The sequence below is a fragment of the Polyodon spathula genome, chromosome 7, assembly GCF_017654505.1.
Source record: "Polyodon spathula isolate WHYD16114869_AA chromosome 7, ASM1765450v1, whole genome shotgun sequence".
Lineage (NCBI taxonomy): Eukaryota > Metazoa > Chordata > Actinopteri > Acipenseriformes > Polyodontidae > Polyodon > Polyodon spathula.
Window position 1 is genome coordinate 33,697,763 of NC_054540.1, and position 72,089 is coordinate 33,769,851.

Below are 72,089 nucleotides of genomic sequence, written 5' to 3' on the forward strand. Positions count from 1 at the left end.
TATTATTATTATTATTATTATTCTCTTTACCTCCGTCTCCAATCCTGTTCTCCTCTCACCGAACACCCAACTGCGAGTGGGTGAAAACATGTTGTTTTTATGCAGCTGTACCAAGACTCGATTGCTAATCAATCATTCAGTTGGAGTCTCGGTACAACTGCACGTGAATTAATAAAGTGCAATTCCCCGTGCTCACATATTATTACTTTTTACTTGCACATGAAGTGCTGTGCAATCCTCGTGCCTAAATACAAATATACATTTTAAACACTCGTGTTACACAGACCCGTTTATATCCCGTGTACCAATGTCTATACACCAACATTTAACACACCACACGCAACATATAACAGATAATATACACAGGGGAGGGCACTTTGTCACAGGTGCATTAAGCTTTTATTATTATTTTCCATTCATGGTTTGGCCGTCTTGTCTTTTTGGGGGGAGGTAGACCATAGCCACTTCCTCTCTGTGGCACTGGGATGCATGTAACTGTTCATGTTTTTCCAGCCGACCTCTCGCAGGTAACCGTCGGGGCACCCACAGATGAGGCCTCCAGCCAATTTTATCTTTCACTTGGGCCCTGAGCACCTTCACAGTTCATTAAATCATCTGCAATTTCAATCATTCATCATTCATTCATTGCCATTCATTCATTGCAGATTCTCCGTGCTGAATAATGAATTCCGGCTGAATCCAACAGGAATAACACCTGAATATTTTCTACACTTCCTCTGAGTTCTGAAGTCATTAATTTCTAATTCAGCCCTGTTAATTCATGTGGATTTAATTACAAGCATTCATTCCAAGTTTCTTTGTAACAAATGAGGTATAAGACATTGTGGCAGTGTGCCCCGCCCCGGTGCATATTTTTGTTTTATATGTTGTATGTATTGTGTTCATTTTGGGTATTGTAGTTGGTACAGAGGATATAATATGGGTTATGAACACAAGTGAATTTAAAATGTATATTTGTATTTAGGCACGAGGATTGCACAGCATTTCATGTGCAGGTAAAACGTAATAATATGTGAGCACAGGAAATTGCACTAGATTACTTCACGTGCAGTTGTATCAAGACTCCAATTGAATAAATGATTAGCAATCGAGTCTCGGTACAGCTGCATAAAAGCAACATGTTTCCACTCGCTCGGGGTTGTGTGTTCAAGGCAAAGGAACGGCTGCGGAGAAGGAGAATTAAAATAGTAAATCAATTGCTACGTCGTGCTGGAGGACCAGCACGGTACTTGTTTTGTTTAGTATTCATCCCTGTGTGTCAGTGTCTGTTACGTTTAATGTTAGTACATTTTGTTTGTCTATTTAATTTGGCCTAGAGTGCCCTGTTTTGTGTTCACTTCTTTGTTTTATTATTTATTAAAGATTCGGCTACGGCCGTTTCAAACAAAAAAATACCTTGTTTGGTTTCGCTTCTTCCTGGTCCGTGATGTCACTACACCTGCGCACTGCGACCACTCTGCCACAGGCATGCATTTGTGCGTGAATTAACACTTCTCACAATCCTCTGCTGGGTGAGTAAGAGCGTATGCGTTAATCATAATTTATGCCTTATACATGTGATCAGTATCATTTGTTACAAATAACCATGAATTAAATACACATAAATAAACAGGGCTGAATTCAAAATGAATGACTTCATTTGATGTTACTTTGTAATTGTTTTTGCAAAGTGTTTAACTGGCGCCTACATGTTATTTAAATTTTCTCTTTAACTATATTGTTAAGTATTAAGTCTAAATGTAATGTGATAAATTACATAAATACAGCTTGTGTAAACACACATAAATTGCATAACATTTTCAAAGAAAGATTTGGTACTTAATGGGTTAATTTTGAAAGAATCAATCATTTTTATAATGAGAAAAAAAAAAAAACATAATACCAAAATTCATAGGTGATCCCACACTTATGAGAACTACTGCAGTTACAGTACATTCCAAATGTTTCTCCAAAAACGTTATGATGAAAATGTTTTTAAAAGATGGAGATAAAAAAAAAAAAAATCTACAATTTAGCATTTACTGTTTTTCAGGTAAGCATTTGAATATTCAGCAACATTTGTTGTACAATAACTAGAGGAAATTGTCAGATTTTAATTGTGACAATGCTATTTTGTCTGCTTTAATAAATATTTATAATAAATATGTTTGATCGTGAAATATCTTGAAATGCCTATTTTAGACTGTGAAATAAACAATTTGTACAGTGAAAAAAAACACAGCCCTATATATCAGATATCAGATTCAAAGATAATCAGGAAGCATTTCTTAGATAAGTGAAAGAGATATAAAGGAGATGATACCTTTCCTTATGGCTGAATAAACTAGGATTATATTGGAATTCTGATGGGAACTGTTTGCAAGGGATGGGAAGTTTATACTGAATTTCTGAACAGCTCTTTCATTTTCTTTTATTTGTTGAACCATTCTAAAAAGAAAAATGCAGAATAGAAGGTATAGAAAACATAATTATACTTTTATTCTGAAATATTGAGACACAGACGACAGGCAGCCCCTGCCTCAGAAAGCGAACTTGTTTCTTTTCGAAACAGTAAACCAGTTTGCAGCTCTTCAGCCAGAATTGGGGTTTGAGGAGGTATTTCTTAAGACCACGTTACATGTGCAACAGTCTACAAGCTGGAAAACACACCAGGCAGTATCATATACCGTACAATAAAACATTACAAAAAAACTCTGTCTGTACTAAAATACAGTTTCTGTACATTTCTGAGACACGTAGAGCTTTATATAATATATAGTCTAAGTATTTTACATTACTACTGTATGCAAAGAACATACACATTTTGTTTTCAGGTTTTTTTTTTTTTTGGCACATCAACTTTTTAAAGGGGCTTATTAACCATGAGAAACTTCCCCTAACAGTGCTGCACAAATCGATTAGTTGTTTACTGGGATCAAGCGCTCCATGGAATTCAGGTGCTGACAATCAGGTGAGGGTCACTAGTGTTGATCGGACTGGTTCACCACTCAAAGTGAAACAATTGAAGGAACAGCTGGTTGGATTTGTGATTGCTGCTTTTAGACTTTGTGGAGAACAGCAATCCACACAAACCCAACAGCTGCTTCTTCACTTGTTTCACTCTGAATGTTACATTAGCTCAATCAACGACAAAGACCCTCACCTGTGGAGAACTTGATCTGAATAATAAAATAATCTGTAAGTCGCTTTGGAAAAAAGCTTATGCTAAATGACTAATTAATAATTATAATAAAAATAATTGGTTTGTGCAGTCCTATCCCCTAATGTGTCAAAAAGTTGTATAATTTTAACGTTTGGAGTTGTGCTTTTTAAAAACCTACCGTTAACCTGGTTCCCTGAAAGAGAGAAGATGGCCACTAAAACATCATTATGGGATATACGCCTGCTTATTGGTAAGTGTCACTGAGCTCTTTCTATCAAAGCTGCCGATAGCCCCTCCCACCGTGACCTCCTTGGTCCCGTCTACCGAGGGTACATAACTATCACACAGGGGAGCCTCACCCTCTTATCGCTACGAAACTGTGATGTCGACCGACCAACCTCCCGGTTGGTAGCCATCTTCTCTTTCAGGGAACCAGGTTTACGGTAGGTAAACTAACGTTCCCTTTCAATTTGAAGACGGCCACCAAAACATGATTATGGGGAAACAAGTACCAGAGCCGTCGCGAGGGAGAGAAGAACGGCAGCATATGAGAGAAGCCTAGCCCTGTCTGACCAAAGTCAGTGGTGCAAGCGTGCAACCTCAAGGACCCTAGTGACGACAGAGGGCAATGAGGGATCTATCACATTCAGGCGGTAGAACCTGGAAAAAGTATGAGGGGTAGCCAAGTTAGCCACATCACAGATCTCAGTCATGGAGGCACCTCTATAGAGGGCCCATGATGTAGCCACACCTCTCGTGGAATGTGCGGCTACCCGCCCAGACGGGGGTAAGCAAGCACCATCATACGCATCTGTGTCCGCAATCCAATGTGACAGTCGTTGCTTCGAAAGGGGCTGTCCGAGGGTCCATGTCCCGTGGTAGACAAAGAGCTGGTCAGACTGATGCAACGCTCTCTTCCTATCCACATAACATCTCGATACCCGAACCGGACAGAGAAAGTTCAACTTCCTATTATCCTCCGAAGCAAACGATGGAGGATGAAAGGACTCCAGTTCCACAGGCTGATTCATGTGGAAGGCTGAAACCACCTTGGGGAGAAAAGCAAGGTTTGTACGCAGTGACACTCTGCTACCATCATCCCAAATACGCATGCAGGAGCTATGCACAGACAGTGCCTGCAGCTCACTAACCCGCTTTGCAGAAGTAATAGCCAATAGGAAGGCTGTCTTCATGGACAGATGCTTCAACTCAATGGAGCATATAGGCTCAAACAGGGCATGCATGAGATCCTCCAGTACAATCTCAAGGCTCCATTCGGGGAGAGTAGCTTTCCTAAAAGGGTGCAACCGCAGAGCGCCTTGGAGAAACCGGGTAGCCAGGAAATGTGCACCTGGGGACACTGACTCAACGGGGGCATGGCAAGCAGAAATAGCCGCTAGGTATACCTTTAATGTGGAAGGTGATCATGACCATTAGTACGGCACCAATCTTGGAAATATTTTCACTTAGGCATACAGCAACCTAGTGGAAAGCACCCTAGCATTCTGCAGTGTACCCACAACCGCGTCTGACAGCCCTAAGGCTGACCAGCAGTCCATTTCTGGGGCCAGATCCATAACTGGAGGCTGCCCAGCTCTGGGTGCCAAAGCACGCCTCTCACCTGACTGAGGAGATCCCTGCGAAGCGGGATCTCCCAGGCGGACCGTTCAATAGTAGCACAGGGTCAAAAACCAGATTCTCCTAGGCCACCTGGGGGCCACTAGGAGAACTGACTCCTTCTCTGACCGGACCTTTCTGAGAAAAGCCGGGAGCAATGGCGGGAATGCGTAAAGGAGCACTCTGGGCCATATGTGGGCTAGGGCATCGACGCTGAGTGGACCACCGAAGCGCTGAAGGGAGTCCCACAGGGGCAAAAAGTCGTCTCCGCCAAGGCGAAGAGATCGACCTGTGCCCAAACTGTTCCCAAATCGAGAGGAGGTCTGCCGCCGTTGGGCCCAAGTCAAAAGCCTGAAGGCAAGGCAACGTAACCCCAGGGACCGAAGGCCACCCTGGTGGTTGACGTACGCCACCACTGATGTGCTGTCCGTGCGGATAAATGCATGCTCTTTACGCACCATGGGTACAAAGCGCTGGAGGGAAAGGAACCCGCCTGCAGCTCCAGCATATTGATATGCAGGGACGTCCAGCGGCCCAACCAGGACCTGCTGACTCCTCTGCCTTCGCAGACCACGTCCCAACCTGAGTTGGAGGCATCCATCATCACTACCCCACAGTTGGAAACTACTCCCATTCAGACATCTTGGTGCAGGTGAGAGGTAGCCCTCCACAGGCGCAGGGCCACCTGGCAAGCAAGACACACTGCCAGCCGATGGTGTCCGTCGCGCTTGGGATGCAGATGGAACATATTGAGCCATGCTTGTAGCGGGCACATGCACATTAAGCCCAGCCTGATGGACGATATTGCTGTGGCACAAGACAAGGGGCACCCTCGATCCATGCAGAAACAGGGAAAGTTGGTGCTGGAGAGCAGCTACTCTGTCGTCCGACAGGTAAGCTTGCTATTAACAGCCTGGCAAGCCACCGTACGGCTCAGCCATGTATTGTAGCACTCAGGCACTGAGGACACTGAGTGAGTTAGAATACACTACTGACACACTGAAGCATTGGGGACACCGAGTGTTATTGACATGCTGTGGCGCCAAGCACCGAGGCATCGACATGTGAAGTCAACACAACCCGGGTAACGCATAGCATACACTGGGGTGGATACATAGCTCGAGTGTCTGTAGTAGGCAATCAGGAGAGCAGTACAGGGGAGTGCACGGTACTGCACCATGGTGCAGAGCGGTGATAACCTGGTCATGGACCGCGTGCAGTCACACCACGTAGCAACACATAGCGTATGCCAGAGTGGAGCACAGGCTCCAGGAGCTGTGGCGTGTTAGGCAGGAATAAAAGTGTACTGCTTTTTTTTTTTTTTTTTTAAAGCAAAGGCAGTACAAAATACAGGCTGATACACAGAGCCATTTGGCTATGGGAGAAAACATTCACCATGCCAGGCGGGTGACCAAGCACACCAAGTAGGCGGGCTAAAATAGGCGGTCTCAACTCAACAGCGGGACCCTGCAGAGCTGGGTCCCAGTAGAGGAATCACACTGCTACTACTTTTTCTTGTCTAACTGCAAGGCAGTAAAGAAAACACACACATATACACACACACAACAGCAATTGTGAGGGTAAAATATCAGTCACCATGGCAGCGCGTGCGACTCTTTTTATAAACAGCGCGTCAAGTAGGCGGGCTGAAAGCAAGCTGGCAGATTCAACTCAACAGCGGGACACAGCAGAGCTGGGTTCTCTTGGAGGAATCACGCTTATTATTTACTTATTTCTAACTGCAAGGCAGTAAAGAAACAAATACACACACATATACCACAGCAAGCTGTGTGGGTAACTACAAAGCGGGTAACTGATTTCCCAGCCCACTGAGTATGCAGGCTGAAACAAGCTGGTGTATACAACACAACAGTGGGGCGCAGCAGAGCTGGGTCCCAGTGGAAATCATACTACATTTTCTTTTTAGACTGCAAAGCAGTAAAGAAAACACATATACACACACCCAACAGCAAGATAAAATAGCAGTCACCACAGCAACACATGTAACTGCTTTTTTTTTTTTTTCTTTTTAAAAACAGCGCGCTGAGTAGGCGGGCTGAGGCAGTCCAGCAGAGTCAACTCTACAGCATAGTGACTGGACTGGGGTGTCTAGCCTGGACCATGTGCAGTTACACAACCAGGGCAGCGCGTAACCTACAGCAGAGTGCAGCACCATCTACAGGCAGAGGCAACGAGGCACTGTTGCGCTAGGTCTGAAGCAGTGGCCAATCACTGTGTGCACTGCATGCACCGTGCGACCCGAGCGCCATGCGCAGAGTACTGTGCACTATGTGCAACATGTACCGTGCAGCACTGCATTCCCACACTAGTGCCAGTTACAGTGGGCACCGCGTGCACCAAGCACCATGTGCACAGAGTGCTGTGCAGCACCGGTATAATGCGGACGGAGTCTGGTGCGCACAAAGTGCACTAAGCACGGGGCAACAGATACTGTGCGCATCGCGTGCACTGAGCACCATGTGCCATGCAGCACCGGTATAATGTGCACCGCGTGCACCAAGCACCGCGTGCATCGGGCTATCGCTTGCACCGAGTAAAGTGCAGCACCGGGCACCGCATGCACCGAATACCATGTAGCACCAGCACCAGCGAATCAATAAGCACCGTGCACACCGTGGTACCGAAGTAGCACGGGCTGAGTCTCATGCACTGCGGTATTAAAAAACACTGGGGCAACTATGCACAGTGCCTACCCTGACCACATGGTCACACACCTGAGCAGTGAGTAGTGTACAACAAGGGGACAGGGCCGAAGCTGCGGCGGGCGATTGACTTTGCAACACAGTTAATACAAAAACAGTTTTTATACAATATACAAAAACAATAAATATTACAGTAAAGGTGGGGGGAGAACACACTGTCTGCTTGACTGTAAGGCCTACACACCTGGTGAACGCCAACGCAGCCCGCGTACTTCTCAACTCAACAATGGGGAAAGCCTCGGTGAGGAGTATACAACTAGTCTTGCTGTAAGCAGCTGCACTTCAGCTAGTCCTCTGCGCAAGCACAGGGATGTGCACTACAATCAAAACAAGGCCTGACCGGCTGCCCACAGGTGGCTGGTGGGCTAACTCGACAGTGGGGATAAGGCAGGCCCAGCCCCGTGGAGTAACAGTGCTCTCCCAAGTAAGAAAGGGGTGAAAAACACACACAATTCTTTACAATAATACTTACCAGCAGTCGCCTAAAGACGACAGACAGAGAGAAGCAGCCTGACATGCAGAGCGAGCAGGTCCTGATAGTAGAAACAGAAAGAAAAGGCTACGAATTAAAAGCTACTGATTCCAGGAAAGTGGCATAGCCGGCTTTCAGCACAAAGTGCAGGGGAGTAACGCAGTAACTCAACACAGAGCTTTTTAAGAAGAAAAAAGCTCAATGCAACACAGAGAGGTCTTACCGTACCAATGAGAAGCAAAAAGAGGGTGAGGCTCCCCTGCGTGACGGTTATGTACCCTCGGTAGGCGGGACCGAGGGGGCCACCAAGGGGAGGGGGCCTATCAGCAGCTTTAATAGGAAGAGCTCAGTGAGGCAGGAGTATATCCCATAACGATGTTTTGGTGGCCAACTTTGAATTGAAAAGGAACCATTTTTAGCAGTGCAATTATCTAAAAAAAAAAAAAAGAAAAACACTGCTAATTAGTTTCAGACAATGGATAATATTTTCTAATAAATGTTGGCCTTGAAGCATATTGTAAAACAAACCTTAATATTTAATATAATACCTTAATTAAAACTCAGCAATAAAAGTAATTGCCTGTGTGGAGGCCATTGCTGTTTTTGACAATTTTGTTTTGCAGTATTGAGGAAACCAGTATTCTGAAACCATTGAACAGAACTATTTAGATGGTATAAATAAAATAAATTATAAAACCAACTGAAATTATGTTCTCTGATTATGGCTGTTGACATAATAAGAGTATAACCCCATTTGTTAGCACTGAAGTAGATTGCACTGGGATGTCATGGCATGACCCTCATAAAAGTTTACACAGTAAAAGCATAGCCAAGTATAATAAAGATGGCAAAGCGCTGGTAAAACAAAAGGAAAAAAAAGCCAGATCACAGCTCAGTATGATAAAGCATATGGGTAACCATGGTAAGTCAATGCAATGTTTTAGTTTTCAGAAAACACTGCAAAACTACTGTGCGAATTTACAAGCAGCAGAATTGACATAATTTCAACCAGTTAGTCAAGGGTTACAAGTGTGGTGGTAACCGTTAATACTTGCTGTAATTTTTGGTGATGTAGCATGCAGAGGCCCCTTATCTATCTGGATATATTTGCAATAGAAAACAATGATAACGCTTGCCATTTGGTCCTTCAGTCTAAAGTAAATCAAAGTTTATGGCAGTGCCATAGTAGAACATTATAATTGTTATGGCACCGCTATAATTATAAATTAATCCAGGGCTGGGCATCTCTCAAACAGTTTGTTTGTTGTGATTTGGATTAAACTAATGCCCACTGTCTGGGAGTGAGGTTGAGACCATCCAAGCCCGCAACACCATCTGGCCAATTTACAGCAAGTATCACAATAGTCTTTTTGTGATAGACATATTGCAGCTGCTCTATAGTGTACAATAAGGAAAGCAACTTCAGGATCTAACACTGGATCTGAAATGCATTACTAAACGATAGCTGGGACACCATCTGTTGTAAGCCTGTTTGGCCACTTTCAATTTCTTGGCATGTTTGACAAGTAACCTGTATTTAAAAAATGTCAATCTTGTCTATCCACACCTCTTCACATATACATATCAATAAATCACAACAGTAACACATACCTGTATTTCTGTGCAACTTTGTTCGTTGCTACATTAGAAACACCTGCTTTAACAGTATCACTGGGGTGCAGGGTTAACCTGGGCAGACTGAGCAGCACTGATTTGACGTGACGAGTCTGCAAGCTCTTTAAATTGTTTTGGACCATACCTCACATATTATCAGCCTCTAATTCCTTCAGGGTAGTTGTAGTAGGATGGAAATCTGCTTAAGGATGTAACCTCTGTTGTCCAGAATGACCCGTAGAGTGAGATCCCCTCTCACCCCTCTACTGATTTGCTGTCTAATTGAAAAAGGCAAATGCAGCTTTTATGTAATACAGAATGCCACACAGGTAACTTGCAGCCAATCTGCACAAAAGTGTGTGTTAAATACTGCAGGTGTTTTTAATCTTGTGTTCAAACCCTGTACATCTGATTTTAAATGCACTGGTATGATGGGACTAGCAAAATGTATGTTTTGTTTTACAAAACAATTTGCTTACTATATATTCTGCGAGCAATAATCAACAGAAGTTAGCAGATAATAATATGCCATTTTCTCAGTTGTCCAGAAATCCCTTGTTAATGCTGAAAATGTGAAAGTTGAGGCTTGAGGCTTAGGTAATATCTATCTATCTATCTATCTATCTATCTATCTATCTATCTATCTATCTATCTATCTATCTATATATCTATCTATATCTATATATATATATATATATATATATATATATACATAATACACACACACACACACACACACACACACACACACACACACACACAGTGGCTTGCAAAAGTATTCAGACCCCTGACCAATTCTCTCATATTACAGAATTAAAAATGGTACAATGAAATTTCATTCTGTTTGATATTTTATTTTTAAACACTGAAACTCAGAATCAATTATTGTAAGGTGACATTGGTTTTATGTTGGGAAATATTTTTAAGAAAAATAAAAAAAAACTGAAATATCTTGCTTGCATAAGTATTCAACCCCTGTGCTGTGGAAGCTCCCAGTTTGCACCGATGAAAGAAATTGCCCTAACGAGGACACAATTACCTTACCATTGACCTCCACCTGTGAACCATTAAAGTTGCTGTCACATTTTCTGGATAAAAACCCCACTGTTGAAGGATCATTGGTAAGGCTGTGAATCTGAAGGAAAATGAAGACCAAAGAGCATCCTACAGAAGTTAGAGATAAAGTAATACAAATGCAGAGATTAGGGAAAGGGTACAAAATAACATCCAAGTGTTTGGATATCCCAGTGAGCACAGTTGGATCAATAATCAGGAAGTGGAAGCTGCATCACACCACCCAGGCACTGCCAAGAAAATGCCTTCCCACAAAATTCAGCTCTCAAACAAGGAGACTTGTGAGAGAAGCCACAGAGAGGCCAACAATCACTTTGAAGGAGCTACAGAGTTCAGTGGCTGGGAGTGGAGTAATGGTGCACCAGTCAACCATATCAAGAGCTCTGCCTAACACTGGCCTGTATGGGAGGGTGGCAAAAAATAAGCCATTACTCAAAAAGTACCATCTGAAAGCACGTCTGGAGTTTGCCAGAAAGCATGAGAGTGACCCAGCTGCGATGTGTGAAAAGGTTTTGTGGTCAGATGAGACCAAGATAGAGCTTTTTGGCCAAAACTAAAAGTGCTATGTGTGGCGCAAACCTAACACTGCCCATGCCTCAAGACACACCATCCCTACAGTGAAGTATGGTGGTGGCAGCATCATGCTGTGGGGATGCTTCTCATCAGCAGGGACTGGGCATCTTATTACAATAGAAGGAAGAATGGATGGAGCAAAATACAGGAAAATACTGCAAGAGAATCTCCCTAAGTCCGCTAAAAAACTAAAGCTTAGTAGGAAATTTACCTTTCAGCAGGACAATGATCCCAAGCACAAGGCGAAAGCAACACTGGAGTAGCTCAAGAATAAACAGGTGAATGTCCTACAGTGGCCCCGTCAAAGTCCTGATCTCAATCTCGTTGAGAATCTGTGGAACTATTTGAAAATTGCGGTCCACAAGCATCGTCCAACCAACCTGAACAACCTGGAGCAAATCTGCCAAGAAGAATGTGCCAAAATCACACTGACACTATGCAAAGCTGGTACATACTTCCCTCAAAAGACTTAAAGCTGTTATTGCAGCAAAAGGGGGCTCTACCAAATATTAATGTGTGGGGGTTGAATACTTCTGCAAGCAAGATATTTCAGTTTTTTATTTTTCTTAAAAATATTTCCCAACATAAAACCAATGTCACCTCACAATAACTGATTTTGAGTTTAAGTGTTTTAATAATTGATTTTGAGTTTAAGTGTTTTAACAGTTTAAGGGGTCTGAATACTTTTGCAAGGCACTGTATATATATATATATATATATATATATATATATATATATATATATATATATATATATACAAGAAGTATACCCTCTAGTAATAATTGCCAGCCTGGCTAACACAGTGTTATCCATTTGTCCATACTTCCTGTATAAGCAGGCCTTAAGTTTGTTTACATCCTGTAAGGTAGATTTAGCTGGGGAAGGCAACTTTGGCCTTTAAAATTGCACTAATGAAATCCATGGTCAGTTCCTTAAGTAATTAATCACTTGATTATATTTGTTAAAACTGTAATGGACTGGAGTTGCCTACCCACAAGCTATATTGTTAAGTAATAGCCAAATAGAAAGCTTCCTGCTAGTGTACATCACTGCTTGCAAGATATAAAAATAAATAATTGACATTTTAAGCTGTGCTATATTTAAGGAAATTATACAGCATGGGTTTATAAGAGAACACCCTTTAAAACATTCCTGAGAATGTATGGGAAAGGCCTATGATATCTGGTTATAGTGATGAGGAGTGGTTTTACTGCGAGCTGATTTAGCCACAGCTGGGCTTCTTGCCTATGCTTGGTAGCTTAGTTAATATGTTGTGTAAAGGATGTCTCTGAATTCAAAATGAATGACTTCAGAACTCATAGGAAGTGCAGGAGATACTCAGGTGTTAATCCCGTGGTGTTCAGCCAGAATTCATTAGGAATTTGAGGTTGTTATTTTAAAGTGATACTGTTATAACAGTGTTTTCAGTTTGGCAGAGGTTGGCAATGCCAGCAGAGCGTTGTTGTCTGCTCAAAGTGTGCTAAATGATTTCTGTTATAAGTGACACCCTGAACACGATGCATTCATTCACTAGAAATCACATACAAGAAAATTGCAATCAGGAACTTCTGTTAAACAGAAAATGGGTTGTCTGCTTTTAACTGTGCTATATAGTACATTCTGTGCACGAAATGACGTCTAAACATGGGTTCTGTTCCGCACTTATTGGATCTTAACGAGCTAATTTCTCATGCGTGACATATTATTAAGCTTGCAGTAAAAACTGGACTGGATCTCATTGTTATGCAATAGGAGCTTTCCATCTCCGGGAGGTTTGCTGGTGTTTGGATGGCCATGTCCCATGAAATTGTGGCTAGGTGCCCAGATCGGCAAAGCATTATCTCACAAATTATTTAAAGAAATGTAAAGATAGATTAAAAGATTAGATATACATGAATGTGTTTTAAACCAATGGAAATGTATTTGAATCAATTTAAAAATATTTTCCCAATCATTCTTTAAATAACTCCTGAAGATTTGGGAAAGCTGGTTGGCTATCAATTACTACATATTTCAGTGTCTTTTCAATTGATCTAAGCTGTAGCAGATCTAAAAACCACCACAGTAAAAATACTAAACTAGGTCCAAACCTGTCACTGTAATTACTTTTAAAGATAAAAATGCATGTAAGAGACTTGCATACCATGTTGCTTTTCATAAAGCCCACACTTTTAATAATTTAAATGGTAGCAATGTTTAGATCCACCAAACTGGAAAGGAACCCTAATAATGTTTTAATATTATAATGCATGAGCTAATGTATTACTTATTATTGAATTATCAATGCCATAACCATCCATTCGTAGTATTGTATATTCACCACTTATAAACAATCATAGTACAACCTGTTTTATTAATAGTAGTACATTTATAATTACTATTAATTACTTTCAACTACTAAGAAATGGTTATAGTGGGCATATTAATTGACTATTTGTAAATAATTCTCTTCATTCTTTGAAGCAGATATAAATAACTCCAATACAAGCTTGACGGGTGCTTACGGTGCATAGGTTACCAAAATGCAAGTTCTCAAATGAATTTTGAGAAATTGGAAATGGGATGCAAATTTACAAGGACACTGTTCCATCTCTGGGATCTGTATCACTTTGGAAGGGTTTAGCACTCAGGTTTGGGTTTGTGCACATCGCACATGATACTGCTGTAGCCAATGTGTGACACCATGGTGTGTTAGAGCAGTGGTTTTCAACCCTGGTCCCGGGACCCACTGTGTCTGATGGTTAAGTAACTGAGCTCTCAATTACTTAACTAGTCCCTTAATTTAACTGATAATTTACTTAATTAGACCTTTTTATTTTTTTCAGCTCTTATACAGTTGTAGAGTTCAAGTTATAGTTAAACCATAAAAATGCAAATTATCAGTTCAATTAAGGGTCTAGTTAAGTAATCGAGTGCTCAGTTGGAATGAAACAGACACAGTGGGTCCCAGGACTGGCGTTAGAGGCTAGTTTTATTACTGTCCCTAAATAGTTTATTTAAATTATATGATTTTTCATCCTTTAACTATCTGGCCTACATTAGAAGGCAATACTTTACATTAAGTGTCTCTAAATACTGTGTATTTACATAGTAGTTACTTAGTAAATACATGTGTATAATGCTTTGTTACAATGCACTTGATGTGTAATTATTTTTTGCATTGTGTAACCCTAATCCTAACCCTAACCCTAAACCTCAGCCTCACCCCCACCCAACCCTAACTCTAAAGCTAACCCTAACCCTTTTCTGATACTATTGTGTACTTACATATATCATGCAAAAAAATCTACATGCTAATTACATTATAACAATGCATAATAACATTGTAATTATGTCTAAGTACACATGTATTTACTAGGTGACTACTATGTAAATACACAGTAATTAGAGACATAATGTAATGTTACAATACTAGCCATGCTGATCAATCAATAGCAATATCTCAACAGAGTAAGAAGGGAGCTGTAGACTAACCAGGCTCCCTAACACGCTGAGCAGAAGTATCCTAAAACTCTTAATATTCCCGCTCCTTTCACCCTGAATTCTGGAAATTCAGCGTGCTGTAAGTACATTCACCTGACTGTTAAAACCAGGGGACCATCTCGAAGCAAGTGCAAAAATATAAATTTGAATGTAATCATTTTAAACGTTGTTAAACTAGAATGAAAGACAATTCAATAGTCTGGCCCGCTCATCCAAGAAAGAACTGAATGTGTAACATACCCTACATTTTAACACTGCCGACACTATCCCTAGCAGCTTTTTGGTAATTGGTATTTTGTGCACTGTTAGTGTCATTGAATATTATACTTCCTGTTGTTTGACATTTTTTTTAAAGCTACGATAAGGATTGCAGCACCACAAATAAACTGGAATATTTATTGAATTTGGCTAGCGATCTCCAGTGCAATACAAAGTGGCTCTAAACATCCCTTTTATTGAAGTTACAGATTTGCCAGATTTGAACTCTCACTCTGCAGGCCTTATTTTGAAGCACAGGAATATTATCTTGAGTTTAATAAGTCTTTGTAACAGCGTAACAAAAAACTACTTCAGGAAGGAGCAGGAAATTGTACTTTTATGTTGGGCATAATATTTTTTTTCAGTAATGCCTGATTATTGTAGCCATGCAGGTGTTTTGAAATTCACTGGGCATTTGGTAATAGGGTGGTCCTGTAACGCAGTGAGGTGGATCAATCACTAGACAATGTGATGCTCCCTGTATAATCTTTATTGCTGCCTTTATACCATGTTTTTATTTTCACTGAACTTTTGTATTTGCATTGGGTTAATGGATTTCTAACCTTATTTTATTTATGAAATCAGGTTTAAAATGAAAGGTTTGTTAAAAGAGACAAATAATGGATATATATTGCAATAACCCTCACAGTAACCCTTGCACTTCGCTACTAATAAAATAACAACAACTACCATTAATATATTTGTGGGTTATGTATTCCTTATCGTTAAGACACAAGTCCATGTATTGAATATTGTGCTTGTAAAAAAAAAAAAAAATCTATATTGATGCTGTATAGTTTGGCCTTGAAGATAAAGATTTTGGAAAATATCTGTACGTAAGTATCAAATATGTGTTGTATGTAGAAAACAGGGCTGGAGAATGAGATGTAAACTATATTATTAAAAAGACAGAACATAATTCACAATGTTGAAGAAAAATACTGATTCACATGGCTGAGAAGACACATTCTGCACAGTAAAAAAAGGAACCAAAACTGACCACTAAGTTTGAAGGCATGTCATCTCTCCTTAAGATGTTATTTGGGTGGGTTGGAATATCCCTTACTCTCTGAAGCGTGACCAAAGTTTGTTTAATAAATAACACAAATATATCCACATTAATAAAAATAATAACAACAACAACAACAATAATAATAATAATACGCTACATGCATTTCATATAACTTAAAACAGAATAACTTATATTTGCAATCCAAAAAGAATGTTATGCGTGTAATTATGTTCTCCTGATTTTCCTTGAAAGTGCGCACCCGCACGACGTATTGATTCGTATCCACCTCCACCCCATAGTGCTTTTCTCCTTGGTTAGCGCTCTGACGAAGGTCTGTGAGGTTTTGCATTGTGAATTCCAGTGTTTGTCGTCGATTCCTCGGCAACCGCTTCTGAGCGGCTTGGCTGCCCTGCATTTGGTTTCGTAAAAGTATTGCTTGACGTCCAAGCCACCGGTTTTGATAACTCCTAGAACGGTCACTTGATGTCCTCTGATATCTACCGCCGTGGATTTGTCTGTGACCCACACGCTTTCGCTGTCGCACACAGAATACTCCCCTCGGTAGCTCTTCTGCTCCACATAGCGTTTTTTCCGTGTTTTATTCCCCATTTCAGAATTCCCCAAGTAATCATCGATTAAATACAATGGTGGTGGCTGTAGCGGTGGCCGGTCGCTCAGAAGCACCCGCGGTGAATTATACCGCTTATGCTGTCTCAATAACTCTGCATCAATACTATAGACCTGTTGGTAGGCTGATGTTTTCCTTTCGAAAAAACCTGCATCCTCTGGAATATCGCCTTCTAGCTGCGTGTCTTGGTATTTGTCAAAAACGTCCTCTGGCTGCTGCTGTTTGTTTTTCTTTATGTCCTCTTGGAGGAGTTTGATGATCAGGGAATTCACTGGGTCTTTTCTTTTACCCATTGATGTAGCATGGAGACCACAGAGGTAAGCAAGAAACATCACATACAGCAGGATGGACATCACTAGATTCACCTGCAAGATCTGAAAATAAGAAAACAAAATGTCAGGAGGTACATTTCTGGGATTCCAAACCCTATAATCATTAAGTGCTGCTAATTCATCTTTTTGACACCTCCCGTTAATTAGTCTTAAGCCTGCCATTAGGGATCAGAGGGTTTCACAGACTCCGATAAGCACCAATCTTGGACTGCCTACAGTCATTATCTTGTAAGATAATCAGGGTCTGTGAAACCAGAGCCCAGATTCTGGTTCTCTCAATAACTTGTTTTCACATACAGATCCCTTATCAAAGATCCCCATAGTAAAAATTACAGCAAAATGTAATAAATCACAGTGAAAGCACGGTAAAGTTTACCAAAGTAAAAGCATAGCATAAAGCATAGTAAATGCATAGTAATGTTAATTAATTAAGTAATAACGTAGCACGAAAATATGGGAAATTAGTACAATGGCCTAGGAAGAGCAAGTACAACTAAACTGCACATGTGAGACCAGCACAAAGAGTGGAAGTGCATGACAGGCATGATTTATAGTATCCTTTTGTTAGTAAAACAGTAATTGTAACTATTAACTAGTTTACATTACATTTGTATATCATTCTCTATTTCAGTCCTCACATCCTGGTGATGTTTTTAAAACTCAAAAGTTTGTAGCACATCTGTGGCCCCCTGTATCTCTCAGAAACATACAGAAACATTACGTAAATTAATCAGTGGTTTCTGCTTTAGATTTTCATTGACCACCCTTATAAAAGTTCCCCCATAGTTATAACAACAACGTATAATAAAGAACAGTGACAGCATGGTAAAGCATAGGTGGGCATTGTAAAGCATGGAGAGGTATGGTAAAGCATATTAAAAACACTTTAAACCAGAGTAAACTATAATAAAGTATAACCCAAGGAAAAGCATGCAAAAACTGCTGAATTACTGTACACATTTTCAGTGATAAACTTTCATTAAAAAGTCATGGGACACCAACTCTCAGAAGCTCTTTTTAAGTAAACAATCTCTTTGTTCCCTACAAATTAAAATGTATTTATTTAACCAGGACAGAATCCTTAAGCTATTCATTTACAAGGGGACCCTGGCAGGAGAAAGAGGCAAGAAATAACATAAAATCAATTGCAAATGTAGACAAATCATTCAAACAGGACACAAACACTTGATTTTAAAAGGTATTGTGAAGAGGCTGTATTTATGTTCAAAGGCAATAAGTTCCAAAGATGAGATTCCTGATATACAAAGGCATGTTGTCCCATATTATATACCAAATTAGGGATTTTAGAAATAGATGCATCATTTGATCTTGGCGCATAGGTAGAGTTACATGTCTCTAACAGAGATGTAAGTTAACTTGGAACATTTCCACTGTACACTGTATAAAACGATCTGCGTGTTTCAATGTCTTTGCATTGATCATGGGACTAGTCCTGAGGGTGCACAAGAGAAAAATATCAAAGAGCGTTTGTCAATTTTGTAAGAAAATATCATCATAAAAAATACAATATGTGCTTACCGTAATGTGCACATCTTTTCAAGACAAGAATAGCTTGAATTCCACTTCAATGTATGGACGGAAACAAATTTGAATATTCTGGTGTAAGACAGATTATTCTTTGTTTCCTAATGCCTGCTGATTAGGTCTTTCATCAGAAGCTTGCACATAAGAGATCAAAGATCAACCAAATGGCTAAAGGTAACATTCTTCTCATCATATAGAGTGGACTGGAGGACAATGTGTACTCCCCATAAAATAACAAACAAACAACCGGGACAATTTATTATTTATTTCTTCATTTTTAAAATGTTGTTTCTAAACTTCAAACAATAGACCAGGACAACAAAACCGGTTTAATGCAATAACCAGCTAAACAGGAAAATGAATTTACTGTGAAACCAATCAAATCTAGAACACAAGTGGTCTTTTGAGCTTCTGATGTGCACATTTGCAAAAGATTTGAATGAGCCAGGTTTTAACCCCTTCAGCTCCAGGATGCAGTTACGTCAAAAGACAGAGCAGGTGCAGTATCATGTCGTGCCTGCGTGCTTCAAGGTTTGCTGTCTATTCTATGGAGTTTCTTTTAGACTGGTCAGTCAGTGTGAATGCTCTATAGGCTGTTTTTACTGTGGAATGTTTCTTTTGCAGACGGAGGGTGTTGGGGGTGTGTCTGATGACATTTTTATCCAATTGCATTTCCAGGATCCCATTCATCTGTGAGTGCATTCAGAAGGATGGAAGATACAGGAACAAACCACCAGTGATCTTAATGTCTATATATAGTATTTACTTTCATTATGGAGCAGTTTATTTGCAGTATTACTTGTTACTGATATTTTGTATTGATATAACTTGCTTGCTATTACAAAAGAAATACATCAACATATAAGATTGATGGCATGCACATTCATTTTTACAACTGGAGTTGAAGGGGTTAATGTGCTGTGTTGCCCCAAATGTTATCTAGGTATGTCCAATGACGTAAGTCTTGGTGGGACGGATGTTATTCATTTCATACAACTGAAAAACTTAAATCATTCAGCTGACGCCCATTAGTTTAAGCGTTGGCATATTTGAATGTTTAAACATTGCTGAGTTTATGACCTTCTGCATGTTTTAACATTAGGGACTGAGGAATATACACACTTATACAACGCTCGAGAGCAAAGACTGCATATTGGGCGAAATAATCCAGGTTGTGAGTACAAAATTAATGGGATGGAAATAGGGGACGAGGACTTTGAAAAGGAGCTTGGGGTTATAGTGGAGTCATCTTTATAAGCATCTCACCAATGTGGTAAGGCAATTAAAAAGTCCCTTGGGTTGACATTGTCAATATCTAGTCTTCTTTTTTAAAGATCGAATAGATTGAATTATTTTAGCCTGTCTGCATATGACATGCCCTTTAAACCTGGAATAATTCTGGTCGCTCTTCTTTGCTCTTTTTCTAGAGCAGCAATATCCTTTTTGTAGGAACAGGAAAGCATCCTCCTTTGTAAAAACTTATTAAAAGTAATCATTTAATATATTTGCTATTTTTTTCTCTTCATCTATGATTTTGTCATTTATATCTCTTAGACATTTATCGTCCTCTTTGAATGTTTTGGAATACCTTAAGGTACAAAACAGGAATAAAACAGATCTTATGCACTTCCTCTGTTTCAAAGGGTCCCTGTGCCACTTGACATTTGACCTGTGTCCTGAGTTGTCCACCCACAGCAGAATGTAGCACTGAGTGTGCAATTCCAGTTTCTGTAGCAAATATTTGGAAGGACCATCAGTAGAGGTCGTCCAAATCTGTGGATAACAAAAATTACGGAATCTGCAGGCTCATGCTGAATTCACAGTCTTCCACGGATTTGCCATACTCTACAGCTACATCATAATTTTTATTATCATAAACAGACTGCTAAAGTGATCTGAAATACAGAACTTAGTTGTTCTGTTCTAGTTTCGTTAAATTAACAGTTGTTTTGTCTCTTTCAAAAGTTAGGAGTTAATTGAAGGACTTAAAGAGCAAGTAGAAGTGTTCTGAAAAATTAACAACTACAACTGTTTAAATACGGACCTGTAATTTTTCTTTTCATAGTTAACATACTGACAACCTTTTACACTTACAACTTTAAACTCTGTTTCAAAGCTCTTTTCAAAACAGCCGCTCCTGTGCACCGATAGGGTAAGGATTATTGCCCAATCACAGCAATAACAATCCATGATGTGGTACAGTACAGAAAAGCCAGCGCACTTTTTTTTTTTTTTTTTTTTTTTTAAATCGCTCTTTCTGTAGTGATTTAGACAGAGGACAGATCTCGGTGGGGTAGGGTAGGGTGGGGTGGACTGGTGAGGTGTGGTGTGGGGTGGTGTTGTGTGTTGCCATGTGGTGTGGTGTGGTGTTGTGGGCTATGACTCAACCTGAAAGTGGTAACGAAGGAGTTTATTTTATTATTGTTAAAAATTGTATTAGGAACAATTTATCACAAGTCTGTAGATATTTCCATATTTCTTCATCTTGGGAAACTTGATACTGGTGTGCTGAAACAGGCCAAAACTTTAAAAATTGTTGGAGAAAATGTATTGTTTGTTTGACTGTGAGGTTGCCTAATTTGTGGAACTGCCCCTCTATCAAGGTCTGTCAGATGTCTTGTCGATCTGCAACTGGGAAATGTACGCTTCAGATTTCATACAATACATGTCAGGGAAGCCTTTGGATAATAAATGGATTTCCAATGTATGTTTACACAAGACTTTTCTACATCTTGCCAATTTTTGTCCAATCCTCTATGCATAGACATTCACAGCATATGCAGATCTTTGAATTGACGTCATTCCAAGCAAACTACTACAGCTTTAAAAAGGTGAAAGACCAGGGATTGAAACTCCACTTAGCTACCTTAATCCACCAAGACGTTCACTTTGGAAGCTGATTAAACTATTTTTTTGAAGTAGGTCACATGGTTTGATGGCAGCTACTGAAGCGGCAAGAAGAAGCAATAACTTCTACAGCATGGTCTTTGAAATATATCTGCCAATTCCATATTGAATATACAACAGAATAAGCAACGGACCAGTGCTTATATTACTACTGGCAATAGGAGGTAAGAAAATGTCTTAAAACTCCTTTAGTAATCATTGCATGCCCTTTGATATTGTTAAAGGACAGTACTGGATTCTAAAATGTCCTGATAAAATGAACATTCAGACAAAGTGTTGTGCTCTGCATTTATAGTAAATTGCATTATGGTGTCACTGTTTTGTCTTTTGGTATTACATTATATCTTAGTCCCCGAGAAACAGTCCCATCACTTTTCTATTAATGTGCTTATGGCTTATGAAGTCATTTCATAAATCTCAGCTATCATGCTCTTGTGTTCGTTAAGTAGTTCTCACGCGTTGTGGTTAAAGAAAACATGCATTTTCATAAAAAAAAATTAAAAACTAGGTTAGCCCCGCCCTTTTATATGCCATATTTCTTGTCATTAGCCAACAAGCTGCTTCTCCAAATGACTGATATGCTTTGCAGTCCATACACAACACTGCAGATGTGACCTACAGTCGGAAATGAAACAGGCTATCCAAAAGTAAGGCTTGCAAACTGATAACTTTCTTTAACCTGGTATGGTACCAGCGTTTGCTTTTTTAAATTAAAATACATGATTGCTGCAACATGTGCTTCTTTCAAAAGCACACAGCGGGTGGAAATGTGCGACAGGGAAGATTGATGTGATTCTTTCATTAGCTCTGTACAGTAACTGCTTTCATAATGAGCTTCAATATAGTCTTAAGAATGAAGCATGGACTGTGACTGAACCCTCAGGATATCACAACTTTAATGAGGTCTGCTTTAGTGTGCAGTGTTTATTTTTTACAGCTCAATTATTAAAATCCTCTGATTTATTTCAGCAGATGCGTTCAACTTTCCAACACCCCTGCCCCACTTACTGCAAACTGGCAAGTATTGTAAATTATAACGAGTTATGGTAAAGCATATTAAAAAAAAAAAAAAACATAGCATTCCAGGTTAAATTATGGTAAATACATGTATAACCTAAGGAAAAGCAGGGCAAAAATACTGTGGTAAACTTTCATAAGGGTATCTTTTGCATATACCATAAAACACTGAATACAGTTTTCTGATACTCCCAACCTGTACTAACAAATGCTCTTACCAGGTTCCTTCATTTTAAAAGTGATTGTCATGATACATAAGTGATGAATGCATTTTAGATGCACAGATTCTGGTCCTCTCAATAATTTGTTTTCACATATAGATCCCTCATAAAAAATCCCAACAGTATAGTTTAATAAAGCATAGAGCAAGCATGGTAAAGTTTCCCATAGTAAAAACATTGCTATGTGTAATAAAGCATAGTGAAAGCATGGTAAAGCATAGGTAAGCATTGTAAAGCACAGAGAGCTATGGTAAGGCATATTAAAAAAAAAACAAAAAAAACATAGCAAACCAGGTTATGATATATGGATAGTAAAACCATGGAAAGTACATGGAAAAATTACCACAGGGAAAAAGGGAGGAACAGGCCAAACTATTGAGTTGGAACATGCACATTTTCATTGAACACTTCAAACAGTCACATTCTCAAGTCTTGTCTTCAATACACTGAAACCAATGGATTTTGTATATCTGTTCAACCACACTAGCTGTCTTTTTCTTCTGATTTGTTCCCAGTGCAATAACTTCACTATTGATTTATTCTGGACTGAGGTGCATTTACTATGAGTTCAGAAGCTGCTCTTCAGATTTTGTTCGTAGCCACCTCAAAGCTCTTTATCTTTAAAAGATACAAGACTTGGGTGTGTGAACTATGCATCAGCTGCAGAGTCAATTACAGCAACAGAGCGCAAGGAGGTTACATGACTTGCTCATGGTTACACAGTGAGTCAGTGGCTGAGTTGGGATTTGAACCAGTTTCTTTAACCACTGGACCACACAGCCTCCTAGGTAGGCTATATCACTGACCACTGTGTGAACAAGCCAGCGCAATCTACTGCTCAGCTGTGTACTCCCAGAAATACAGTTGGAGGCTTGAACCAATCATTAGAAGGCACTGAATCTTACCTGCAAATAGTCATTTTGACTGAGCTAGCCGATTGTATTATGTCTATGGCAGGAAACTAGAACCAAAGAGCAGTTCTCTAACAAACACACAGTACAGTAATGCATCGCGTATCTGTGTGAGGTGGGACCAGAGAGATGGCGGATATGTAAAATGTTTTAAATACCATTAAACATTCAAAATTCAGCTTTCACTAGTTAGCTCCACTAAATCTCTGTTTAGAAAGATACAAGGTATCAATGCTTGTGACAGAGTGGCCATGTAGGTGCACACCTTCTCTTCTGAGTGACAGTCAGGAGATAGTGACAGGAGTTGAAGTTGATACGCCCCGCAGGCGAACAGGATTTATTTACATATCAACACATTGAACAGCTCACGTGACACTGCCAGCAACAGTTGTGTACAGAGCACATACAGTACAATGTACGAAAACTTTGGTAGGATCTACAGTCTCTGAACTAATCTGTTCAATAATAAACTAACATTGCTGAAGAGATTGATCATGGCAGACAAACGGTTAGAGCGGATAGCTAACGGGCGGATAAGCAAAGGATTACTGTATTTGTATTGCAATACAAACCACTCTGATATAAACATAATAACTAGATCGAACATGCCATTTGAAGCTACTTTAATATATTGAACATGGAACGTAAAGCCAAAAACATTATCTTCATACCAGAAAATTCAAACTGAGAGGAAAATAGTAGGACTTTTTAAGAGCTGCGAGTCACAGCAGCATAACGTTTTCTGACAGCTTTCAATCGGTGTCACTGTCAAACATTTACACCTGGAGGATATTAAAATTACGACCTTGTGGCAGAGAAAGAATGAATCTTGGTTAGAAATCTCCCTCCCGACTTGTGAGGTTACTGTGTAAAGGGAACAGAGTACCCCGATGGTCACCAGACCAGGATTACAAATAAACATATTGTTTGGACAGTGAACTTTGTTGTCTGTCTTCTGTTTCGTAATCACATCACCACTACACCTGCATACTGCAGACTACTTTGCCACAGTCCTCTTTCTAAAGACCAAATAAACCATGGCCCTCAATTCTCTGGGAAGTAGAGGGTAGAACACCCTTAGTTTGAAGGACACCGCTGCTTCTGTTCACAATATACAGACCAGGAATCAGAAACCAAGGCTTTAAAACCCATTATGCTGACAATGTTCCTGTTCTGCGATTAGATACAGTCAATCTTGTTTGTAATACATTTCTTTCAACCTACGAGTCAAAGGAAACAAGCTCACTTTGGTTATTATTGCACTAACATCCAGCCATACAATTAATTTAATTTCAATTAATATCACTTCAGGAAATAAATGCATACTATTAGACAGTTTACATATTAGTAGGTTTAAAATCTTTGTTGAAGCCGGTCCAAATATTGGTAAATAGGCAGGGAAGAGAAACAGCTCCCTGACAAATTTGCCTCTCTGAGGCAATTCAGTGATCCCTGAGGTATCTCTGGTAAAGACCTGAAACTTCACAAAGCCAGGACAAGAACCTAAGCTCCCCTGACTGTATAACCCCCTGTAGCAAAGTGGTAAGTGATTACAGATGCGTGCAGTGCAGAGTGGATACAAAACAGACAGACAATGATTTCCAGGTGCAAGGGTGTTTATTTGTCTTTAACAATGTCCAGAGCCTTATGGCAAACACTTGTAAATAATAATGATGGAGTGACACAGCGGTGTGTATCACTCTGTATTTGTACATCCCTGGGTTTGACCCATAACCAAAAGTCCAGTTCTACACTAAACACAAAACACAAACACAGTTCTTAGCGACTGTGGGACCACTGCGTCCCCTAACCCTATGACTCCTGCACACCACATGGCTGAGCTTTTACCAGAGTAGACACTCAGGGACCCCTATACTTCCCTAATTGTATGATCCCCTGCACACACCAGAGCTGTACCATTCTATTAAAATCTTTGGAAGCATTTTATTGTTATTTACTTATCTGGCAAATCCTCCTGTATCACTAGATTGCAGCACCAAGCATCTTGGTTCCATCTAGCTGGGTGGACTGTACTTATTACCACTCAACTCACTTTTCCATAATTCGTATGACTGAGAAATGGCTTTCAAACAACATATTGCACAGGTTTCTAAACCTACATTTAATAGAAATGTGCCTCAGGCATGTAACTCGCCTAACTGGTTATGAAAACTTAATGTAAAGAAAACAGAAGAACACAGTGTTTTAAGGATCATTTAAGAGCTGATTTTAAAGAGTGTGTAAGCTCTTAAGCTAAAGGAACACAGAGCCACTTTTTCAGGAACAGTGGCTTGAAACCTGGTTCCAGGAGACCTGCAGAACTAGTCTGGGGCAACTTCGCTGTACAAACCCCAAGTCTCCTCTGGTGTGCCATGCAGTGGCCTGAAACCCAGTCTCCTGGAACCAAGTTCCAAGCCACAAAGTGGCTTTGTGTTCCCTCAGTTTAAGCTCTTAGATTAAACATAAAACTGCGAAAACTAAAAGTCCTGTTCTTTTTTTTTTTTTAACTGACAGAAATACATGTGAAGAGAGGGAAGTGGCCCTTGCTTTGACTGAATAAATGCTGCTGCCTGTTTGAAACATGGAACTGCAGCTGTAACATGAAGGGTTGTGTGATCCACTGCCATTACAGGTTCTGTCTCCTGCTGCTGTGGCCTTCGTCAGCATGTTTAGCCTTCTTAAAGAAGTACTTAGTAGTAGAAGTTCCTAATGCTCTTCTCATTGTATCAAGAGGACTATGACTGAATCAGACAGTTGTGTGGGAGATGTGAGTCATGTGATTAGCTTTCCTTTTACGCTAGTTCTGGCTCAATAACACTACTGCTACTTATAGAAAATAGCACCGGAACAGTACCGGATTTTGTGTTTAAATTGCCTGTACAATAACACAACCCATAGTGAAACGCACAATTAAATTGCATGAACACCTCTATGTAACACCTTAACACCTTTGTTATCTGAACAGCACCCTTGGTACCCTGTCCTGTTTTTCTGTACCATTGGCACAGTAAGTGTTCTGTCTCTAGTACTTGACAATACAATATATTTTATTGCACTGTTGAGGCTGTTCCCAAATAATCACAAGCAGCCTACCAACAGAACGCCTGCCATCAACCCTCTCTCAAAGATCTGCTGTTGCATCCCTCAGGACTGTTTTTAAGAGGGTTTTACAGCAGGTACTACAGAATACATGTGAGGGAAGCAGTTTGCATAACAACAGGTATTGTGTAATCAAGGTGCCTTTGTGCTGTTGTGTTTCTAATGTTTTGTCCCTGCAAACGCATGCACCTGTAACATGGCCATCCCAACCAAACAGTCTGTCAACACTCCATATAATAGCAGGCTGTCTATTCTGATTCAGGACAGACCGATAAGATCCCAGCTACAAAAACATGCCCTGCAATAGCTCCAACCAATACTGACTCAAACAAATTATTTCTCGTTTAACCACAAGAAGAAAGCATTAATGTCATACATTTCGTTTCCAAGGGTCCTGGAAGACAGCCTCTGCTCATAATCACGCTTAATCAATAACAAACCAGTTGGGATACACTTTTGGCAACAAAATGCACGTTACTGCGGGTTACAACTAATTGCAGAAGATACACATGCAGTCTCAGTTATGGTGAAATCAATCTTGTAATTATTGTAACCTTATTTGTAGACATGCATTCCCTAAACTCCGCCTCGGGTTCTTGCAGAGAGCAGGGCAGATCAAGTCACACAGAGAAACTGCTACAGCACCGCGTTCAAGTGTCTTTGTCACGGCTGCTGTACACAGCACATTTCCACCTCCAGGTGTCACGCCAAATAGTCTCCTGGCCGTATTGGTCACTCAGTTCAGTTATTTGCAATGAATTTTGTTCTGGGGGCAGATCTGTGCTGTAGGCAGAATAAAATATTTTCATTCTGATTGGTTTACTATGGAAAGAAGGCAGGGTTTTGTTTCAATGACATTTCTCCAATCGATTGGTTTACATTTGGAGGCAGGGTTATTTTTTACTTTTTGGACTGTTGAAAGCCACTGATTTGGAGAGAGTTGTTCATTTATATTATATTAACTTACAAACTTTTAGATTTAGAAAGCTTGTAAGAGGTGTTCCTTAAAAAAAAAAGAACTCAAGAGAAAATGACCGATTTACATCAGACACTTTGTGGTATTCTGTGCTCATTTGCTTAAACTTGCCAAGTTTTACTTGCTATTTTAACAAAACATGCATGCTTACTTTTACAGCATTAATTATTTTAAGCTTTATTTTTTAGCATCTCCATTTTCAGAGCTTTTTCTTTATTTAATAAAGCATTTATTTAAGCTTCCCTCCTATTAATTAAGCAACATTGTCCAACATGCAGTCCCAATTCTATTAATAAGAAAGGTATCGTTTTAACGTTTTTCCTTAATTTAGGCTTGTAATAGAGTATGCTGAGTTTTCCTACAGAATATTCTTATTTTGAGTATTATTCAGAGAGCTATGTTTCAAAATGTCATCTTACATTTTCACAATGTGATACTGTTTGCTATTATTTACTGCAGGACCAAAACATATAGATATACATGTATGTGCAAGAATGAAGATCACAGAAGCGGTCATTCATAGTCATTCATTTTAACAATAATATTATATAGGCCGTATATAATTATGTCCAGGTATGGAATAATTCATATTTATGTTTACAGATGTGTTTTTGTCATGGTTGTCCTCTGCCTTGGGAGAATATCTGTTACTGTCAGTGTGAGAATCTGCATTGGGCTAAGATGTGAGTTTGCCTAATCTGAGCATTTTAATTATTTTAAACAGACGAAGATTTCACTTTAGGTATAAAATTGTATAATGACATAAATTCTTAAACTTTTTATAAGATACTCTATTTATAAAGCTCAGATTAGGCAAATTATTAATTCAATTACGGGTTCAATTATGTAATTGAGTGCTTGGTTGGAACAAAAACCAGCAGGACAGTGTGACCCCAGGACCAGGGTTGAGAACCACTGGACTAAAGTACCGGAAGACCTTTCCGGCGCGTTCCGGCTCGACTATACCACTGCCCACCATGAAATTTAATTGCATACCCTTGTTCTTTGAGAAGCAAGTTAACTTTGCTGTCTCTAATCTCTACTTGTTTTAGCATTTCCCTTTCGGCTTTAAAAGTATTATTTGACAGATGCTTCTTGAAAAAAAAAGAAAAAAAAAAAAAAACAAGCCCCGACAGGACATCCTAGCATATGTTGGGTGAAAGGGAAAAACAAAATAAAAAATAAAAAATAAAACAAAAAGCTGTTAAATCCATTTAAACGTACAGTGGTGACATTAATTTACCATTTATAAAATTTTTGCTCAAAACAGCTAACATCCCAACGTTTTGGTATGTTTATCAAGGGAAAGTATGTTTGAAAACAAACCATAGAGACAATTATAGGCTTTTGTGCCATGGTATATATAGTGTTCTATTCTATATCACGAATTACTGGCCATAAAAGCGTATGTTAGCTTATGAGAAATGGTTTGCCCTGTTTTCCCTATAAAGATTTAATTGGATTATCCATTTTAGTGATTATTATATATAATTATCTTTTAGTGATTATCTGAATACCCGGGGTCAATGCTGCATGCGGTCGAACGATGCAAGTCAAAAAATATAAATAGACGTAAGATAACAGTGTTCATGTCTAAATACTTCCACATCAGTGTATTAGGAGAGAGCGGTAGAACATCTGGACTTGCACACAGGGATGTCATGCCTTTGAGTCCCTACTGTGCCCTGAAGGATTCAGCCGCTTGTGCAGAGCATAAACCCCCCAAAGTTATTCACAGTAAATTGAAAGTATCTCTGTCGTTATGAATGCGCGCAAACACACACACACACACACACAGAAAAAAAATATCCAAAAAAAAAGCAATGTACTTAAAAATGTTTAAGAGTTAAGAAAAAAATAAAAAATAAAAAAAATAAAAAATAAAAAAAACTCCCAACAGGTTTTCAACACATGTTTGAACGTATTGGCTTTATTTATACTGTAATGTTTTGGGTAACATTTTGGAAGGTATTACTGCATCTAAATTATACTCGTAAATTAACGTAAAACACACTAATGTGTATTTATACTCATTTGCACTTTTAATTGTATTTTACAGTGTAACTGCTTATTTTATCTTTGTTTAACATTATTTTAATATCCACATGCTTATGCAAACAGCGTTCAATCTGCACTCCTTTGATAGTTTTCATTCACGCGCAACTAAAATATAAACTATGCAGTCCGTTATATAGCACTCTATAGCATATGTGAACGCAAAGCAATATTCAAAACAACAGCAAATTCACCATGTTTTTATTTATTTATTTTTTTGTTGGTTTTTTTGGACCTCAATCCACACGTCATTCAGTGTCATGACCCCACAATTTTGCTGCAGACCTACAATTCGAAAGGAACCCGCCGTCGGACAGACTAGCCCAAGAACGTAAGGATTATGAAACGTCAAGTTTTGCAAATCCGCTTTTATATATTATTATTATTATTATTATTATTATTATTATTTATTTTATTATTATTATTATTATTATTATTATTATTTATTATTATTATTATTATTATTATTATTATTATTATTATTATTATTATTATTAGTAGTAGTAGTAGTAGTAGTAGTAGTAGTATAGTAGTAGTATAATAATAATAATAATAATATTGTGCAACTAGAACCAAAACTCTTTATTGTATATCTGCTATTGTTCAGATAAAAGTGTCAAACAAACTGACTTAATTGGTTAACAATAAGCACCACCTCGATATATTACCCGGTTGCTTATATCAACGCGCTCTGATTGCTTTTTGTTGCATGCGAAAAGTAACATGAAAACAGTAGAAGTTCTACCAGCAAACCAGTAAGCATTGCAGTACGTTTGACGAAAACAGCACAGTAAAAAAAAAAAAAAAAAAAAAAAAAAAAACTACAGAAAAAGAAAAAGTTGTGTGGTAATTCTGTTTACTTACCGTAATAAAGGTAACCATCGCATCCGTATTACATTATCCAACAGAGACATTAATGTTTGGGAAGCTTGCCTTCAAAATCAAGTTAGGATCGCAGAGCTCGATGCAATGTCGGGGTCGCTTGCAGGATATCAGATCGTCTGTCCAAAACGCATTCTCTCTCCCTCCCTCTCTCAGTCTCTCTACCTCTGTGACTTGCAAACGTAATCTGCTCGATTATAACCAACCAGTCCAGCCAGACAGCTCTGCGAGTTGCATATTAAACCAGCTGCATTGTAGAACTCAAGACATTTCACGTGTAACGCCAACACACACACACATAAACAGCCCACGTAAATCGCTGTCCCGGGTACTGATCACCTCCTACCACCACTCCCTTTCAAATATAGGCTATTTATGTAGGACATTTACTACCTGAAAAATCTGCCATAGTACGCACTCCTTAAAACACGCATTGAAACGTGTGATACTTGATAATAACTTTATCTTGGCAAACACTACAAGTATGTATTTCTGCGTGTTTCAAATAATTCAAATTGAACGCGTTTCCCAAGGACAGAAGCCAAAATAAATACTCTGGGAGGAAACGAACAAAACAGACGACCGATCTTTACATAACCTTATCTCTACAATGCAAATTACATACAGTTAAATAACAATGGCTTCCTGGCATAACTAGCATTTCCCTTTACGCTTGCAGATGACCCGCGGGTACGTGTACGGCAATGTGCTTTAGAAATAACATGCAGGGTACTGTTAAAGCTTAATGTTACTATCTTCCTGGCGCTGTGCTTCACATCGACAAGTGCAATTAAACACTTAAAGAGTTGATAGTCAGTGTTAGGACCTATACAAGGGCAGATACTTCAACATTCATTCACAATGTGCGGCATTATAATATATTCTCCACTGGTACTGCATTTATTGCATGCCGTTCTCATCCCTCCACATGACGAATTAGTTTAGTGCCCAAAGGATTCCGATTGTATTCGCGAAATAATTCATTTAAATCCGTCATAGACGTACAATTAAGAAAGCTAATGCCGCTGCAATCCTCATTGAGCCTATTTATTTGCAGGTACTGTTTGTCCCTTAATGTGCAGTCCAAGGCACCTGCTGTCGACCCGAGGATTAGCTAAACCAGTAATACGGGAAATGCATGTTAGCTACATTGAAACAAAGAGAGTAATGATATCGCCAATGGGGCCCACAAAGCAACAGATAAACACATCGTTTGTTGAAAACACAATCAGACAATAATACAATCAATGTACATATTCCAAATAAAACAAGAAATACAGTAGGACTACTTTTAAAATTGTTCTGTGCCCACATTTTTCAATATAAGGCAGGTATTGTTTACATCCCCCCCCCCCCCCCACACACAAACTGCACCGTTAAAAAAAAAAAAAAAGCGAAACACTGGTGAAGAATCATTACTGTCAAACTCCCTTTGATGTTAAACATGACTCATACCGGTAATTAACCTATACTAACTTATAATAACACCAAATGCCATTGACACATTTAATTAAGGTCATGTTAAAATAAGTACGCAGAAAGAAAGCACGGAGAAACGTCTCCAAATCATATTCTCCTTCACTGACATAATATTGGCAGATTGACTTTTCTTTTAATTTCCAATCATGATTCTAAGTTAGGTGGTTTTCATTTTTGTCATTCAATTCATAGTATTTTGTGCAATGTAATTATATTTATTCCATCCATCTAGCACCACTGTCTAATACTAAACTGATTATTATGTATGCAGCATGCATCCTGGCACCTATTCTGTAGTATATAGGAGCTGCATCTCCCTCTTGAAAATCCGTTTCAGTCAGATCCAACAGACTTTTATAGACAGCAAGTGCTTGGTTGGCAAAATATTGATGTTTTACAGGGAACCGTGTTGCAGCTGATACCTGTAATCAGAGGTGAAATTCTCAACAAAAAAAGGGCAAGTACTCATATAAAAATGTATACATATTGGTACATGATACATATATACATACAAAATGATCAATTATAACCAATTCACCACAAACAAGAAGCTGAAAATACTGAAAGATTTGTACCCCCTGCTTGTATCACTCAGTCATGTACGGTAATATAACACATAAGCTAAACCTTAAATGACAAGCATTAACAAATATTACTGTGCAATAACTGCCATAGAGGAAGTTTTGCTTTCAGATATCCTAAAAAAGGGGGGATGTTATACAAAAAGATATAAAAAACAACTGTGCTATGAAAAAAATGACTCTAAAAAATTTAAGTCAAACAATGAACAATAGGGGCTAAAATACCCCTCAAGTTTATTATTTAAGAGGTACTACTACTACTAATGATGTACTAATGGTATCATTTTAATCTCCATAGTATTCTCTGAAATCACCCCCATACTTTCCTGACCCTGGGTACTCACCTACAGCAGGATATGGCCATGCTACAATAATAGCCTTGGATTAGAACATATATCCCTGTTTCTTTTATGTATTTTGTACTTATTACTTGTCTTGCAATAATGTGTTCAGCGTGTTTCTAGGTTGTGTTTCTGTGTAGATTAATTACCATGATCTATTCCAGAAAATGATTTTTCAAGCAGAAACAGTATAAAAGTAGACTTTTTTCAAATTATTTTATCCCTGGTATTGTGGTTTCTGCAAAAGAAACGAAGTGGCAAAAGACACATTATCATAAAGTAATATCATTGCTGTGGTTTACTTCAGCCTTTTTGTTCTTTAGATGTACACGCAGGTAAATGTAAATGCATGTTTAACTTAAATACACTCTTCAAAATGTTTTAGGAAAGGGGGCATTGTGCAAAGAAAAAACACCTCACCATTTTGGTCATCGTTTTTACAGTCCTTATAACACAAAATACTAGGATCACAACAAAACAAAACGTTGACCGCTATGCTTAATATGTGCCTTGCAAGTTCGGCCTGTGTTTGAAAAGCGTGAAGCACATCTACAGTGGCTCTCAAAAGTATTCACCCTCCTTGAACTTTTCCACATTTTATTGTGTTACAACATGGAATCAAAATGGATTTAATTAGGAGTTTCTGCCACTAATCAACACCAAAAAAGACCATAATGTCAAAGTGAAAAATAAAATCTACAAATTGTTCTAAATTAATTACAAAACAGAAAATAATTGACTGTATAAGTATTTACCCCCTTGAGTCAATATTTGGTAGAGGCACCTTTGGCAACAATTATCGCCATGAGTCTATTTGGATAACTCTCTACCAGCTTTGCACATCTGGGCACTGCAATTTTTGACCATTCTTTGCAAAATTGCTCAAGCTCCATCAAGTTGGATGGGGACCTTTGGTGAACAGCAATTTTCAACTCTTTCCATATATTCTCAATTGGATTGAGATCGAAGCTTTGACTGGGCCACTCCAGGACATTGACCTTTTTGTTTGTAAGCCACTCCAGTGTGGCTTTGGCTATATGTTTGGGGTCATTGTCTCCCAATCTCCCAATCAATCATCTTCCAAGTCCCAGGTCTCTTGAAGACTTCAGCAGGTTTTCCTCCAGGATTCCTCTGTACTTCGCTGCATCCATTTTGCCCTCTATCTTCACAAGCTTTCCAGGCCCTGACGCAGAGAAGCATCCCCATAGCATGATGCTGCCACCACCATGCTTCACGGTAGAGATGGTGTTATCATGATGATGTGCGGTGTTAGGCTTGCGCCAAACATAACGCTTAGCGTTGAGGCCATAAAGCTCTATTTTGGTCTCATCAGATCATAGAATCTTTTTCAACTTAGTCTCATAATCTCCCAGACGCCTTCTGGCAAACTCTAGCTGAGATTTGATGTGAGTTTTTTCAACAATGGCTGTCTTTTTGCCACTCTCCCATAAAGGCCAGTTTTGTGAAGCACCCGGGCTATTGTTGCCATATGCAATGTCTCCCAGCCATGGAAGACTGTAATCCCTTTAGAGTTGCCATAGGCCTCTTGGGGGCCTCCCTGACTAGTGCCCTTCTTGCCCGGATACTAAGTTTTTGAGGACGGCCTGTTCTAGACATATTCACCGTTGTGCCATATTCTCTCCATCTCTTAATAATGGACTTTACTGTGCTCTGGGGGATATTCAATGCCTTGGAAATGTTCTTATATCCTACCCCTGATTGGTGCTTTTGAAGAACCTTACTCCGGATTTGCTTTGAATGTTCCTTCATCTTCATGATGTAGATTTTGTTAGGAAATGTTCTAACCAACTGTGGGACCTCCCAGAGACGTGTATTTAACCTGAAATCATGTGAAACACCTTAATTGCACACAGGTGGACTCCATTCAACTAATTGTGATTTCTACAGACAATTGGTTGCAGCAGAGCTTATTTAGGTGTGTCATAGCAAAGGGGGTACTTTATGCAATCAGTTATTTTCTGTTTTATATTTGTAATTGATTTAGAACAATTTGTAGATTTTATTTTTCACTTTGACATTATGGACTGTTTTTGTGTTGATCAGTGGCAAAAACTCCTAATTAAATCCATTCTGATTCCATGTTGTAACACAATAAAATGTGGAAAAGTCCAAGGGGGTGAATACTTTTGAGAGCCACTGTACATCTGCAGCCCGATTCTAACTTCCTTACTAAATCTGAAGCTCCACTTTGATCCTGTTTTTTTTTTTTTTTTTTTTTAACGTTAATCCTTACTGTCTGTCACATCACTTACCATCTGAGAAAATTTTGTGCAAATTCTGGCAATGTGGTAAATCAGTGCAAGGAAAAACGCAATGCAATTATGTAATTTATGGCAAACACTGATGTGATACAACAATGTTCAAATATTTCTGATTTCTCCACACTAAAGAAAATAATTCAGCAAGAAATAGAGACTGTGTATAACAAGATTTCCTTCTAAACCCACCTTAGTTAAACAAGTAGTTTACAATACAGCAGTGTGCACATGTATTAGAACACCCCATTGCTTCTGTACTTTTGATTTGTTGTGCGTATGAAATCAAATCACTATAACTGAACATCCTGGAAAATTCACAAAATAGGCAAATTAGTGATTTTCTAATTTAATTTAGACTTTAATAGGCCATTTCATTTAACATAGTAAGAGAAAAGGAACACAGCCACAAATGGTAAAATGCATGAGACTTATCGTTTCTATATCACTGATTACTGACTGAAAATTGAAATTCTCACACCCAGAGGTTTTTATGCAGGTAGGTATATAAAGGATATAAATGACAACAACAACAACAACAACAATAATAATAATAATAATAATAATAATAATAATAATAATAATACACTGTGATTAATACAATCTAACAAACAGTATGTGCATTTCAATAGCTGGTACCATACTAGGTTAAACAAAGTACTTGCTTGCATGTCTTGCTTTCGTATACCTTTAGGATAGGAGTGTGTCACTGCCTGCAAAGTATGTCAGTTTTTAGGGAAATCGGACGGCTGGTTAATGACAGGAAGAAAAAAGCAATGCATAGTGAATGGAAGGGCCCGGCCAGTTAAGATTTATGGAATGACTGAATTAGCTTGAACCTAGTTTAGTGCCCGTGGCTTAGCTCAGGATGCTTAACTGCTTACAAGCAGGAATGGCCTCAGCAATGCATTAAGCAAAGCGATGGTTGTGGCAGGGAGCTCACTTTAACTTTAGATCAAATCACGTAAAAAGCAAGCATATTTCAGGTGCTTCCAATACCAGACTTTATCGTCAATCGAACAGCTACTATCTTATTTATCCCTCGATAAACGATATGTCCAATGATCGGCAGGGAAAGGATTGATATCTTACCTCAATTCATTACGTGCCCCGCTGTGTGCAAGGGTTCGCCTCCTCCTCCCCAGCCTCCATCTGCTTCTTGGCTTTGTCTAACGGGGAGGGCAGCTATCCTGCCCCCCTGCCCATGGCTTCCCTAATAATCTATCGCATGAGTTTCCTGACCGAACTATAGTTCAGATGAAGCGTCTAACTGCAATAAGAAATATACTTTTGAAGACAAATATCTACAGGCATGCTTTTAGTATAATGGTTATTAACAAGTACTGTTTCATCATTAATTATCACATTAGGAGTTTCAGTGTTGCTTTTGCCACATGACTGTTAAAGACAAGTGTATTCTCAATGTCCTTATTATAAAGGTCAGTGTTCATTAGGTTAGGTACAGCGCATATTCTATCTGTATAGATCATAGATAAACAGAATCAAAATACACATCTGGTTTGTGTATGCTTTTTTTGTGGCACATTATTGCTGATATATTTAATTCAGGTAACTTGTTTGGTTTCTGGATGACCTTACCCTAAACAGAGGTAGTACTGTATGAATTTCAGGAAACAAAGATGTTCAATTTCTATAGAATAAGTTAATCGCAACAACTTGCTTTGATATATTGTCGTGCTGTGAATCAAGCTCCGCTCTTGAACTAGTTTGATGACATGTAGCTGTCACCACCCAAACTGCTTCTGGCAGTTCGCTGAAGATATTGTTGACTATCAGGATGGATTGCATCGGGCGGGAATATTTTCAACGAGTGGCATCAGCATTGTGTGTTTGATAAAAACAAATCTGCCTATCGATTTCTTTCTTTAAATTGAGCAGTGAGAATTATAAAGAGAATAATGTATCAGTCAGAATATACAACACAGAATAACATGTCTCTCCAATTAGTTTAAGTCATTGTTGTGAATCCTGTGCACTGCTGAGACTGAGCGATATGGCTTTTACTGGTCTGTTACATGGAGCAGCAACCCTCTGCAAAACCAGACAACAGTCCCTGGGGAAGTAATGGTTTGAAACCTGCCTGTGAAAAAGAAACTAGAAGGAGATAAGAGGTCAGGATAATTGTACGGAGCGGAGCAGATTGTGCTTTACCTGTGTAGCTGATATGTTGTGACATGCCCCTAAACCAAGTCTTTTAGTTTTCAAAACCCAAAACCAGCACACTAACAGGAGACATTTCGCTCAGCATTATTAAGCCATCAAGTAACTTTCTGTCTGTAGGGCCTTCAGAATCCTTTTCAATATGCAGTTGCAGTTTTAGCCTTGACCACAACAGCACTCCTCTGTTTAAAAAAAACGAAAAAGGCTTTTCTATAAATTGTTTTATTTATTCAGAAAGTCGTTCAGTTTGTCACAAGGATTGGCCTTAGCTTATCTGGCAGAAACGTTACGTGCTGTAATCAATTTAGCCCGGACAAATCTACTGAGAGGTACAAATAGTTTTTAATATCACGATAAAACTTCCAATGTTCAGATATATCAAATGTAACTTATATAAAAGTACATTCAACACTTTCTGCTACTGGATTTTGCATGTCATTTATTCACTGACATCTCTACACATAAGAAAATAAGAACATTTAAGAACAAGTGAGGCTGTTCGGTCCATCAGCGCTTTACCGTTTCCTAGTAGGTGGTTGATCTTGAATCATTGTCCAATATGGGTCTTAAAGGATCCCAGTGATTCAGCATTAACAACACGGCTAGGTATCCTTTTCCATCCCCTCACCACTCTCTGTGTGAAGAAGTGTCTCCTACTCTCTTCCTTTGTCTGTCTCAAGTCCTCCAACTGTGTCCTGTTGTCAGTATTTTTGCACAATATTTTTCCATAGTAGTTTTGTGGTTTTAACATATAACCCTATGGTTATATGGGAAACTTGTATAAGGATTAAAACAATGCCATCTAAATGCAGGTGTATGTTACATGCAAGATCAAAGCAATTCAAAAATGAAAAGGTTTCAAACATTTATCTCTCGTGCTTTTCCCCACGTTGTTTCCTTTCCTGCTTTCTGCTGTAGAATAAATCTATTATCCCTGGAGAACTGTCTCCAGCTCCCCTGCCAAATTCATCATTGTGGGACACTTCACATAAAGCACTGAGCTTCAGTTGTGATGAAAGCATCAGAGGTGGTTTGAACATATTCTGAATTGCAGAGCATGTAAACAGGATTCTAAACAATGACACAACAATTCACAATTCACATGTACAATTAAACCATTCAATTAAAAAATAGCCTGATACAGAAATGAAAAAAAGAGGTAAAAAATGTGGTTTTAATTACAAAATTTGAAAAACTAAGATAAAAAGCAATTTTTTAATTTATTTAGTCATAGCCATAGCCATTGATTTTTAAACAATTTTTTCTCGACGATTTAGAATTGCCAATTGTGTTATTATTGGGGATGCACTGAACCCAAGTTTCTGGAATTCAGACGAATACCGAATCCATCTCAAAAGATCCCGCCGAATACCGAACAGAATACCGAATCTAGAAAAACTGTCAAGAAAACTGAAGGAAACTGCTGAATGAAAATCAGACTGGCAGCTACTACCAAGGGACGTGCACAATCTACGAGCCTATGAGTTTTGAGCCTTCTAGTAACAGTATTTGTATTACCGAATGGAACCTCTGGGCTTGCAGTCATATTCCCAGTACCTCTAGTTAAATATCTCTTAAATGCTTTCTTTTTAAATTCCCAAAACAGTTGTATCAAGCCTAAGATCTTGCGTGCGCACTAAGAGAGATAGTCCGCTGCCACGTTTGTAGCTACTTTAAACTGCTTTACGATTTCAGCTTGAGTGCCTGTAAGTAATATAACACTGGCGTTTATACACAAATAAGCTTACTTGATTTGAAAAAAAGGTCATGAACGATACAACTTCTTACATTAGTCGGTTTAATGAAATGAGTAGTACACAACAAAATATGAAAGATGATTAATTTCAACAAACAACGACAACTTTTTTAATGAAAAAAAAAAAATTATAGCCTACTTCAGTCTGAAGATTGGCCTGCTATATTATATTAAACCAAAACAATAAAAAAATAAATAAAATAAAAATAAATAACGATCTGGTTATCTCCTGCCTTTTTCAGTTAATAACATTTAATTAATAGAGAATAAAAACATAGTAAGATAACAACTACCTCCTCTAAGTTGAATGAATCGTTTTTGTAATTTACCAGCGGCTTCTGTTGCATTCACATCGCTGATACTGCAGACCGTGGGTCAAACCAATGTTCGTGTTGGGGGTGAGTATTTATTTATTTATTTTTTCCTAATCAGTGTCGTCCTTCTGGAGTCCTCTGAATGCCTTTTAATTTGTTTGTTTTTTAAACCATTTAAATGCACAACCATAACAAAACACGTATAATGCATTATATATATATATATATATATATATATATATATATATATATATATATATATATATATATATATATATATATATTTGTCCCTGCGGTTGCCTTTATTTATTTTTTTTCTGCACGTAGTACAACTTAGAATACGTGAACGTAAATATCTAACACTAGTATGTGCAATACTCCTTCAAATAAACGTGGAATTATTTTTAATGTGCGATTCATTGGGACGGTATTATTGTCATTGCTTGTGCCCGGCACCTCTTTCTTTACAAATTAAGCACTGCCGAATGGAAATATATCCCTGAATAAGATTTTCGTTTGAAACTTACACCGTTTACCGCTCGCCCTCTCTTCCCACATCAGAATCATCAAAATACAGAACCGTTTACTTTACCTTGACAAGAAAGGGGAGCTGCATCTTTGCCATAACCCACTATTTTGTTCAATGACGTTTCAACCTGTGTCACCTGATCTGAGAGCTATGATGAAAAAATACCCTGATGAGTGACCGGAATCTCCCAGCAAAATAAAACCCACGTTTGGGTTTATGCACCATGTGTGTAACACATATCAAATAGGATACAACACAGTTATTTTTTTTTTTTTTTTAATGACACACAGAAGTTCCCAAATGGTTCAACTTGCATTGGCACTTTACAATAACGTGACATTTAATTTACTAAAGCGATTGTTCAACCATGTCTTGCACATCTAACAGTTGTAAAGTTACAAAAAATATATATTTCTGTGCACTGATTTTTTAAACATTTTTATAACACGTTGACAGACAAAGCACAAAAGTCTACAACAGTTTGCCATTACTATATATTACAGTTTTACTGCATAACTTTACTCCATGAAAAGTGTGATGTGAATGTGCTACTGCATACTGGGATATGTTTGCATTCAGCAGCTGCATGACATGTTTATTGCGTGCGCCACCAGTAATTTAGGGAGTTAACAGCTGTGACAGAGTTCATGAAACGTGTTCTTGTTATTAAATACAAAAGTTACGTTTGATACCCGATTCATGTCGTTTATTTAAAGAAGAACTGCACACATTGGAGGGATGTATTAAAATAGATGTGGGTCTGAGCAGATTCAGATTCGGTTCACCAAATCCTAAGTATTCGGCCAAATCCGAACCCTGCTCAAAAAGTAGGTATTCGGGTAGAATCCGAAACCGAATCTTGGATTTGGTGCATCTCTAGTGATTATTAATCCCAATTCACCACTGCAACCCCTCAACGACTCGAGCAACAGAGGCTGACATATGCGTCCTCCAAAACTTGCCCCTGCCAAGCCATATTCTACGCACTGCGGATCCATAGCGAAGCCATCAGACCTATTTTGCCAGAGGACAACACAGATCTGAATGGCTCCACTGTAGACCCAGAGGTGCCCTTTCAACCACAGGGGTCGCTGGTGCATGGTGAACCGTGGATTGCCCTGCCGACATAAGCCCTCCCTATCCGGGTGGCACTCGACCAATTGTGCGCCTCCCCCTAGGCGGTCACGGTCGGCAATGACATAGCCTAGATTCGAACCTGCACTCTCCAGACTATAGGATGCATCCTGCACTCAACGCGGAGCGCCTTCACTGGATTTACCACTCAGGAGCAAAAAGCTAGTTTCTACTAATAGAACAATTAAAAACCAATCTATAAAAATGAAATATTAGTAAATTAAAGGGAACACAAGGACAAAAATAAAATGCAGTTTTGATTGTAAATTAGGAAAACTAAGCCCGAATAAGGCAGAAGAATTATGAAAAATAAAAAACATTTCTGAGCTTTACAAGAAAATGTCTGAAGTTGAATCTGCAGAGGATGATAAAAGAGGCTCTCCAGCTTCCCTCAGCACCTTATACTGAAAAATGAAATTTCACCTTCACACAGATGAAACTAGTTGTAAGATTTAAAATGGTGCAGGTTAACGTTGGCAGACCTAGACTCTTGTCTAGCTCTGTTAAATGGAGAATGAAATAATTTCATAAATCTTTCCTGTGTTAAACTTCTTTGTCCTGTAGATTTACCATGTGAGATTTTGAGAAAAGCTCTGGTAACTGTGCTCCACGTGGAGTGCAGGATGCACCCTATAGCCTGGATTGGTTGAGTCCAGGCTATTCCATTGCTGACCATGGACGGGAGCTCCCAGGTGGTGGCCCACAATTGGCCAGGGTGTCTTTGGCTCACCACACACCAGTGACTCCTGTGGTCTAGCCAGGCGCCTGTGGGCTTGCCTGTATGCTCCCCAGAGCCTGCATTGTGTAAAAAAGCGGGCGGCTGACGGTACACGCTTTGGAGGACAGCGTGTGTTCATCTTCGCCCCTAAAGACTAAATTAAAAAAATATTTAAAAAAAACAGAAAACTTTGTACGTTTCTTGATAGCGTGTCCTAAGTTATATAATAATATTCATGCAAACATGCTCATTGCAAATATAACTCAGCAGAGCATACACATTGTTTGCTTGGATGGTGTGGTTAAAGAACCAGGGCAGAAGTATTTGTGTTTTATATATAGTACTATAATGACTTGGTAAGAACAGAAGCGTGAAACAGGAGTTCTTTAAAAGCAGCAATCAGTTTTAATGCACAAACCCTGGCTAGCACTAACGAGCAGCCTGCCTCTTTTATTTCCAGCCACCCTGAAATATTGCAACATTTTAGGTTAACCCAGACCAGTCAGTGGCCGCTATCAGCCCCAGTCTCCTGGCTCCTACCAGGTGAATGTAATCGGGTCAATGCTGGTGCAAGGTTACACCAATAGTCCCATAAAGGGGAGCAGTGTCTGCAGCAGGGTACGTGCTCCTGTGCTCTGGAAGCACGGTTGCAGACCATGCAACTTAGCTGTACAAAGCAGGGTAGTTCAGTGCAAGCACAGTTTAAAACAAAGACGCACACATACACAAAGTCCCAGCGCCAGTCCTTTGTTACAGTATGTTTATAGATTGAATAACTGTTTTCTGTTGCTGTTTTTGAACGCTATTTCTTTTTTTTTTTTTATCAAGGTATTCAATTTGGATCAGCAGCTTAGTCACTAGATTTAAGCATCTTGTAATGACAAAAAATGAAATATAGCCCTTGTAAAAGTTTACCACGGTACTCTGCGTGGTATTTTCACAGTTTTCCCATGCTTTTCCCATGGTTATACTATGCAGTTACCTTAGTTTACCCTGGTTTGCCATGTTTATTCCCCCCCCCCCCCCCCCATGATTAACCATACCCCCCCCCCCCCCCCCCCCCCCCCCCCCATTCATTACAATGCTTCCCCATGCTTTCACTACTTTTTTAAACTTTATTCCACTATGCCATGCTTTTACTATGGGCACTAAGCTCTTATAAGGGCTCTGATGCACTTCATGAAATTACTTTCAATGCCCCACATTAGCCTACAGCATGCCATTCCTAATAATACGGAAAATCAGAAAGAATATACCAATCTTACTGGTTACACTGGTTAACATGCAGCATGAATATACCAATCTTACTGGTTACACTGGTTAACATGCAGCATGAATATACCAATCTTACTGGTTACACTGGTTAACATGCAGCATGAATATACCAATCTTACTGGTTACACTGGTTAACATCCAGCATGAATATACCAATCTTACTGGTTACACTGGTTAACATCCAGCATGAATATACCAATCTTACTGGTTACACTGGTTAACATGCAGCATGAATATACCAATCTTACTGGTTACACTGGTTAACATGCAGCATGAATATACCAATCTTACTGGTTACACTGGTTAACATGCAGCATGAATATACCAATCTTACTGGTTACACTGGTTAACATGCAGCATGAATATACCAATCTTACTGGTTACACTGGTTAACATGCAGCATGAATATACCAATCTTACTGGTTACACTGGTTAACATGCAGCATGAATATACCAATCTTACTGGTTACACTGGTTAACATGCAGCATGAATATACCAATCTTAATGGTTACACTGGTTAACATGCAGCATGAATATACCAATCTTACTGGTTACACTGGTTAACATGCAGCATGAATATACCAATCTTACTGGTTACACTGGTTAACATGCAGCATGAATATACCAATCTTACTGGTTACACTGGTTAACATGCAGCATGAATATACCAATCTTAATGGTTACACTGGTTAACATGCAGAATTTTTAAGATCAATTGTAAATGTACATATCCAGTTTCATTTGCGAAGATAATAATAATAATAGATGATGTAAATGCATGCTTGTCTTTACTTGTTCTAGCTATAGCTGTGTAGTATGTTGTGCTATTGAGCTCTTGTGTTACAGCATGATGCTGGTGGTTCTCGGTTTGGCATGCAGATTTGTTTCATGCACTTAAACGCTCGTCCACTGAACAATGTTGTTTTCCAGTAGAGTTCTGTGAAGTAGATTCAAGCAGCTTATAATGAATGCCCTCCTAGTGAGTTAATAATACTAACATCAGCATACGACCCGTACTTACATCTCCACTACACCAGGACTTCTCAAACTCGGTTCTGGGGACCCCCTGTGGCTTCTGGTTTTCATTCCAACCAAGCTCTCAATTACTTAACAATAACCTTAATCGAACTGATAATGTGCTTAATTAGACCTTTTTACTTATTTTCAGCTCTTGAACAGTTGCATATTTCAAGTTAGAAATAACCTTTAATAACCTGATTTGCAACTGTTCAAATATATATATATATATATATATATATATATATATATATATATATATATATATATATATATATATATATATATATATATATATATATATATATATATATATATTTTAATGTGTGTGGTCCAGTGCTTAAAGAAACAGATTTGTAACCAAGAGATACCCAGTTCAAATCCGAGCTCAGCCACTGACTCATTGCGTGACCCTGAGCAAGTCACGTATCCTCCTTGTGCTCCGTCTTTCAGGTGAGACATTTTTGTAAGTGACTCTGCAGCTGATGCATAGTTCACACACACTAGTCTTGTATCTTTTAAGGTGCTTTGTGATGGTGGTCCACTATGAAAGGCGCTATATAAAGATTATTGTTACAAAATTCTCGGTGTTACAAAACTTTTGGCCATAACTACAGAGCTTGCTCTTTAATTGAATGGTAAGGTGTTTGTCTTTGAACTGTATGGTTTGCAGTTTGCGTCCAGCCCTTGCCTTTCCATTCAATTCAGTGGGCTGAGATGCCAATTGATACAGGACTCAGTAGGTGCTGCATATAGAATTACACTAAATGAAACCGTTTGATAGATAAACAGTAAATCCAAGTAAGATAAATTCAGAAACTACAGAACCATTGCTAGGGTAGTATGAGTTAATGTACTGTGTGGAAAATCTGAAATAGGAGACAGGAAGACAGGAAGACATTTATAGCACACATTCAGCAGCAGTTCAGGGCACTCTGTCTATATATCAGGGAGATATGGTGATGAGTATATCAGTACATCAGACCCAAATTTCAGAGATGAATATGCCGGTGCTGTAGAAGAATTTCCAATGAGAATTCCTCCGGTGAGGGTCAAACAGTCTGAACGAGATGATGATGGGTCATTACTCAGCTGTGTCCTACCTTCACATTTAAATCAACATTAACAAAACCTAACTTAACTGTGTACAATTATTTAAAAGTATTATTTTTTAGTTTTAACATTTTTTTTTTAACAAAACCTAAGCTTACTGTGTACAGTTATTTAAAATTATTATTAATATTATTATTTTTAAATTTCTTTTACTGTCTTCCTGACCTTTTGTGGAGTTTGCAATTATTCTTGATGGTTCATACTCCATTTTTTCAAATATGGTGTTTTTGGGTTTTTTTTTTAGGAAAGGGTTCACTATGGTTTAAGAAGTGTTAGTTCCAGTTGTTTGCCACTGGTATATGTTACACAGGCTAGAACAGCCAAAGTGTCTTTATAGATGTCAAAGTCAGCACCATCTAGTGAACAGCCGCTGTGGATCAAGCTGACACTTACAAATATAAATACTCTTTGGACGATCTAGACTACATACAGTAACGCCTGTCTATGGCAGTGTAAGAGGGTAGCAGAATCGCCTTGTAGAATAACAGGGAGAAGGGGATTGCAGTTAAAACAATGCTATTTATTTACAATTGTTTACACAATCTTCTTTTTCTCAATTACAATTGCAATGAGCGTTGCTGATGGTAGCTCCTAGCACTGTATACTTCACACGAGTCAGACTTTTACAGACTTTCACAAACAGCCAAAAGGAAAACACCCAAAACTCCTAACAAAGTAAAAGTATTCTGTACAAGTGCTGTGCGCTACCCTGCTAGCGAGGAGTCGCTCACTAAACCCTTTAGATCTGCTGGGCTGGACAGAGCAGTAAGATCTAGCTTTACTTCCATAATACAGAGATTCAGTGCTGCTTAGCTCAAGCCAAAAAATTCAACCTGGCAATGAACTGTGTACATTTTTCTGTACAGGAGTAAAGATTCAAAAGCCTCTCAGCTCCCTCCATACAAATAAATAAATAAATAAATAAATAAATAAATAAATACAAATAATATTTGACACTACTCATTCTTTAAAGGTGAGGGAACATGAAGCCAGGAGATGAGGTTTCAGGCCACTGCATGGCACACCAGGGAGTAAAGTTGCCTCAAACTAGGTCTCCCAGTCCCGTGTTCCCTAAGCTTAAGCTGAAAATAGCTTCGATCCTGCATGTTTTTCCAAGCTACTGTTCCCATGTATTCCAGCTTGTGTTCCCAGGATGAAGGCTTGTCAATCTTCTTTTTCAGTGTGTGCAAGGGGTGAAGGGGTCTACAGTCTACGAGACTGTGAACTGCATTGCTAATGGATATCCGAGATGAATTGACTGGGCCATGCTTTCAATCTCTTAGCTTTTCAGCGAGGTCTCTGTTCGGTACACAGATATGGATAACACATTAAGGTCTGCTAACCACAATATTGTTTTAAGAGAGGTACGAAAAGGTTCAAGTGTTTCGGGCATCGCTTTCATCAGTGGAATGGCCAAATAAAACCCAGTGGTGTGCCCACAAACAAAAGTCATCATTTTCATATGCAACACATCAGGCTAGATTCTCAAAGCTGTTTATGCCTAATTGTCAAAAAATAAACAAATAAAGTAGCCAAACCAGAAATGACTGTGTTTTACTTGCTTTTTAGTTTCGTGCCTGTTACAAGTTTCCATTCTCCATTCAAAAATACCTGTACTCTACATTACAGGATTAAAGGTGTCACTCACATTAACAAAAACTTGTTTTTCTGCCAATGATTGTATTTAAGGAAGCTTTTGCAAGCACACCTCAATCCTGACCTGAGCACCCTGTGCCTGCCATTCAATCCTGAATATCTCTCAAGCAGAGACAGACAGCCATGTTTAATGGGCTGCTAGTTTTGAAAAAACTTGTGCCCACTGAGGACCAAGCTATCACCCAAACAAGACTCAAACCCAGTTCCAAGCCACAAAGTTAGACTTTGTGTTCCCTTAGTTTAACATTAAAATAAAACATAATACTTTTCTTTTAAACACTGCATGATGTGCTGTAACTCTAAGTCATAATGCCATTTGCATGACATCTAAAAAACGTGTTCCTGGTTGCAGGATTATTAGTAAGCCTACAATTTTGCATCAACAACAAAAGGCAAATGCAAATTGAGTATCACTCTGCTGCATACTTGTGATGGGTTATGCCTGCTCCTGTATTTATTTGTATCATTTTTGTAGTCTTATTATTACGGAGTATTATTGTTATTATTTAAATGTATTTTGTATTATTGTTGGTGTGATTTTGGCTTGGCAGGGAAGCACACAATTAACTTCCCTGCCAAAAAGAAGAAATTGGTTAATTGTTTGCCAATTTGAGGACAACCACATGTATAAAAAGTACAGCAGCTGAGCTCTGCTAGAGTGAAAGAGAGCAAGAGGAATGATAAGCACTTGCTATCAGGCTCTTTGTATTCCAGTCAATATTTGTTTTATTTTCTGTTTGTTTGTTTGTTTGACCATCCAGCCTTTTTGTTTGTGTGTGCATGCTTTGTTATTTTTGGTTATTTATTTAATAAATACGAGCACATTGGCGACTCAACCCGCAGTACTTGTGTGTGTGTGTCTATTTCCTGGTCTCATATCACCCACCAAGCCACCCTGTCACAGTGATGTATGCATTTTAAACGTCTTCCATATCTTCCCAAATAACATACAGAAATGTCTTCTGTATTGATGCATTGCAGGTGTAAGCTTGTAGACACACCTTGCTGGAAGGCAGGATTAGCATGTATTTGAGAACTACACACAGCCTTTCATTGGTTTTGGTAAGGGAGAGGATATCAAACAACAAGGGGTGGAAAATTAATCTCAAGCAGCAGTGGTGTCTATGGGCAGTCCACTGTCATAGAACAATGGGTTTATCGATTAGACACGCATGCCTCAGTACCGTACTAGAAATGAAAATCAGAAGGAATTCCATGGTGGCAGATGCCTGTAGTGTTTGACTTCTGTTATATTATGAGGCAACCTACAAACAAGGTATTCACTTCTTATAAATCACAAAAATGAATGTTATACTCAAGAACTGCATTGATCATTTTTCATATAGTATTTATAATTAGCTGTACAGTCACCATTTTGGACAAATGTCGACACCATGCATGACAATTTGACTTCTTTGTCTAAACTAACCTGAGGAACACAAAGCCAATTTGTGGCTTGGAACTTGGTTTGAGGAGACTAGAGTCCCTTTCACGTTGGCATGCTCTACCCAGGTCAGAACCTACCCGGGTCAGGATCTGGTGTTATGCAGGTCGGCTACACGATTTCACACTACTTTTGATACTTTTGATAAAGTTGCCTCAGATTGGGTCTCTAAATCTCCTAGAGTCTCCTGAAACGGTGGCTTTGTGTTCCCTCAGCTTTACAAAGGAAGTGGTTAGAGCAATTGACAAGACAAGTTCAGTCATTTTTTTGCTCTGAGCAGATTCTAGTTGTTTGCTGGAGGTTCATAAAGTCACAATGTAACATGAAACTGTTGCCAGCTGTTTCTATTTGCTCAAGGTTTGACTTGTCGATGGCTAGTGAACTTTATTATGACTGAATGATAATAAATGCTATAATAAGGTACAGTGGTGTTTGTGTACTATAGGTAACCTACATATAATATGGCAAGAATGTTACTAGAATTAGCAGTTAAGCATTAGTAACGTGCTTACACACGATCATGAAACGAGTATATGAAAGCAGGGAAATACCTAACCAGTGCCTTAATCTGTTTGAATGCAATGTCAACTGCCTCTTTCCATGTATAAAAAAGAAGGTTTGTACAGCTGACGTTGTTTAGCTTGTTTTTTGGGGGTTTTTTTTGGGATACTTTCAGTGTGCCTCATTGAATCAGCTTTCCCCGTGTCCCACCGTGTTTGGATTTTTTACCACTTTATCCAGCCCAGCCCTGTCCCACTGCGAGCAGGACATTAACACATTGTAAGCATATCATTCAGCATGTGTTTTATGTCACTAGCTGGAGCCGAAGCCAAAAAATGTATCACCTGCTCCTTCATTTACTCTAATATTTACAGCTGTCACCCAGTCGCAGATAATGTTTCTTCACCCGGAAGGAGGCAAAGCACCCTGACACCAGCTTTAAATCAGCAGCCTGCAGAGTACAAGGACACCCAGGTGCCAGCTTGTGTTTAAAAGATCAAAATAGAATGCATGCATTGAGATTCTGGGCTGTCTTGTAGCTTCAAAAGCTACCTGTTCATGCTCATGTTACTGCACGCTTTCATTGGCTGTTGGGCATGTCTTGTCTTATACAAACATGTCCCTAATAGAGTTATGAATTGTTATATTTTTTAACACATTTTTATTACATTTTTCCAGAGAATACAAAAACCCAAGAGGATTAAATACAATAAAGCAGTGGGTGGGTCTCAAAAAAACCCCAAAAAACATGCTGTGACAGAAATATGAGTTCTGATGATGAATCTTCCTCCCGACCTGTGAGGGCGCTAAAGAATGAGAGGAGAAGTATCTGGAAGGGCTGGCCTGACAATTCGTTTCCGGGTCAGGGAAGTGGGTCAGCCTGGATGGAAGCGAGACTCTGTTGTAAGACCATATTAGTTTGAAAGGTAAACGAGAGGCAGCTGCAAGTAATAAGGCAGCTGCAACCGTTTACCTAGATATCATGCAGGATTACATATAGGGGCCAGGGTAACGCTGATCTTTTCCTTCGTTTGGGTAACGTGAGGAGAGAAGGACTGAGAGAGGAGCTCTCAGAGTGTATTGCGTGTTGTGTGTTGTCTTTGTTTATAATTGTCTGTCTTTTTCGCACCACTAGACAGTTAACGCACACCTCCGGAGCTGTCGCCACGTAAAGCACTATCCAGAGCACCACTGCACAGAGCACCTGCACGTTTGAATATCACCCAGGACTGGTGACCATGCCTTTGTTTGTGTTTGAGACTGTACTGTGTTCTTCACCATCCCCGCGCTTTACACATTGTTGTGTACTGCCGGGGATTTATTATTTGACGGTCGCCAGACCTGGAAACAGCACAAATAAAGACTTGTTCACTGAGTCACTGTTGTCTGTTCATCACTCCTGCACTGCATCACCGCTACACCTGTTCCCCTTACCAACCACTTTGCCACACACGCACATGCAAATTCAGTTAAACTTTTTCACAAGACAAAAAGATAAAACTATAAAAACACATTCTTAATAAAAGAAAAAACAGCAGACTAGGTGGTTACAGTCTTTACACTTGCATGATGTGGTTTAGCTGAACTTCTCTCCATAGATACAATGTCTGCAAAAGAATACAACCACTTGTGATCTAAAGGTATCTCAGGCTCCACCCAGCCCCGTAACATTTTTTATTTTAGCTGCTGTTAGTCCTGCCAACAAAAGTCGCCGTTCCTGAAGGTTAACGGTTATTTGCAATTCGAAACCGAGAAGGAGTAATTTAGTTATTAACAATAGGAAGTGCATCATTCTCTGTAGGTTTTAGGGTGATAGTTGAAATGATGTGGGGAAGGAGAAGGAGGAGGAGCAGCATGGAAGAAGAAGAAGAAGAAGAAGAAGAAGAAGAAGAAGAACTCACTTTAACCTTAAACAAAATCACGTAAACATCAAGCTTACTTTAGACACTTCCAATACCTGATAAAATCATCAGTCAAATAGCTAGTATCTCATTCGTCCTTGGATAAACAATATGTCCAATGTTTGGCAAGGAAGGACTTATATCTTACCACAATCCATTCTCTTCCCGCTGTACACCAGAGTTTGCCACCTCTCCAGCCTCCACCTGTTTTTTGGCTTAGTCTAATGAGGAGGCTAGCTATCCATGTCCTTTGCCCATGGCTTCCCTACGGTCAGCCTCTCTGCTTATCTACAAGCTCATTTATGGGCAGGGGTACCTCGAAAGGTGAGGCCAAAGGCCAAAGAATATACTTTGTGTGGTCTAGTCTATGTTTTAATAAGTAATCTATCGCTTCAGTTTCTTGACTGAAATATAAATAATTACCATTATTTTAAAAGGCTGCTCTGTGTGGCATATATTTTACCCATGAGATTTTTTTCCCAATAAATTCCTATAAACTTTCCAAGAAAAGGCTTTGTATTGGTCCCAACCCCAAAAAAAGAAGTTTGATAATGAGAATACTAGTTTTATATACATTTATTGTGCAATTACTATACATCAATAGTGTAGTGGCCATAAACCAAACAAAAGTACACAGTCCCAGAAGATTATACAGTAGGTTTGATTAGGGGCAGGTTGGTATTAAATATATACTGGTTTACACCCCAGAGATGAAATGAAATTCTAAAACCTATTAATCTGTTTGCACCAAATTGAAAGTCCTTGACAGGTTGAAATTGAAACTAACTGTCTTCGGGGGGGGGGGGGGGGGGGGGGGGGGGTGTACAGTGTTAAAGAGAGACGTGAATCTGTACATCACGATCACACTGTTGTTGATTCACACTGATGTGAATTTTGGTCACTGGCGGAGTATAAGCATGGGAATCTTGTACAGTATATGGGTTTTACTGTACTTGCAGTCTATTGAATATCTTCCTTTAGAATCTATGTCAATTGAGCTTGCAACTGTAACATTTAAAGGTTATATTTAAATGGTTAGGCAAGGGGTAGAAGTTAAAATAATTGGAAAGTTTAAATAACATTTACTGATAACAGCTGAAAATGACATATAATGTTTAAAAGCAAACCGATAGTAGTTGCTAAATGTGTTCTTTATATATAAACTAGTAGGAGCTTTTGAACATGGTGAAATTTAATTAGCACAAGAGTTTGTGAGATATTGTTTCCTGGAGGGAATGTTTTAGTAGTAACACAGTTCCACCCTCAGCAGGAAAGCGAGTGGGTTATTGTCTATGCTCATGTTTATGCAACAACACAACAGTCAGTGAGATAATGTTGAACATTTGATTGTTGGACCCTGATTAAAGTCACCTTGTTCAAGATGATGTCTGGAATGGTCTCAATTGTTTAAACCCACACAAAGTCTCTGAAAAGTCTTACACAATCTTACCCCAGTGGCATGGGTCTTCTAAATCAAAAGTTGCCGTGCAGTTGTGTTGCATTAAATTGATAAATTCATTGGGGAAAAATAAATCTTTGCTGACGTGCTCACAGGCTGCTGTCTTCCTCTTGCATTCAGAAGCAGTGCGGTCTGGTGTTTTAACCACATGGGTACAAACCAAGAGGTCCAGGGTAAATAGTCACTGGGGGATTAAACAGCTAGAGTGGAAAACAAGGGATGAAGTCACAGACATCTGACATTTTGTAGTTGCAGTAGCAGCATAAGATCACAGCTTCTTCTGTGGCCCAGTGTGCTTGGAGGCAAGAAATACGACATTTGCTTTGTGCTTTCTCTTACTGATGTGTTTCTTACGTCCACTTAGGCAGTGATATCCAATCTCCAGGTTTAACAGGTGAACAAAGGAACTATTTCGGGACTGGGTGGATGTGCAATTGGTTCAAAGGGTTGGAATAAAGACGAAGACTGTAAGGGACAACGTTGGCCATCCCTGCACTATGAGGCAGTGCTGCAGGGTGGCAGGTTACACTCTGATCTATCAGATGATAGCCTAGAAAATAGACATATTACAAAGATCTCTATTGAGGTCACAAGAGAGCTTTAAAAAGTGTTTCAGTTGTGATTTCTGAAACAGATCATGAATAACAATGAAGCACTGCAATTACAGATCATAATCAGAAATCCTATATCCTACAATAAACTAAAGCATTCATTTAACTGCGTCCATCTGCAGCTAAGAGGTTTCCATCCTTGAGCAAAGGATCAATGTATACAAATTGAGGGCAAGAATTGTACTGGTGCAAACTGAACAGAAACTGGAGTTTCAGTAGGGCCGACTCATTGCTGACTGACATCTGTGCCTGCTAAGTTGCTGATGAGTTTTATGTGTTAAATGTTATGATTGCTTATGTATTTTTTTTACTCCTTATTTGTTGAGTTTGATGTTGTTTGCTGTGGTGGTGTGAGCCTCTTGTCAGGTCGCCATTGTAAGTGAGAATTTGTTCTCAATTGAGTCATCTAGATAAATAATTGGTTCTGATTGGTTGATTGATCGAGTCACCACAGATGCACTGTAAGCTAAGAGTAGTTGAATATATGTGGCAGACACTTTTATTGCACTGGCAGTGTGTTGATAATCTTGAGAGTTTTATTTTGTTGATAGTTTTGTGAAAATGTTCCTACAGGTTATAAAAATAGTGACAGCCATATGGACGCTATTTATGTCAACATCTACAACCTCTCTGAATGCAGTACATAGACACACACATACACACAAACACACACAGACACACACACACACACACACACACACAGACACCATTACACAAACACAGACATACATATAAATACATACAAACACACGCACACACAAATATACACACAAACACAGACACATGCACACACAAAAATATACATAAACACACACGCCAATACACACAAAGACGCACAAATAAACACAGACACAAAGATACGCACACACAGACACACACATTGAAAACGAATCAGTGAAAATGTATTGTAATGTAATGTATTGTAATGGTTCATACAGTACCACTGCGATTTTTCAATTAACACACAACCTTTCTCAGGCTTCACAGTTCTTTATTTGACATATTTAAAAGCCTTTAAAAAAGTTGCATCAAAAGCCACAACAAAGACAAGTAGTTGACTCACTTATTCCAGGATATATTACCTTTTTCCAGTCATAACTGTAAAATACCAGTGACAGTACAGTGATGCCCATGGCTGTGTGTCTATTGTCCAGTATGTATTGTTACAGAACATCAAGGGAAACATCATGTCACAGGGAAATTGGGGAGAAAACTGGTTTGGATGCCCCAGGGATAGTAAGCAAATGAGGGAACAAGAGGGAGGATTGGGGATTTGGGGTATTCATGGAGGGGGCAGCAGGGTGCTGGAGGGTGTGATTAGCAGGTTATGCAGGTCAGTCATTGGGTAGGATGAGTGGACCACCATCACCCTACAGCATTATACAGTGTGTCATTCAATACCAGTCAATGATTTTGAGTAAACTGTTTATTTACTATATTATGTAATGCTGCAGTATTAAAATGGGCAAAACCAAGGCTTGACGTTCCTTTGCCTCAGTCCTGTATTGCTTTGCTTTTGATTTTCTACCCTCTTTCACTCTTTGCTGTATATTTCCTTTCTTTGTTATGGGCAATAGGGCCCTGTCCGAAATCCCTGCTGTGACTGAGTCTGCCTATTTTTACACAAAAACATAACTTTTGTGCCGTTACAACGTAACAGCAGTGTGGCAGTAAAAATACCAGCGCCCCAGATGAGAGGAGCAACTCTCCAATCAGCTTGTAAAACAATGCAGAAGTTAATTGCCATTGTTTGGGACTCAATTGTAAAGGTGCGGGAAGGATAGATGTTCTTTTGAAATCAACACATTAATGACTGAATGTATTTAATACCCGACGATAAATACTTTGTAAAGGCAATTATGAGTAGGAGTAGCTGCACAAGTATTATTATAAATTCATGTAGTTATTTAACTTACACATCTCCTATTACAAGATGAGGTGGTCATTGTTGTGTCTATTTTAAATAGATGTTAAATGTTTGCCAAGCAGTTACTGCTTAAACAGTACCTTCAGGTCTGCTTGCTAAACGTGGCTCATTTATTTGAAAGAGCTATATTGGAAATACAGTTTGTAACACTGCTACACAAAGATAAAGCCTTGTGCTTATTACTGAGGATTTCCACATCACATCTTACTGGAGTGCAAAAGGTGTAGGAATAGGAGATTTGATGAAACCATGTTGAACCATCTTCCTGAAGAGTGTGTGTGGAAAGGCAGCTATACACTTGTGTTCCTTGCTGTACATAGAAAACAACTGTGTCCTTTGGTCCTGGTTTCTGTACTGCGCTTAAATCATTGGTTCGTTTGCCTATTTTAGTATCTGCTAAGTTACACTTTAGTTTTTTAACATGCATTCAAAAGGGAGTTGATATTTGTAACCATGTGTTGTAATAATTTGCAAGGAATGTACAGTATTCTAAAGAGTCTTTGGATTTTGAATCAATAAGGTTTTGAATTCTGTATATCACACTTGGGGGGCCAGTGGCTCATACAGTACAACATGCTTCCCAGAATAAACCTGCACACATGAACAGCCTCCCACAGGAACTTGTGTATGGTAATTGTGGATTTTCCCCAGAAGAACGACGTACGCTGTAACTATTGACTTTAGACAGCAAATGAATAACAATTCACATCTCTAAATGTGAAGAGTACTGTATTTACAACACTGAAGTAAAGAAAGTGTTTTAGATTTGCACGAAAGATGTATGTTTAATCGAATAATTACACAAAAGCTGACAGACAAATTTTCCATCCAATTCAAACCCTTTTCTATTGTTTACCTTGAAATAGCCGCTTGTTTTCTAATTAAGTGGAGAAAAGTGATGATTAACAGGTTTCATGTTGTTTACATTATGAAGAAACTCAGTCCCAAGCAAATATCTTACTGTAAAATGTGATGGATGTATTACTGACAGATCTCACTTTGATTTTCTTTTTTTTTTTTAATTGTATCAACCTGTTTTACTGAGCTAAGAATGTACGCATGTGTGCCAATAACATTTGTCAAAATAGAAAAATAAAACTGTATTGACAGCTAACCTCTTAACTTTTCTTTATTTTGGCAGTGTTATATAACAGTAAAGGGGATGTGGATGACTAATAAAGCCTTCTAGACTGTTCAAACCCGAGTACGTTGTCTCTTAATCCAATCTTTTTCCTCATTATTTTTAGCCCAACTCCTCCTTTTTATTTCAGAGATTACTTATGCACTGAGCATGTGGGGTCGAGAATTGTAAATCTTAATATTTGTTATACTGCACAGTTCTGGAGTACAGGTCAGAGGCTGGCCATGAACTGGTGACCCTGTGCACCTCAAGCAAGCATCCTAACCACAATGCAATATAGCCGTCAGAATCCGTAACGCCAATGTATGCCAGCAATGAGAGAAGGGGTGTTAGGTTATGCGACTACCTAGATCATCTGTCCAGGCGAATCAGTCTGTTCAAGTTACAATTAAATGCTTTAGCACTGCCTCTGATACATGGGTAAACCTACCCTTGGCTACCCTTGAAGCATTCACCTTCTAATCATGTCCTTTTACTAGTTAACCACATCTCCTAGCTTCAGGGACAGTGAACGCCATCACAGAATGCTTCTGCAGTGTTGGCTGAATGCGCTTTCATGCTTTGCTGAGGTTTGCCATCAAGTGTTCATGCAAAACAGCAGGTTTCTTTTGAAAGTGTAAAACAGTAATACTGGTGTAGCAGTATGATGCTGTTGGTCTTATTGTGTAGGTGGAAATTCTGAAATAAATATGTTGCACAATTATATGCATTACACTTTGTATATAATGTATGTGTCTACATATGTCCAAATGTATTGACACACTCTATCTAAGTTCCATTGTTACTCCCACTCAGTAACGTGTAATAAGTAGAGGGTATGTTTTGTATTCCCTGCAAGAGGATGTCCCATTAAATCACGAAACCCGACAGAGGCGAGGGGTTTGGTAAGGACATCCTGCTAAGGAGAATAAAAACGTATGTCAAAAATGATCATTTAATATTATCTAAATAACTGGGTAGCGACTGCTGGAACCAGGCATCTGTCTGATGTGAAGTAAGCATTCCCATAAAAGTAGTATTTTTGTAAGGGTGAACTTTGTAAGATAACACAAGGGACACAGCAGCCAATATTTTGTTAGCTTTTTGTCTCTGAAGGCTTGAGACTCTCTCAGATCCCAGTTGCAATAATTCGACTTCCTCCAAAGCCATTTGCTTTGACACACTTAGAGGTCTGCTCAGAGAGCAAAGGATGGATGGCAGGTTTGAGTAGCGGTCACATGATCAGAGCTGTGAGAAAGATTACATGATCCCTGATCCCTCACCTTTCTTCATGAGATTCGAAAGCATCACATTTTTTAAAAAGAAAGACGGGAAACAGTTAATGTATTTCAGCAGTGCCGATACATTGTCAGCATGTCTACTGAGACATACAAACCGGTATTTAAAACAAAAAGCACTCAACTCTAATGTATACAGACCAATATGTTCTTTACATGAAAACACTACTCTATTGTGGGACTTTTGTTAATAAACCCTGCCCTGATAAGGATTATTTTAGTCTCTGTGAATAGCAGCACCCACAGAGCCACAGCAGATCAATACGCTCCCCTTTATCACAGTATTCCTGTTTGCCTCTGTTCTGGACACATTTCCTTCTTCAGTTCCTACGGGTATTACTTTTCCTTTCACCCTTTCCAGATGTCCTTACATGTTGTCCACTGAAGCCTTTGTGCATTCACTCTAGTCCTTGCCTAAGGCCACATCTATTTTTGTGTTAGCATGGCTGCTTGGGGAATACTGTCTCCTTTCTCTGTTTTATTAGCTTCTCTGTGCATGCCTGGCTGAGTTTGATATTATCTTTATAGAGCTGGAGCAGACTATGCTTACCTCCTAAGCATTTTGCCAGACTCATTCTGAACAATAGTCTTAAACTTTATTGCAGTACAGCAGAAAACGTGGGTGTTGAAAGCATTTCATCCCAACTTCAAACACTTAATCAAATTCTAATTCAGAAAACTTAAAGAGTAAATAGCAGGGTTCGTCGCCATGTGTTACTATAACTGTTTAAAAAACACACCTGTAATTTGTCTTTTATTTTTTAATATCCTGACAGTTTTTTACACATAACTTCAAAGTCTGTTTCAAAGCTCTTTTCAAAATGGCCACTCTAATACACTGGGGTCTAAGACCTGTCTCTAAATCACTGCAGGAAGAGCAATTAAAAAACAAAAAACATAACAAGTGCTCTCGCTTTTCTGTTCTGTACCACATCATGAATCATTATTGCTGTGTTACCTGTTCAACAATGTGGGCAACAATCCTTACAATTTCAGTGTTAACAATGAAAAGAAATGTTATTTAAAGTTGTAGAAGCACGTGAAGATGTATAACGCTATGTTTTTAGGATCCTTGCTACTTGCTCTTTGCGGGATTAATTTGATCAGCCTATACTCTGATAAGCGGCAGCTGGATTTTATTGGAGCATTTTACAACACCGGGGAATCACCATTTCCTTTCATTAACCACCTACTTGTAGTTTTCCCAAGATTACCCTATAAAATTGATTTATGCAACCCAGGAGATTATGTCTAGCTGGAAAAAGTTATGTACAGTAGTGTGCAAATGTATTAGACTAAAAAGTCTCCTGCATTTTATCATTTGTGGATATGTGTTTCTTTTCTCTTGCTATTTTAAATTAATTGCATGTGTGGCCTATTACAGTCATGAATTAAATTAGACAATCACTAATTTGCCAATTGTGACAATTTTCCAAGATTTTCGGTTACAGTGGTTTGAGTTTTAATAAATGTGCACACCTCTATATCTGTTGTAGAAATGGGAATGACATGCCCTAAAAAGAGTGTACAGTCTTGCAAGTGCAATACTACACATTTGGTTTCAATTCATTATCTTCTGGTCAAGGGAATAGTGTTGTTTAACACAGGATTGGATTACATTTAAACAATTATTTGGTCTTCCAGTGTTAAGCAACAGTTCTAGCTGTGAATTTTGACTATGGATAACTCTCTTCTTCTTTCTTCCATTATACTAGCCTCCTGTCCTTGACCTCATGAGCTTGGAATTCCAACACAAATGAATCTTCAAAAGCAGGCGGTCATCTGAATCTTAATATTGTGTCCCGCGAGACCCAGAAGATAATCTGTTTGGTTAAATTCAAATAAAAAGCCCTTTTTGAGGCAGTCAGTATATGTATTTAAAATGAGTGAGAATCAAGGCTTTAAAATCCATTTCTTATGCCAAGTTTCCATTAGCACCATAAAAGCAGTCTGTAAAACTCAGTGCAACAAAAATAAATACACAGAAGAAAAAGAGCAGTCAGGTGAGGGGAGGACAATTATACTATTGCTATAAATGTAGCGCTAGAGCCTTTTTCAGTGTATTTATTGTATGCTATAACAAGATGAAAGAAAATGGAAAAAGCTATACAAACAAATTGTAATTAATAAACTATTATTTTCATTTAGAGGTGTTAGAAAAATCTGGATTTGTAATGCATTTAGCTTATGAATGTGCTGGTACTATCCATCCATTATCATAAAGCTTAATGCTTTACAGGGTTACAGTGAGCCAGAGCCTAATCTGGCAGTCACAAGGTGGGACTACACCCTGAACAGGATGCCAGCCCATTGCAGGGCACCACACACACACAGGACAATTTAGAGTGACCAATCAACCTGTCATTGGACTGTAATTTTTCAATGACAACTTTCATTGACAATACCAAACTTCTCAATACTTGGGGCACCAGTGCAGTGAGTATTTTGAGTCGGAGACAGTTGGATAAGTCAAAGGGCTTTGATTGAAGACTGTGCTAATCTCCCATCCTACCAAACCCCCACACCCTTTACATGTGTTACACTGCCAGCTAGCCAGTGGAAAGATACCAAAGCAACAAGAAAGGGCTAGGCAGGCTCCTTTTTGACTCGACCACACCCTACTCATAACTCTGCATTAACACTGGGCTACTTTTTGAACTTGTCACAAAGCAGCAGGAGACTGAGCGAGGTGCAGATGTTTTACATTGGCCTTAGGTACCCCAGTTGCCGAACAGCTCAAAGTGTTATTGCTACTTGAGGCTGTTTCATCTAATCTTGTGAATAGCTCTTTTGCTGAATGGGGGCTGTGGCGGGGTACTCTTAGTATTTGTGTGGTATTATTATTATTTAAATGTACTCTTTTGTGTGTGTTTTGTTGTGGTGGTTTGGTGTAGTTTGGCAGAGATGATGTTTGCTTATAGTGATTTTTAATAAACTATTGTATAAAATTACAACAAACAATGTTATTTCCAATATCTTTAATGAATGTTGAATCATTTACATCAATACCTATGCACATAGATCTAAGAAAAATGTCAACATTATAGGGTAACCAGTGGTTATAACTTGCATTGTTGTAATACTATATTAAAGCAATGAATATTACAAATTAACATCTCAAAATGTGTTACTGATTGTGCAATATTAACAGCTGCATTTTGCTTGTCCACTTTTCTGGAGGGTTTTTCAGCATGGCAGAGTTTCATCCTTATGTAGGCCTTGATTTCTGATGCTGCGCGCTCTGGAAAATGCTTCTTTACCACATCTTTAGAAAGAAAAGAAAAAGACAATGTCTGTCACAAACCATTAGCTGTGAATGGCAACTACTGTGCTATGCTGTCTTTTCAGCTAACTGCTTTGAAAATGTCTAATTTGACTAATTCAACCATCTTTTTTCTGTTGAAGCAAAGAAAGCAAACATACCTCAATAGGTTTATACTGCTTATTTGTCCATTAGTCAGTATTTTTATCTATGTGGCTTTGTATTCATTATTAAAATTAAATAATCAATAAAACACAACCAGGTGCAGTCTAAATTTGATGGGAATAGGAAGTTTCAAGACTTGGGCCCTTTCTACATATCCCACACTCTCCCCCACTAAAATAATGTATTCTCAACATTCCCTTGTTTACTGTAGCTCTCATCTTGGGACTATTATTAGACTTAATCTTGTCCAAGGAGCCAAACATGGATAATTACTGGGGTCCACTGTGGGCTACTTCTGAACTTCAAGATGCATGTGGTAAGCCTCTTGATCTGTTTCATGGATCCAGCTCAGTACCAGAGCAGGCTTCGCACTTATTCTTTGCTGACAAATGTTGTCGCATTTTGCTGCAAAGTTGAGCTTACTGTACAGCAAACCTTTGATGTCCAGTTGTTCACAAAAAACCATTGCAGTCGAATATGTATTGGGTGAAGCAATTGCTACTAGATGTGGACAGAGTGTTTTTAAAGGACAGATTTACACAACAGAGGAGTATTCATCCAGATTTAAAAGAGACAATTCAGTGGTGTTTCTTCACAATGGCAAGGCAGGTGTTATCAATAAGATTATATGTTTGAAATTTTGCTCATATTTAATTAATTGCCAATGTGAAGAAAAGCCCATATTGACTATTAAATGTCTGTAAACATGTTGCCCTCAAAAACGTATGCCTGATGATTTTGTTGGGAGGGATTTGATGGCAGCATTTCAAAAAGTTAAAAAGTCAAGAAGTTATACTGCCCACAGAATTTAATCAATTACTGCTAAAGGGCTGGTAGTAAACGCAACTCTCTGTTCAGATTTCCAAAGTTTGAAAATGAGTGAGATGTGTTAACTGAAGAGTAGTGTTCCAGAAGACTTGATTTGTGTTGCATGTTTGGTAATAAAAATGCCAATTAATTTTTTGGTATGTTTTGTGTCAAAGGAGTATTGGGGTATCAGCCTTTTTTATTATTATAATTGTATATACATGTAAATGGGCTACTTTTTTTGTAAAATTCCAATGTCTCTCAATGTCCATTTTGTAAATCCATTCGTCCGATATAATTATTATTTGCAAGTTTTACCGTATAGTAAATGTTTGTGTTAAAAATATGACATATCACTTTACTTTGAAATTGTGGTTCTATGTATAGTGGTGAAAGCAGCCTTTTTATATGCATTGACCACAACGTATGGGATTACAGATGAGTAACAGAAATGTATGATCTATAAAACATATGATCTGTTGAATGCAGTATTATTCTGGTCCCATGGCAATCATTAATATTAATTAAATTATTTTAATATATTAACTTGTTATCCATTGTACCAAACTGGCATGCATGTATGAAAACATAAATAAATAAAGCATTCTTTTTTATCACTTGTTTGATTTTTTTTCCCCCTCAGTCTTTAACATTTGGCAAATAGATAACCTTGGTATTATTTTGTATTTTGCATAATTGTATTATTATTATTATTATTATTATTATTATTATTATTATTATTATAAATGGGTCTTTTAAATACTCAAAACAGGTCACATGGGGGTGTGAATATTACAGCGTATCCCCATGGGTTGGAACTTCTTTTCAAAAAGGGGCGAATCACTTGTAGATATACATACGCCACTAGGATCTAGAAAAAAAACAAACAAACAAAAAAAAACGGTAGCCATATTTAAATTTATATTAATAAACATGTGTCACAGGTTGGCTTGTGTGGTGATGTCAGACCCGGAAGAAACACACAGTACTGTGAGATGAAATGGTGAATGTGCTTGCTTGCGTCGGTTTATTGCAAATAAAAGGTTTAAACAGAAAACAAAACACTGAACAAAACAAACAGCACAGTGGCCAAAACAAATAGACAGACAAACAAATGGTGGACGAACGCTATACAAACAAGTATCGTGCTGTTGTTATTGTTATTCTTTTTTTGCTTTGTTTTAATCTCCTCTCCACACCCGTTCTCCAGTCACGAACACACAACCCGAGAGAGTGAATTGTGCAACTATGACTGACCAGATTTATGTTAATTTTGATATTTTGGGAAACCAAACTATAGATGAGATTTTGGACACCAACACTACTGGTAATTCAAGTGGTGAAAGATAAGTAAGTACTACTACTAGGCATCTTGAACTTACTGAAGTGCAGCTTCTGGACATAGAAAAAAATAGGAAGAAAAAATAATACACAAAAGACCACTGCCTGGGCATCTGGTGTCGTATTTGACTGGCTAAAATAAAAATTGGTAAATATTGATTTCAAAGTAATTCCTCTGCCTGATCTAAATAATTTGCTACAGGAGTTCTATGCCACTTTACGTAGCTCAGAGGGACGGGAGTATTCAATCCCAAGCTATGTGACCCTACGAGCCGGTCTTACCATTTTTCAAACACTCCAGCCATAAACTGCAAAGTGAATTTGATAAGTGACCGAGTATTTCAAAATGCAAACAACAACTGTGAAGCAGTACCACAAATCAGGCATGGATACCTCCTGTCACTACTCCCGGATCAGAAAGGACGATTAAAAAAAATAACCTCCCAGCACTATCACCTGACACTGCGGCAGGTCTGCAATGTGCAGATGTGCAATTAAATATGTTAAAAAGACTTGTTTGTGCTTTGCCATGATAAAAACTAGCAGGAATATTTAACTTTAAAATGTAATGAACAAACCAAGAATCAAATAAAGAAAAACTCAGACGTTTCATTTACTCCAGGAATTCCTCTCTGCCCCATATTAAGTTAGAAAACATATATTAGTAAAATCCTTGAGGCCGATGCCCTGAGTTTTTATTTACATCCTAGATGTCAAGAACAAATTTACTTAGATTATGAAGCAGTGTGGTATTCAAGGGAGCCCGGGGGAATAAATTATCTGTCCAACATGATGCCAAAACTAAGAAATCTAGCCGGACCAAAATAATGTCTGTTATTGGTCAGGTGTGAGGGAAGCCTTAAAAATTACTGTTCACTCTCTTGACGTGATTGCAAACAGAGGATCCACTCTCTGTCCTGCACTTCCTCAGAAAACGATAAGGACAGCAATGATCAAACACCATGTTGCTCGAAATCGCTTGCTGCAGCTCCACCTACTGTTCAGAATGAAAACCTAAATAAAGGGCCTGTGAAACTGCAGTATCAAAGGCAATGTTCAATGTATCATCTATAAATAGTGCTTCTTGTTTTTAATCAGTTCAGTGTTTATTAAAAAAAAAACATGTTTTAAATTATTTTTTAATTAATGCATTTTTATTTTTATTTTTTTTATGTTTTAAGAGATTGTTTTTTCTTAGGTCAGGCAGAGGCAGAAGGATATTTAATAAAAATGACTTTGTTAATTAAAACATGTTTTTACATTTTATTTTCTATTTAGTTAGTTGACACATTTTATAAGCGCAATAAGGCACTTCAGGGTGTGACATATAATCTAATATCACGATGCCTGGGCAGTTAAAGCCTTGTGACTTATAACACACCTGGGCGTGGTGATATTAGAGTATATCCCCCACCCTGTCATGCCAGTTACTGTAGTATTACTACATTTTTACGACAAACAGTTTTGTTATGGTAATTTTTTTTTTTCCTGGGACTGAACCATTAAATAATTAAGCAAAGCCTTACTTTTATACTTGTATAAACTCCTCTGAACCCTTTCAATCAAACACAGTTCATATTCACAATTCAATCTTTATGCTTATTAACCTTCCATGAAAAGTATCCAGACAGGCTAGAGTCAAGCCACATGACAGTGGAGTTGTGAAGTCTCATGAAAGTTACATGTGCAAAAAACTAATAGCTGTGGGGGTCCCTGAGTGGCTCACCTGATAAAAGTGCAGCAGCATCATGTGCAGGGTGAGCCATACAGCTAACCCTAACCCTAACCCTAACCCTAACCCTAACCCTAACCTTCAGGTCTCCTGAACCATGTGGGCAATTGTTACGGTGCAGGGAAAAGTGATTGGGCATTTCAAACTGGGAGAAAATCAGGGGGAAAATAATGATTGGACACACTAACTTTAAAAATAATTATAAATAGTGGAGAACAATTCTAACCCAAAACCCAAAGAGAAGAGCAACAGCTGGGGGCAGAGGAGCAGAGTGTTGCAAAGGGACAGGCTAATGGTTACACTCTGGTATATCATCTATACCTGGAAGTTCACACTTTTTTCCTAGAGATTAGACTTGGTTCTGAGAGCTCTATTGAGGTCACAGGGGTGCCTAAATGTTTTTACAAAGTCACCAAGATGTGATGATGGAAACAAGGGATTCTTAACAACTGCATGAATACATTAATCAAGAGGGCTGTGATATTTTAGACCCGTACTGCTCTTTAAGACACATCTAAATTTCCAATAATACATTATGAGAAAAGAAATGCTGATACCACCTTTATTGACCTGCCAGGCAACGTTGGAATGACTGTAAGGTCTCATTCCCAGAAGGTGCATTCACAAACCCTGTGAATGTGTTAGTATTAGCCTAGCCTCACACCTCTGGCTACCGGCAGCTAGGTGCAGTTTACATCCCCTGAAAGGAGACCTGAGAGGTAGGGAGTAGGAGGAGGCAAACTCAGTGAGTGGCAACACAGGTAGAAACAGGGGAAGTAGAGAGGACTCCACCAAGAGCATCAAGAAAGGAAGGGGGTCTGAACAAAACAATGTACGATTAAGAGACCATTCAGCCAATCAATGCTTGTCTGGCTTTCTAGTAGCTGGCTGGTCTCAAGACTTAATCAAATCAGACCATAAAAGATCCCAATGATTCAGTATCAATAACTTGGCTAGGTAACCCTTTCCACAGTCTCCCACTCTCTGTGTAAAGAAGTGTCTTCTTCCCTCAGTCCTATGTCTGTCTCCACTTAATTTCCAGTTGTGTCCTTTGGTCCTGGTTTCTGTATTGCGCTTAAAGTATTGGTTTGGTTTAACTTGTGCCAAGTCCTATAAAGATTTTAAAGACTTCACATAAATCAATTTGCCTCACCCTATTAAACTACCTTTATAGTTAATTCCAATAAACCCTGGGATTAGTCTACATGTGGCCTTTGGGAATGGTGTCCTTTTGTATGTATTTAAATTTAATTTTGAAACACATCTGGTAATGCACTTCTGATGTTTATAGAGGCCAGGAAATGTCACCCTTTTCTTAGCCTCCATTTTAGACTAATGAGTTGATAATATGGTAATGTGGCTACAGTTTGTGCATGTGAGTAAGTACTGCAATTATGTAAATTCACACAGACTTACAATACAGTATCATAGTTCAAGATTATTGCTGATTGAGGTTGGGAAACTGCTAATAGCATATTCAAATACTGTGGTCTGAATTATATCAAAATATTAGAAATCTATCTAATACAATGTATTTTTTACGTTTATTCTGTGAGAGCCCAAGTTATATTTTTCAGGGATGTTATGTGTTCTTTTACAAGAAACTACAGTACTGTACAGTTAAGGGCAAAAAATTGAAAAATGACAGTGACATTTTGAAATTGAACATGAAATACTATACTACTAATAAGGCTTCCAGTACATTTTTGCGATATCATTTTGTAGTTTCTTTGATTACATAATGCTCAATAAATTATGTTCATATAGCTATTGTTTAATTTAAATTATGTCTCAATCCTAAAATTCTAGGTGATGCAAAATGTTTTCCATAGCTGGATGTAGCACCACAAAGAGACAGAATGGAAGTGTGGATGAGATTGAAGTGGCTTGAGATTCAGGGATCAGAAGAAGACCTTTGACCATGTATCATGTCTGTTTTCCAGTGGTGTAGTCGAGCCGGAACATGCCAGAACGCACTGGAACACAGGTCCGGAAGTATTTTCTAAATGCAGCTCAGACGTCATCATTCTGCCCCTGACACAGTCACGAAAAGTAAAGCATTCTGACAAGATGCAGAAAGACACTTTATGAAAATACTTGTCGAAATTCGATAAATGCATTACCTAGATGTGCATTACACAAATAAAATGTGAATTTGTATAATCATTCTTGCTTAAGTCTCTATTTTAGTGGGGTTCCAGTACCTTTACATTCAAGACTCCACTACTGCTGTCCCTCCACCCGACGAAACATTTTCCAGCTGATCATTTGTGCCACACTGCACCAGATCCAGGGGCTGGTACCTTTTTACATTAGAGAATTAAACTGCATGGGAAAAAAATTGCCTGAATATTATGTTCAAACATGGCTGGCAAAGACAGACACCAACAATATGGCACAAAATCCCAATCCACAAGCAGATGGGAAACTGAAGCCTACAGTAGTGTACACATTTATTAGAACACTTCAAGATTTGTCATTTATATCATTTATATACCTACCTGAAAGAAAACCTCAGAGTTTGAGAATTGTAATAGTCAGTCAGTAATCAATTCCTTTTGTCTTACTATTTTTTTATTAATTGCATGTGTGGCCTATTAAAACCATCAATTATGTTAGACAATCACTAATTTGCCTATTTTGACCATTGTCCAAGATTTGCAGTTCCAATGGTTTGATTTCATATGCACAATCAATCAAAACTACAGAAGCAGCTACTGTAAATCAAAGTCAGTACATTAGGTCTAGAAATAGAAAGCTATCCATCTTCCTTAATTATAAGATCCGGTACCTTTTTGTTTACAAATTAACCCATGCAATTTCCAAGTCTAAAGCCAGAGGGTAGTGTAAAACCTCACCAGCCGCTCTCCACAGCCATGTCTGAACAGGCTGTTAGCATACCAGTTCTCAATGCCCTTCGTATCTGGGAAGACTCCTCCACATTCATCTGAGATCTTCGCTCCTCTCCCACATCCTTGGACTAAAACAATAGCCCTGTAACCTAGGAACACTTGGGCAGTATTACTTACATTATTTGCATGAGAGACTTCGAATCAGGCTGTCTCGCCCATTAGATCTCCATGAATGGCTACTGATCTGAGTCACAGTGGCTAACAATTCCACAGCCTAAGAAGAGACTGCATTGTGTTTTATAAAGAGGTGGGTTGAACGGTTCTCCCTGAAATGGTATGCAAAAAAGAATTGTAGCATACCCAGCCAGCACTATGTTGTTAGCTCGAATGGTGGCTGATATTATCAGTTGAACTTTGTTTTTGATCTTCTGTCTCCAAATACCTCGAGTGCCGACAGTATGGAGGGGCTGGGAGAGATTCCCATTCCTTTACCTTCTGTTCCAAAGAGAAATAAAGCAACCATTCAACAAAGTGTCTCTCAATGTAGACAACAGCTTTGTACTTGAAAATAAGAACACTTGGTTTGTTTTTTTAAAGAGATGCATTCCAACCCATCAGAACTGAATTAACTCTCATACATCAATCTCATTGAAAGCAAAGCCATTTGTATAGTTTTGTGCCCCATCTCTTTTTACAGGAATAGTTCATAGTTCTTTAGTGTTGCTGGTTTCCATGTCTCTCGCTAGAAAGAAACACTGCTGTACAATGTGGTTTTCCATCACATTGCTAAAATACAGCGTGTTAAAAAAACATTTGTCTATTTTTTTATAATAACATTTGTATCAGACCGTACCTGGAAATGTAATTCTAGATTATAAATTATTTTAATAAGGGAAAGTATTTGATATTGTTTGCTTGGCATTAGTGTGTGGATTGACATTACGTTACAGCACAAGAGAAACATGAGTATTCATTTCACAAGTTAAAGCTTGTTTTTCCAGCTCATTATTCTCAAGATAAACTGTTGTGAAGGTAATAGAAGGCGATGATGTTATCATTCAAGATTAAAAAGCATGTTTACTGTCTGCCCCTGTCAGGCTGTTATATATTTGTTTGGAGGTGCTGAAAGGAACAAACACTGGTCTCAATGCAATCACAAATCTAAATTCTTACTTAATGTTTGGTTAAATCTACCAGGAACATTGAACCAAGCCTGGGGTTATTGACTTCATAAGAATAACATCCCATATTATAATGAACCCATTAAATAGACATTTTTTCTTTGAAAAAAAATTGCACTTAAATTAACAATAGAGTTAAAGAGAAATTAAAATAACAGGAAGATGCCAGTTAAAAATGCTCCAAATTAAAAATTAGTATATATATATATATATATATATATATATATATATATATATATATATATATATTGTAAACGATCCTCGCACTCACGGAGTTCGTTGCCCCTTTAAGATAGACCCAGGACACAAAAATTGATTTTTTACGGCGCTGACGCGCACTTTTTAATAAACACAGAAATGAAAACAAAACAAATGCCTAGCTCCCTCTTGGAGCTCTGACTAAACATAGACTGGTTTCTCACTAAACCACAGGACGGCTAAGCCGTTTACCTGACAAACACCAAAACGGGCTTCTCTCAGCACTCTCTTCAATACGACTGGACACACACGCAGTCGGGCTCTTCACTCAGCAGCCCCGATCAGTCTGGCTGCCTCCCCAAATACCCTGCACCTGTCTCTCATTCCTATCACCCTCTGGAGTTAATCACTAAACACAGGACGGTCCTGCTTGCCGTCATTTAATTTAGGGCTCTCATGTTTATGATTACGTTAAGCCATCATTAAAACAATTATTGTGGTTTCCACTAACACCCTAATTGTTATTCTACAATCAGTTCCCTTACAGGGAAATCGTTTAACTCCCTCCATCCCCCAGACCTTACAATATATATAGAGTATCAAGTAAATCGTCCGTCTTCGTACTAATCGATTATAAATATATATATATATATATATATATATATATATATATATATATATATATATATATATATATATTTTAGATCGCTGCCCAATCATTTTACTGCCCCCCCCCCCAATTGTTTCCCAATTTCAAAATGTCCAATATACTCTTTCCAAAGCGCAGCGATAAGGAGAACCAATCACTGCCGGTTTTTCCTCCCTAACCCACAGGAGGATTCAGAGCCAATGCGACACTCGCTGCAGAAACCCCAGCCAAGAACGGCGACTTCACACAGCCAGGACACAACCCTGTGCTCCCCCAACTGTATGACTCACCCTGCACACCACGCAGCCGTGCTTTTACCAGGTGAGCTACTCGGGGACCATTCAGGGTCGTGTAGCCCAGGATCTGACTTATGGCAACAACAAATGATGTACAGCAAGACAAGGGGTGTGGATTGTTTTGCCCTGTGATGAGTCAAAGGGATTTCGGTCTGTGATTCAGCCTCCCGCAAGTAGATGGCATCAAACCAACTCGGGACTTCCCTTACCAAGATATCGTGACCATGGCAAAAGTCTAAGGATAAGGATAGTATCAGTTGGGGATTGGTGTTCCACTGACTACAGAGGCGGGACATTACATACTAAAGGGAATGTGCTACTGTGTTCGGGGTTGGTCCGAAAGTAAAATAGGCGGAGTAACGGGTGGAGGGAGATACTAGTTTGGTGCAGCGGGATTTTTTGAAAATACTAACATTTCTTTTGTCTTTTTTTTGTTTATGTATGGTTAGCCACGAAGACGATTAAAGACGAGTCATCACAGTTTGTTTTGGATTTCACCCCTGCACTCCTTCCCTCACACCGTTTTGTTTTCTTTTGTTATTTAATTATTTTGTTGTGTATAGATAATAAAAATAAATTATTTTATTTCTGTACACATAAATTACTGTCTGGACATTCCATTTAATACACTCTCGCCTAACACGTGGTGTCAGAGTGGAATGGATCCAGCTACAGTTTTGGCAATGTTTAGGGAGCAGGAGGAGAAGCGAGAGGAGAGAGAGACACGGCACCAGGAACAGCTCGCCCAGTTCTTTGGACAGCTGGTAGAAAAACTATCAATATCAACATCAGAGAGAGCGGTTGCCCGGATGTTTGCAGCTCAGCCTAATCTTCAGAAGATGACCTCGGAAGATGATCCCGAGGCTTTCTTGATTACTTTTGAGAGAGTGGCAGAGGCTGCAGAGTGGCCTAGGGAACACTGGGCCATGAAATTGGCACCCTGCCTGACAGGGGAAGCTCAGGCAGCGTATCGAGCCCTGACAGCCACGGATGCAGGGGACTATGTTAAAGTAAAAGAAGCCATTCTCTCATGCCTCGGGATCACGGAGGAAACATACCAGCGATGTTTTCGGGAATACCAGCTGTCCAAGGGGATGCAGGACAACATCTTTTAGATCAGTGCACCCGGTGGCTGCGGCCAGAAGAACATACACCCCAAGAACTGGTGCAGAAAATAGTTATAGAACAGTTCGCTTCTATACTACCGCCAGGGAATCGAGAGTGGATTAAGAGGAATCGACCTACCACTCTCGAGGATGCCATCCTCCTGGCGGAGGCCTATGAAGACGCGAATGAAGGCGTCGGCTCAGACCCCACTCCTGCCCCTAAACTAACTCGGACCAACCAACCAATGAAGCCCAGAGGGGGTAACCAGACCTTCAGACCATGGAGGTCGAGGTTAGCCCCATCCTGGGCGAGAGAGAATCCCCCTAATCTGCCAGCCGCGGACTCGCAGGACAGATTAACTCTGTTGATGCCTCCTAACCAAGTGTGCTACCGATGTAATGAGCCTGGACACATTGCCAGGAATTGTCCAGTAATGGAGGTGGACCTGGCAACAAGATCCTGGTCAGCAGTAACAGGTAGGAATGTTGGGAGGGCCCTTATCAGTTAAGAGTACAGGTCAGGGTAAAGAGTACTTACGCATTTGCGGACTCTGGATTTTGGGTGTGCACAAACATTGATTCGGCAAGCTCTCTTGGATGGGGTAGCCTGGGAGCCACAGGGTAAAGTGGCTATCTCCTTTATTCATGGAGAAACTCGGGTTTATCCCACTGCTAAAGTTAGACTTATTGTAGGTGATTATTCAGCTTACGTTAAAGTGGCTGTAGCGCAATGCTTACCATACTCTGTTCTCCTGGGAAGAGACTGGACGTTTTTTTATCGTATTTTAGGTCGGGAAATGGTCTTAGTTTCTACCAGGGGACAATTAAAGCAACAGGAGAAAACAATTGGCGAGATTTTTCCGTTGCAATCCGATCTGTTTAACCCTAAAATCCGCCCAAGAAAAACAAAAAGAGAGCGTCAGGTGGAAAAATATGAGGGAACTCTGAGACGACAAGGGGAGGGGTCTGACACAAAAGTAAACCAATCGCTTAAACGGCAAGGAAAGGGAGTAGGTATTCAGTGTAACCGGGGCTGCGAGGTTACTGAGGTGGAAGGTCACATAATAAAAGACACTCCTCTCTGTGTACCTAACCATTGGGACCGAGATATTGACTTGGGATATGAACAACAAAATGATCCCACGTTACGGTATGCTTGGAAACAGGTTAGATATATCGAGGGGAAGGATATGCAGGAAGGACAACCGGTGGTATTTCCGCATTTTTCTGTATCTGGGCACTTATTATATAGAATAACCCGGGCTCCCGGGACGGGACAGCTCGTAAAACAGTTATTGGTTCCTAG

General features: G+C 38.9%; 1 protein-coding gene across 1 annotated transcript; it reads right to left on the reverse strand.

The window, feature by feature from the left end:
• Positions 1 to 16,120: 16,120 nt before the first annotated feature.
• On the reverse strand, positions 16,121 to 30,848 carry LOC121318570 (neurotrophin-3-like). Its single transcript, XM_041255386.1, has 2 exons — positions 30,545 to 30,848; positions 16,121 to 16,991 (listed from the first exon to the last, which is right to left on the reverse strand). Exons 1-2 carry the CDS (start codon positions 30,560 to 30,562, stop codon positions 16,215 to 16,217), a joined length of 795 nt encoding a protein of 264 aa, XP_041111320.1. The 5' UTR covers positions 30,563 to 30,848; the 3' UTR covers positions 16,121 to 16,214.
• Between the last annotated feature and the right edge of the window lie 41,241 nt (positions 30,849 to 72,089).